Raw genomic sequence first — 59,597 nt, 5'->3', positions numbered from 1 at the left:
GACCCCTTAGGTCATCTGGAACTGGCTTATTGCATGTCCCAAGAACAAGAACTAAGCGGGGTGAGGCAGCTTTTAGTTATTCTGCTCCTCACCTGGAACAATCTACCTGTAGATGTGAGGTCAGCTCCTTTAAATCAGGACTGAAAACACTCAAGTGTTAAAGTTAAGATACGCTGCAGTAAACTAATCTGCTCGACTCTACTGCCCTTACTTTTTAACTACGCAATGTCTGACTTGTGCTTTTTATTATTTTATGTCACTTCTTATCCTGCTGTATCTAATTAGGGCCTCGGGGCAATCGCACCGAGCACTGGTCCCATACAGCAATATCTGTAGGGACCAGTATATTATCTAGTATATTATGTGACAGATCAAGTTTCCACATGTCTGTCCTGTGTGTGTGTGTGTGTGTGTGTGTGTGTGTGTGTGTGTGTGTGTGTGTGTGTGTGCATGTATGCATGTATGAGGGGCATTTTATGCCAGCACACTATACTAAAACGCGTGTACAGCGCCTATGCGATGACATCAAACGTCTAACGTGCGCGTGTAAATTCCATTCACTTTCAATGGACAGACAGGCGTCACGTAGGCGTCACGCAGACGCTGTACACGCGTTGTTGCACATACGCCTACGTGACGGCTGCGTGACGGGTGAACTACGCCTCCAATACGTGACATGAAGACCCGCGTGACTGTTAAGTACAATTCTACATAGGCGTACAGACACGCGTATTGCGAGTACACCAGATAACATGGGTGACGGGTGAAAAGTGCCACGAGCGAACGTAGTGGACGCCTGTGTGTGTGTGTAACGCGTGTAAGCCTATAACAGTTCAGCTGTTACACAGAGTCTCAGCTTCATATGGTATTGTTTATAAGAAAGCACAACTTATAGATGAAGAGAAAGACTATCTCGTATGTACCAGATAAACTTAATGTTTTTCCGGCCAAAACCGGAGGCTTAATTAGCCTGTTTTAGGAGTGAAAGTCAGCAAAATGCAGCTTAAACAAAATGTTTTACCTCATTAGTTAACTACGAATGTCTGTAAAACATAATGGGACTGTGCATAAGTGCCGAATTGGGTTAAACAGTGTAGATATAAGGTCCGATGGAATCATATTGTGAACGGACTGCTGTCCACATGGCTACTGAATATTCATTAGATAGGTCCGCATGGCTACTTAATATTCAGGGGTGACAGCGATTACGGCTTCTGCAGGCAGGTAAACCTACCTAATTACAGCTGGTGCGTAATGAACTGTGTGTCCGCGCGCGAAGCTGGGAACTGGCTGTGAGCGTTGCACTTTACTATTAGCCTACTATTTTTAAGTAGCTGAAATTATTTTAATTATCCCTTTCACCCTTGCTATCATTAAATATCAATTCGATATCATTCAAACCTAGAGAGAGAGAGAGAGAGAGAGAGAGAGAGAGAGAGAGAGAGAGAGAGAGAGAGAGAGAGAGAGAGAGAGAGAGAGAGAGAGAGAGAGAGAGAGAGAGAGAGAGAGAGAGAGAGAGATTTCGTTAACAAGAAAATAAAAACTGGCCTGAAAATAATAGAAATATCCTGACAGCTCTGTGGGGGCTTGGAGTTCATCTGTAAGTTGTGCTTTCTTATAAACAATACCATATGAAGCTGAGACTCTGTGTAACAGCTGAACTGTTACACAGAGTAACACACTGTTAACGTACACGCGTTACACACACACACACAGGCGTCCACTACGTTCGCTCGTGGCACTTTTCACCCGTCACCCATGTCATCTGGTGTACTCGCAATACGCGTGTCTGTAAGCACGCCTATTAATCAGACTTTATGCTGGCACAGGCGACGCATTCTAGGCGTTTAAGTATAGTGTGCTGGCATAAAATACCCCTCATAATGCATGTGTGTCTGTCCTGTGTGTGTGTGTGTGTGTGTGTGCGTGCGCGTGTGTGTGTGTGTGTGTGTGTGTGTGTGTGTGTGTCTGTTCGGGGTGTGTGTGGCCAGGTGGCGTCCACCAATCAGAGCAGAGAAATCAACCACAGCTGCTCCTGTGACTTTTGATGCCACTGAGAGAGAAAGTAGTTCCTATAATTGAACCAACTTCACTTTGAGCATCTTGTGTTCTTCTTCTGAACGTCTACACATGTGTTTTGTAAAGGTCATTTATAAAGTGCTCCATTATAAAGTTAGTCTTTAGTTCACAGTCCAGTCCCGATGCACCTGAGTTTCCTGTTCCTGCTCAGGGCCTCAGTCAGCTTGGTTCTCAGGATCTCCTTGGTTGAGTACAAGGGCAGCTCCAGCGTTGAGAAACACGTGTGTGTCTCAGGATTGTCCTGGTCGTAGGAGAGGTCCTGGGCTTTTTTCACTTTGACTTTCATCCTGATGTCTCCCATGCCAACTATAGGCACCCTATCAAAACCAGTCACGAACCCTACGGAGGGAAAAGTGGTTTTCACTAATAGTGGGGCGGATTAGCTTAACAATCGTTCACTTTGTGATAAAAGCATGAAATTTGGTAGATGTGTTGGTGAATATGTTTCAAACAAATCTGGATATTGGGCCACCTCAAAAGCGCCCCCTAGTGGCCGTGGCAGGCATTTGTTATACAAATAAATCAATGATGAATAAAAACTGCCCTTTTAATAATACCAACTGGTGATGAATTGTATATTGTTGGAAAGCCTGATTAGTCACCTTTACAACGAGGTACAGCTTGTAAGGATCGTGCATTCATGGAATGAGCAACAGGGCTAAACGTGTGGGTAGCACCCCCCAAAAATGTGCATCCCCTGTGGGGCGGATTAGCTCAATAAATCACAAGAATTGTTTATTTTGTGACAGAAGCACACAATTTGGTGGATGTGTTGGTGGATATGTTTCAAACAAATCTGTATATTAGGCCATCGCAAATTCGCCCCCTAGTGGCCATAGCAGTCATTTTCTTCGTTAAAATTACAAAAAATATTTAAATTATTTCTTAAAATATTTAAAAAATTTAAACTAAATATACAAACGTAAATTAAAAAATGTAAATACACATATTAAATTAACAAAAATCCAGTTAGACACTCTTTCAGTTATTTTTCCTGCCCCACCACAATCGGGCTAGCCATCGAGCTAGCTAGCAAATGAGCTAGCTAGCATTTGCTTCCTGGGACAAGCAGTGCAGTGGACTGTCCATCAAGGTATGTCTAAATCTTTTATTTCACCTGTTATAATTATGAATAAAATATGCTATGAACATCATAAAGGCTAAAGAGAAAAACAATCATCATGGGCCTTGGCGGAAAAGTAAATTAGCAAGATAGCAAAAATAGGTACTTAAGCTAGCTAGTTAGCTTGGAACATGTATCAGTGGCTGTTGGGTGTGAAAGCTTAATAAGACACTGTTACATTATGTCCTGTGGAATGTGGACATCCCTCTCTGCACACACACACACGCACACACACACACACACACACACAGGCACACACACACTATATGTAATGTCTCCTTTGCCCTTGTGGTTCTTTTTTTCTTTTTTTTAAATGTATTTTATAACTCCATCACAGTTAGTCAGGCGGCTTAGGACCAGATTTGAGAAGAAAGGGGACACGCCGGACAAAAGCACCAACATTTTTCCACATGCTCTCCATCACCAAAGGTTTCAACTTTTGGTAGGAGCCACTTCATCAAGATTGCAGATCGGAGATGGCAGCCATATAAGCCATAAGCCATAAGTCTATGAGAACCAATATATCTTCCAAGCCACTTAGAAGGTCAATCTTGGTGTCAAAATATACATTTTCTGGGTCAAAGAATCATTTAAAGCTATTGAGAATATCACTGGATGACTCATTGTAAATAAATAATCAAGATCTGACATGAGATGAAAGCGTTCCCTTGATATTTTTTGAGCAGTGTACATGGCAGCTAATCCACACTCTCCCGTGAACATTGATTCCAAACAGTTTCAACTCAGGATACCCTGCTGCAACTTGAAGCGAGTTGCCCAGTCTGAGTGAAAATGAACATATCTATTTGATCAAATAATCATCTAGTGATATTCTCAATAGCTTTAAATGATTCCTGGACCCAGAAAATGTATATTTTGACACCAAGATTGACCTTCTAAGTGGTTTGGAAGATATAGCATTTCTCATAGACTTTATATGGCTGCCATCACCGCAATCTTGATGAAGTGGCTCCCACTAAAAATTGAAACCTATAATGATAGAGAGTATGTGGAAAAAATGTGGTGCTCTTGTCCGGCGTGTCCCCTTTATTTGGCTAAGCCGCCTGACTAACTCACACACCTCAGTACAAGGATTTTGCCAGAAAGAGTAACCTGCTACAAGTAACCCTAGTAGAATTTTTAAAATGTATGATTTTTTTCTCTGTCTAAATGTGTTTTGTTTTTATTGTTGCAGGTCATACAATATTGAAAATTATTTTTTCTTTTTAAGGAGCAACAGAAGAATACAAGCCAAAGAGGAGGCCGTAGCCTGTGAATGGGAATATCAAGACCTAATAAAATGTTATACAAAGTTAATGTTCTTTTCTATTAGACTGTAATAAAGCTTTTGTCACTTTAACATGTCTCTAAATTATATTTGTGGTGCTGAAAACATGAAACAGCAGCTGTAGGGTAGGAAAAGCATTCCTCGCCAGTAACCACCGACGGCCATTTTTAAAAATGGCCGCTTTTAAATGGCCATTTTTAAAAATGGCCGCCACAGCCATCAGAATTTTTTTTGCGATGGCCCAATATCCAGATTCATTAAACATGTATTCAGCAATGAGTGTACCAAATTTGATGCTTTAATCACAAAATGAACGATTGTTCAGCTAATCCGCCCCACTACACAGGGGATGCACATTTTTGGGGGTTGCTACCCACACGTTTAGCCCCGTTGCTCATTCCATGAATGCACGATCCTTACAAGCTGTACCTCGTTGTAAAGGTGACTAATCAGGCTTTCCAACAATATACAATTCATCACCAGTTGGTATTATTAAAAGGGCAGTTTTTATTCATCATTGATTTATTCGTATAACAAATGCCTGCCACGGCCACTAGGGGGCGCTTTTGAGGTGGCCCAATATCCAGATTTGTTCGAAACATATTCACCAACACATCTACCAAATTTCATGCTTTTATCACAAAGTGAACGATTGTTGTAAAATATTGAGCTAATCCGCCCCACTATAAGTTTCTTGCTATGAAATACATTTTGGTGACGAAACAATACTGATCTATTAATTATTTAGAATGCAATGATTAGTTACCTTCCCTTGAATACATATATAGAAAGTCCAGTCTAGCAGATTTGCAATATGATACATTGTAATTGTTTCATATGTCAAAGTTAGATACAATACTTACAAAGGAAAGCTTTCTTCTGATCCTCCGTTAGTTCATCAAAAACCTCCCAGAACATCTGTATGGTGGGGTGTGGTGGGCTGGTTTGGTACTCCCCCTCATAATCTGTGTTCTAGTGAAACAGACAGTTACAATTACTAGAGTTTTATTATCATTTGTCATATTAAAATGAAGCACAATATGCAATAAATCAGTTGGAGTTTCAGAGAAAGACCACAAGAAGCCCTTCTTCTGGACTGTACCCAATAATATGAGCAGTCTTCAGCATTCTGTCAGAAATCCAACAGGAGAGTCAACGGCAGTTGCAAAATAACTCCGGTCCTATCTATCTCAATAGAAAATGAGATGACTTCTCATTTGATTCATTAGCTCAGAAAAAGATTCTTGTGGTAACATTGTGGTCTCAATCGCTAGTTTCAAGTCTTTTTCAAGACAATATGATGTTTCTGTGTAAATAATGGCCCCATTTAGAAGAAAACAGATGATAAAGCAGAGAATGATTTGGGGCGTGGCTACCTTTGATTGACAGGTCACTAACAGGTCGCTGTCATCAGGAGAGAATAGAAGCAAACAATGTGTATCCACGACACTGTGTCCATCTAAATAGCCGTGAACCTGTTGAATGTGAATGTGTGTTTTCAGTTCATGAAAGTTTATTTGAACATTTCGTTCATGTAAAAATGTCTTGTTCAGCGTTTGGTTGTACTAAAGACACTCCGAGGAGTCGCTGTTCAATATTTTCTGGTAAGTAACGTACATTTTGTTTTAGCACTAAGAGTTTATTTTTGGATACACCTGTCTCGCCTCCCCAGTCCAAATATGGTTTCTTCCAGTTTGGGTTTATCATTATGACAGTTACATGATCAGCACCATGGACATTTATGGAGTTTTATTCCATTTGAAAGTAAAACAAAATCAACAAGTTTGTGTCAAAGACAATCAGGAGAAACCACTTCTGTAAGTAAGTAAGTAAGTTTTATACCAGTTTTAACTGTTTCTTTGCTTGCGTTGTTTGCAGGCTAAAGTATCTCCACAAAGGCCTATTTAACAGATAACCTGGCTTTGTCTCAACTTATTGTTGACTTCATCTCTTATATTGATGACTTTTTATATCCTGCTAACTGATTGGGAGGGCACTCCATTTACTGTCTGTTGCTGTCCATTGGCAGGGGCTTCTGAATTGATGCTGCTGTGGCAAACTGAGAAGAAGCTCCTAAACGTCTGTGAGGGACTAAAGTAACATTTAACAGTCTGACTGTACCTGTTTCAGCTTTGCCCAGTCAGTGAAGTCTTGGCCCACCAGCACCTGCTGCAGCTCCTCTGGCTTGAACAGCTTCACCAAATCCCGCTCACACACCTGGAAGAAGCCTCGCCTGAACTCCTGAAACACACCCTCCACTGACGCGTTGAAGACATGATGCACATAGGCGTCCACAAACTCCTTCCTGTTCAGCAGAGGAAAGTTCCAAGTCATCCAAAAGGTTTTCAAATTATTAACTACTCTGTTAAAAGCACTTTATTTCAACCATGAGTGATGACATTTTTTCTCTCTGACTGGCATTTCTGTGGAACTGTGGCAGTTTCATTTCCTCTTCCTCCTCGTCTTTTCATTTTTATGCTATGCTGATGATACACAATTATATCTTCCCATCAACATTACTTATAATATCAGTTTATTTGCCGATATTTGGTGTTGCATCACTCACTTCAGCTTAATGAGAATAGCACTATGACAATAGTAGCAGACTATTTTGTGCTGTTGTTATTAAATCACAAATTATTTTTTTTCAGGTCAGTGGCAGAAAGAAAATGATATAATTCAAGAGATACTTCTTAAGAAATTTAAATCTTCTACCCGAAATTTAGGAGTCATTTTAGATATATCTCTCTTTGTTTACCAGTTAGTGTTCAAGGTCTTTTTTTTGGAGAATTGGTGGTTGTGGGCAGTGGATGTTTAGGGGGAGATAGCAGGTCAACAATAAATGTCACATTGAAGTGGTGAACATCATCTGAAAGCTGTGAACCTGAAGATCAGCACTGTGTTTTAAGTTGTTCTGGTCTGACTTAATTAGCTAATTTATTAATTAAGCAATGGCAAATTTGCGATTCGTTGTATTGTGAAAGAGGTCACTCACACAGAGAATTTGTTATATATAATGTATTAAAAGTGCATGATGTATACAGTGTATTGCGTCGTGTTTTTTATTTTCACAGTATTAATGTCAAATAACAAAACACACAAAAAAGTCACAAATATTTGAACGAAGGAGTAACGCCTTACTTGTTTTGACCTGTCACTGGCTTTCCAGGATTTTTAGGATCAAGTTCAACCTCTGCCCCATCCCAGAAGATCTGGTGAGAAGAAGAAAGTAATATCACTGCTTTGGGAAATGACAACAAACTGTCAGTTGGAGAGAAGTTTTATGTAAAACAGACATACAGAAAAGTCCAAACCCGTGTCTTCATCTTCGTCTTTTAGGATGTTCAGCAGACTCCTTGAAACACAATAATATATATGTAAATATCTAAGCTATATGACCAGAAATGAGCACCTAAAACCAAACATTTGGCAGATTTAAATATACATTAATTTCCTCTTACCTCCCCACACTTGGGCTGAATTCTATCATGTCCTGTAGTGAAGGCTTTACACCGAGCAGCTTCTTGAACAGAGCCAAGGGGAAGGGGAAGTGGATGATGTGCTGGTGGTACAAAGCCAATCCACACAGAACTCCACACAGGAAGTATTTCTGCTCCTCCTGTTTTGCCTGGTGTTGATGAAAGAGACAATTTATATCAGAAAAATAATGATGAAATCATGATTATGAGGTATGACCATAAAATCTGAATTGAATCGAATCTTATTTCATTATGCGTATACAAATCAATCAATAAATAGAAATGTTCTTGTAAAAGGATCTAAAGACTTACGTTAGAGGGGAACCAAGCCAGCCTTTTGGAGTCGTTGAACATGAACATCCCTGATTCAGCTGACACCAACTCGTGGAACACATCATAAAAAAAGTCCTTTATGTAGAGTGGTCTATCATCCTCTTTATAGCTGCTATCAAAAACGACCTAGAACACAAAAAAAGCACAAACTAAGATTTCCTAATAAAGTTTTTTGTGTGACTTTGACTATCAGATCAAATCTACATGTTTACCAAAAGTGGAAGCTTGTAATTGCTCTGATGAGCAGCCAGTAGTTTAAAGGTGTCTTCCAACACTGATTCTCGTCTCAGGGCCAGTCTGAAGTGCAGCCAAAGCTCCGGGGTAGGAGAAAAAAGATCCCAGTAGGAGGGGACAGGACTAGAAGCTTCCCTCTGTAATAAACAAAGACTCAGAGCTTATTATATATATGTGTTGTGTAAGTGATAGCTAAGTGTCAGGGTGTTTCTCACACAGAGAACATGTATTCTATCATACTTCAATGGCACACATTGAAAAAAACATTTCCATTTCTTGACCCTGACTGTAAAGGCTGGTTCTCATGAGGCTCCACCCACACCCTCCTCCTCTGCTCCTTCACACCCCTCTGTTCCGGCCTTACTCACTCCCCACAACCTATCAGCCCAGCCAGGTTCTCTGTCACCCTCTCCTGGCAGGGTCAGACTATTTCAGTCTGGGCCATCATAGACTCAGGGGCAGACGGGAACTTCCTGGATGCCCAGTTTGCCCGCTCGGCTGCCCTCCCCCTCGTCGCCCTGGAGTCCCCACTTGCAGTCTCTTTCCTTGATGGACGTAGTCTGGGGCCCCTCACCCACCGCTCAAGACCCCTCTCCATGACCATCTCCGGGAACCATGTGGAGATGATCCGCTTCTATGTCCTTAATTCTCCCCAAGCCCCCCTCATTCTGGGCCGACCCTGGCTTGAGCTCCACATTCCCCATATCAGCTACGGTGAGGGGCGCATCCTCAGCTGGAGTACGGCCTGCTATGCGCGGTGTTTCCGTGCTGCCCATACCGGTTACCACCCCCAGACCAACAGGCAGGCCGAGAGGACCAATCAGAGTCTGGAGTCGGCACTCCGCTGCATGGCTTCCCTCCATCCATCCTCCTGGAGCAAGGACCTGCCTTGGGTTGAGTACTCCCTGAACGCCATGGTCAGCGACTCCACCGGCCAGTCACCACGGGCCCGGCGCCAGGGTCGGGGGTTCCAGTACCTGGTTGACTGGGAGGGCTATGGGCCTGAGGAACGGAGCTGGGTTCCCAGGTCGCAGATCATGTCCCCTGCCCTCCTCCGGGACTTCTACAGGGCCCACCCTGATGCCCCGGGTGGGCCCCAGGTGGCTGCACCTGCAGGTGTTGCTCGAGGGGGGGTCCAATTATGGCTCCACCCACACCCTCCTCCTCTGCCCCTTCACACCCCTCTGTTCCGGCCTCATCCACTCCCAGCACCTCAGCTTGCTCCCAGCGTGCACACCACAGACACAGCTGCAACAGGTTGAGTTGACGAGGTGAATGAGCCGGATCACTGCACACCTGCTGCCACTCTCCAATCAACCCCTCTGACTACAAGACTCCAGCTCTCCTGCCAATCATCGCCAGATCTTCCCTGATTGTTACCTGGCAAGTACCTAGAAGAGACGCAGGCTCCCTGCGAAGTGTTTGTTGCTTTTGCCTTTTGGCTTTTTGACCTTTTTGCCCCCTTGCCTTGCTCCAACTCATGTTCAACCTCTCTTCCCACAGATCTCCCCTCTCCAGCAGTGATCCGGCTTGCCTGCCCGTCAACCAGCCCAGTCACCTCACCTGCTCTTCACCTCCGGCTCCCCTCCAGCTCACCCAGCCTTTCCCCTCCACATCACCCTGCAAATAAAACCCTGAACTCCACTAAACCCTGCCTCCTGTGTTGTGTGCTCGAGCCTCTCCCCGCTAGCCCTAACACAGTTCAAAGCTTCAGTTACCTTGGAGAATTCAGCATTCAGGTCAAATGCAGATTTCTTTGATTCCAGATCCATCAGAGCAGGAAAGCTACAGAGTATAAGAGGCTCGGCATGTGCATTCTGAAAGGGGAAAAGACGGATATGAGTTGGTATTGTATAGAAAACGCAAGTACCAGTGGTCAAGAATAATAAATAATAAATTAATGAATGCATGAATAAATGAATTTGATTTTAAAAAGTTGGGACAAAGGAAAAACAAAAGACTGGGAAAGTTGTGGAACACTCCAAAATTATTGGTAACAGGTGATAGAATCATTGATCATGATTGGGTATGAAAAGCCTCAAAGGCTCAACTTTTTTGGAATCAGGGTTGCTTTTTTTTTTTTTTTTTACCCTGCGTTGTGACTGTGACTGACGCCAATGCTCCAGGTCCTCTTGGAGGAAGTCCTTGTCAATCGACAAATGAAAAACGCTTTCTGGCATCTTTCGAGGTTCTGCAGTCCTGCTGTTGACCTTTAAAACAGGTGTTACATTAGTCAGGTGAAAGAGAGAACAGGAATACTGGTTTAGGAGACGTTTGTGGAAAATACCACCAATAACTGATACTAACGTTGTACATGGACTGGAGGATTAGAAGCAGGTTTCTGACTCCAGGGTTGCGAGGAACAGGGTCTGAGGACAGGATCACTGAGAAGGCCTGCTTCCACACCTTGATGTGTTTTAGCTTGGTGGAAGGTGACAATAAGGACCACCAGTCTCCTGAAAAAGAATCATGGACATTAATGCCAGTGAACATTTGATTTCATGCAGAATGCAGCCAGATATGCAATATATATATATATAAATATATATAACTGATAATATAACTGATCCACGGCCAAAAAAAACAAAACATTGAAAACTAATTTAGGTCTTAAGCTAAAAGCAATATATTGCAGTTCCTGAGCTTCAAAATAAAAGCATCCCTATGTTTTTTTCTGTTAGATTCTTTAAATGTGAGTGGAGGTCAACAGTAGGTATCACATAGAAGTGGTGTACATCATTTGAAAACTGGGAACATAAAGACGAATTAGAGATGCAGCAAGTCATTCTAGTAATAAATATGTAATATTAATTAATGAACAAGAACATTTCTAAAGAAATTTTGAGTGTGCTTGACTCGACTTGGCCCGTGACTCTGACGCTGCTGAGTAGTTTACAGTATATTATCTCTACGATTGCTTAGGAATGTGACAGATCAAGTTTCCAACATGTCTGTCCTGTCTGTGTGTGTGTGTGTGTGTGTGTGGCCAGGTGGCGGCCACCAATCAGAGCAGAGAAATCAACCACAGCTGCTCCTTTTTAGTGTACGTGTGACCAAAACGCAGAGAGGAGCAGTAGACGACCGAAGAAGAAGCCTGGGGCATAGTCTATAGTGTGCTCTTACAAGCACACTCACTCAATCAATTAATGAATCAATCAATCCAAATGATTAAAGTGTGTAAGGCTTCAGAATATTATGATGTGAGTATATGAAGTCCATTCCCATTTCTGTTTTTTGCTATTTTTGATTCATGATACCATCTGTTACACATATTTGTTGCTAATAAGTGCCTTTTTTGTTGTTGAAAATGAATAGAAATGGACAAAAATCCCTTCAACATATTCCATAAATACAACAAGACCTTGACGAAAAACATACAAAAGCAAAAATGCTGTGTGTTGGGTTTTTTGCCCCAAACTGCATGGAATTAGCGTATAGTGGGCATGTCTGTAGAGAGGGTACCACATTTAAATAGCATAAAAAATTGAGTTTGTTTAATGAAAATCTTAAGGGTTACAACTGGAATGTATACTGTAATATCAAAAACAATAAGATGAAAGTATATTGCTGATGTTGCATGTATGTGACATGACAGTACCTACGATCTGCAGGTTGTCAGCTGACAAGTTTAGTACAGCAGCTGCAACCGCCTCAGCAAGCTTTGTGCTGTTTTGCTGCCGTTTGAGTCTCTGGATGACATGCAGGAGCTCAGTGAGGAGCAGGTAGACCCTCAAGCCCTCCACTCCCACTGGCTGCTCCTCAAGAGAGGGAAGCAGGTGCAGGACAGCCGCCTCAACCTGTTGGTTAGGAAAGCACAGCAAGGGAAAATATCAGGATGATTTGATCATTTTCAAACACATCTGAGTTACTGTTAACATTTTCAACCGGAACACATTGTATATTTTATGCAGATAAGTTTGAGAGGACAATATCCAGTTACATACCTCTGCAAAAACACGGTCCTTCTTTACCAGTTTCTTGAAAGCGTGTCGTGCTAGTGACAAGTCCAAGCCAGAGTACTTTGGTGAAGTTTGGAAATGTTGATCTTTGCTATGAAGACAAAGAAGAAAGATGAAGCTCACATTCATACCAGCTGTGACGCTGTACTGAGGCACAGTTGTACATGTGCGTATAGTGTGCCGCTAATAACGAGCTATATGCTCTATTTTGTAAGACAATTGAGATGATGAATGCCTAAAAATCTGGAACACTAGAAAAAACTGTCCTGTAGAGCCTCTTTCATTGGTTTTGTATTGTTATCAAACTGTCTTGTCTCAACAAAGTTGGAAATTTGGCCATAATGGCTGTTTTTATGGTTTCTGTCCATGATAAACTGTGTATTTTTGGCAATTACATTTTGGTGTTAGCAGGTTTTGGAGCTTTTTAGTAAACATTCGGGGCTGGAGCCCCAGAAGCCCCCCCCCTCATGCTCCGTCCCTGCTGATTAGCACCAAGTAAGTATTTGGTCATAAATTGGACAACTTGATATGAAATTTGACCTGCTAATGGAGCTAATAAGAAGTTAGTGGGTCACCAAGGTAAATTAAATTAATCATCCTGGAACCATCGACGTCTACGCAAAATTACAACACAATCCATGATGTAGTGAGGAAATGTTCACCAGATTAGAAGAAGTGATGATATTGTGTTTACCTTTTCTTTAGGAAGCTGCCATTCAAACAGGATGCAGAAGAAAACATCCTGTGAATTTCCCTGTGGAGATTTCATAGTTTTAGTCCATTGCAAGGCAGCAGAGTAAGCAGCGTTAATAACTTTAAATACAAATCATAACTTATGTCATGACATTAATAAAACCTCAGACTATTCAACAAAGTAATAATCTACTGAAAACCGCCACACCATATCTACTCACTGTTGAATCTTTTTCCATGACTTTGGATCACATTCTGAGGTCCATCTGTCAATCACATCATCAAGACAATGCTGTGTGACATTGTTGACCCTGTCGGTGTGAGCCTCCTCATGAATGTCCTGACAAATAAACAAGTAAAGCTGATGATGACATCATTGACCCGGCCATCGCTGTCTGAACTGGATGTTTTTAGTTGGTACCTCATTAGCCGTGCATGTTGCATATGAACAGTTTCCTCCTGCGAAGATGTTTCTAATGTTCAGATCATCAGTGGTGTCTGGAATAAGAATAAAAGGTTAACCTCCTGGTGAAACCATTCACTGCATTCACATGATGTAATTGACTTATAACAGAAACGTAGTTACCTTGTGGCAGGTGAACAGGTAGCGGCACAGAGGGATGAGTCTCCTCTCCATGTCCCAGCTGGCCCTGCTCTCCACATCCAAAGGAGTAGAGCCTCTTTGAGTCTGTCATCACCAGCGTGTGATGTCTAAAAACAACATTTTACTGTCTTCAGAGTTATGAACACACTTTTATTAGCTACTTTGTTTAAAATTTTTATTGGAGTGGCTTCCTAGCCTCTTGCAATATTTGATTTAGTGATATTCTGTCCTCAGAATGATTATAAAAGGTGATATACTGTACCGTCCACATGCAATCCTGGTGACCTTTGCCCCCCAGAGCTCTGCAACAAGCCGAGGTCGTGGCTCGTTGCTGAATGAGTTGTGGCCAAGCTGTCCATACTGACCAGAGCCAAATGTAAACACTGCTCCATCCTGAGGGAGAAACCAGACCAGCCTCATTTAACTTCATTCATTCATTATCCTTAACCGCTTATCCTAACTACAGGAAATTAAAGTCACCAATTACCTTTAATCTCCATGTTTTGACTGATTTTCCATAATTCCATTTGTATATGAGAAAGAGTACAATTAAGAATGGTACCTTTGTTAAAACAGCAGTGTGGTCCTTTCCACAGGAAATGTGAATGGTTTTCTTCATGTTCAGGTTATGAACAGGAGTTGGTGTATGTCTGTCTGCAGAAAGACATTAAAGGAAAAGAAACATTTAGGTTTGCATGTCATGGAAATGGTATAACTACATTTTAAATGCTACCACTGTATTTGTATTGCTTGTAAAATGAATCTGTAAAAGTCTGCAGAAAGAGACAAGGTGAATATAAATCCTGCTTGTAGCTCCAGTACCTGTCATGTGTCCCAGGCCCAGCTGTCCACAGTGGTTCCTGCCCCAGCTGAACACACCTCCAGAGACAGAGAGGGCCAAGCTCTGCTCTCCTCCTGCAGCGATCTGGACCAGGGGGATCGCTGACAGACATCGGAGGTGTTGGGGTGAACTGGTACCAGGCTTCCTCTTCCCCAGACCCAGCTGGCCCCTGGAGTCCTGGCCCCACGTATACACCTGACCATCTGAGGAGACATCACCATGACTTTGTGGTCTCAATAGTGTAGTGGATTAGCCTGGTATACCCAGACTGCCTTGCGCGCTCAATTTCATTTTGAACTGCCAAGGGGTCTGGCAACCAGGGAGGTTTCTTAGCCCTGTTTTAGGGATCCAATCACAGAGCGGGGAGGGACGGCAAGACGATGACGCGTACTACTCGGCAGACGGAAGCTTGTAGTTTTCTTACGGATCCAACATGGCTGCAGCAGACGCGAAACTCTCTTTAGCTGTAGATGGTGTTTTAAATAGTTTAGAGCGAAAGTTGAAAGGCGAAAGGTCTCTGGGGGCTCCGCTGTCCCCCGGCTCGTAGCCAGATCACCGGCGTTACGGTACCGGGGCTAATAGCGGTAGCGCTACGCTACCGATACGGCGTTAGCGGTAGCTATTAGCCCCGCTATTGTAACGCCGGTGATCTGGCTACGAGCCGGGGGACAGCAGGGCCCCCAGAGACCAGCAGCAGCTTGTTTATTGCCCATAAAATCAGTGGATGTGTGGCTGAATGACATGAGGGGGAATAAAGCGTGAAAATAAATAATCTTGCAGAAAGCGAGAACTGGAGAAGCAAAGCAGCAAACAACACTCTCTCACAGACACACACACAACAAACATCCATCTCTGTTGCTCTACTACGTCATCTGGTATAACTGATCTGATTGGCTAAGAGCTACCTACAGACGCTTTGATAGACATTCTAAGCGTCCAATAAACGGCTCCGGAGGATCGTAAACCACACCTCCTCTACGGAGAAATGAACGGCTGGTTTCCAGACTAGATCTCATTTGAGAATAGTCTGGTGTTAGCCACGCTAGCAGTGGATAATACTGTAATCTGGTGACTCAAACACTTTCCTGATATTTGATCTCAGTCCCTATTGGTATACAGAATATTTTTTTCAGAAAATTATTTTCTTTCCATTATGCCATTACACTGAATCATTCAATTCTATGCGATGAATGCTTGTAATTAAATATGTAAAATCTATATTTGTTCACACTACACCTGATTTACAGACTGCAAAAGACATAAATTAATAAAATATATTTTGTCTTTGTTCTAACAATAAAAGTGTTTAACAAAATCAAACAAATAGATTCATTTCTGTATTGGGATTAATTAAAAAAAACAACAACAACAACATTAAAAATGTCTATATATTTTTCCACCAAAACAATATCCCTTGAAGAAAAACGTATTGTACCCATTAAGGAAAAAAAATTACAAGAACTAATAGAATAAAACATGTTATTTGAATGCTAAATAACAAAAATCATACATGAAGCTTCTAATAAGTAATTGTTCAGTTTTTTGTTGTAGAATTCATTTGTAAAACTGTTTTCTCTGCACAGCTCTAACCAGCAGCACCAGGTCCATTCACCCTTTCAGCTTGATATTAGTTATATTATAATTACTGTACCTTTGGTCAGGGCGACTGAATGCTGGCTCCCACAAGCAACCTGACAAACTGCTATCTGAGACAAAGCTTCCAGCGGCCTGAGAGATCAGGAAACACAACACAGTAATCTCTAATACTTACTTATCAGAGTCCAACATGCTATTGTTGTTTCAAATTCAAAAATCGACCTTAGTTTGTCCTTACCTTGCAATGTAGGAACGAGTTGGGTCCACACAGAGAACTTTCCCTCTCTCAGACAGCAGTGTGACCACATCATCACCACAGCTAACAGCCTGGATCTTCTCTTTACACTCCTTCACAAACTCTGAAAGAGAGCAGGAGCACAGCAGGTGGAAGTGATGCAGCTGGTTATTAAGATCCAGCACAGCTTTACTGTCCCCAGCACAATGCGATGAGATGTGGACCAAGTCTGTAGACACCTAATCAATGATAGGAACTATATAAGTGCTATAAAAAAGTAAAACAAACAAAAAAAGAAATTGCAACTGAGTGCAATTTGCCCCTTTTTTTGCATATGATTGCAATCATCCCAGTGGGAGAATATAAATGCGCTAGAGGTTAAAGTGTGGGTTGTGAGGGGTGAAGTGCAGTTTGGCTTGTGCAGTTTTTTCCTTCATAGACTGGACTCGACTCATTTACCTGCAACAAGTGTGTCATCAGAGATAAGATCAGCTGATCTTCATTGCTGATTTCAATAACCTGAGTCAGACACTTCGACAGGATCAATCTAATGATGCGTGCAATACTTTTGTGAATTCGGCCCTGAACATACACAGAATACTGGAAGCGGAGCCATTAGTGCAGTGTAGATGTCATACAGATGTGTATACATTAAAAAAGAGAGCTGCACTTGAAAACAGAAATAGACAGTCACAGTGGGTTAGATATACAGGTGCATCTCAATAAATTAGAATATCATAGCACGTTTATTTATGTCAGTAATTCAATTCAAAAAGTGGAAATAACACAGAGGCCCAAACAAATCATCACTTAATGTATTTAATTTCTTACATTTAATGAAGACCTAAAATTTTGTGTCTCAAAAAAAAATGTAATATTACAAAAGACCATTTTTTAAAAGTAGGCTATGTTTAATATGAAAATGTTGGCTTCTGAAAAGTATGTCCATCTATATGACTCAACACTTGTTGGGGCTATTAGACTGGAACTACTGGAAATGGACTTTCCCATCATATTCTAATGTATTGAGATGATCCTGTAGAATAGAGTTCAGCATGCCAAAGTGTTTAACTGTGTGTAATATAGCTGTATCCAGTTCAGTTTCAGTAATAATAATAATAATCCATTTTATTTATAAGCGCCTTTCAAAACACCCGAGGTCACTTTACAAAAAAGCATAAAATAATTTAAAAACAGTGGCAACAAAATAAAACATGGAACAGTATTGAGATGGTGAGTGGGTGACTAGATCAGTGGTTGTCATCATTAGCAATTCATAACTAAATGGAGGCAGAAACTAAAGCCAGGTGCTTACTTTGTTTCCCTCGGACTCTGCCGCCGTCTTTACTCTCATTAGTGCGGATGATGAAGGAGTTTCCATTCCTTTTGATAAAAGCCAGCAGGCTGTGAGCTGCAGACAGAGCCGTGATGTGATATCCCAGCTGGAGGTGATGGACCCCGTCCTCTGCTGGACTCTCGCTGATGTTTGAGCCATTTTTGATCCTGAAGCCCCGCTGACTGTCCTCTCCCCATGTAAACATGACGCCGGCCTCAGTGTCTCTATGAGGACCGACACATGATTTAAAGGGACGCAGAAACGAAACTTAAAGCGGACACAAACACTGCTGCGAGCCACGGAAAACAAAACCTAAAGTTCAGAATAAACGAAACTCCAACAGGCCCGCTGGCACACAACACAGTGAGTCAGCTGCTTGTTACTTTATAGGAGGAGGAAGGAAAGTGATAGTTTCACTTTCCATCACCCACAGGTTTGTCTGTGGGTGATGTCACAGCTCAAAGCTCAGAGTGGGTGGCTCCACCCTGGCAGAGCCTGACTCCTCCTCAGCGGCGGTTCTAGACCAGTTTTACTGTGGGGGCCAAGGAGGGGCCAGTGTTTAATCAGAGGGGCACATTAGCACATGAAGAAATGGCAAAGATGATATTTAAGCATTCAAAATCTTTGAATGCCTTGAAAAAGACACAAAATGACCAAAAAAGACACAAAATGAGAAGACAGAATAACAAAAAAACCCACAGAAGACATAAAAATGACAAAAAAAGACACAAAATTACCAAAAAAAGACACAAAATAACTAAAACAGACACAACAACAGATACAAAATTACCAAAAAAAGACACAAAATGACTTACAAAGACATGAAAAGGATTAAAAAATGGACAAAATATCCCTTTAAGACTCCATAGAGTTAAACTATTATACAATGTAACATTCTGGGTTCCTTTTGTGTACAATGAGATATTGTTTGAACAAAAAAAAGGTAAGAAATGTTCCATTGTTCATCGTTATAAATTGATCATTTTATTATTAATTTGACACAGGGGCCACAGCAGGGGCCAAAGGCTTCTTCACAGGGGCAGTGGCCCCTGGAGGCCCCTGTGTAGAACCGCCACTGCTCCTCCTGCCTGCCAAAGGCTGATTACAGGAGCAAATCATCTGTGAGCAGCTGCCTGTCACTCAAAGCAGCCATGCTCTTCATAATGTATAACTAAAAAATAAACAGCTTATATCAAAACTCAACCCCTCACAGATTATGAAAAACCCTGAAATTACCTAAAGAAATCCAAAGTGTTTTTTGTACCAGGCTTTAATCATGTTTATTCCTGCTGTAAAGTTGGGCATTTTAACATGATGGCCTATGAGGACTGACATTGTTTTGGAGCCAGTCTCAGGAGAGGAACTGCAGTGTTCGGCACTTGATCGTTTTATTTTCCAGTCGGAGAAGTTGATGCTTGGGGAAGGCGACCTGCTGCTCTGGAGCCTCATGTGGCTCTTCAGGCCATCTAAAAACAGTTATTCCTTTACATTTTAATTTTATTTTATAATGTGTGGTTTATAAAGAGCAGTAAAACATTTTCTTTTAACATTTCAGTCAACTAAAATGTGCATCATAGCTTGTGAAAATCTACGGCCTGGTCTTAACCTCTAAATTTTCCTAAGTTTAAGTTTAACTAAGTCTATGTTTTGAGTTTCCCTCACAAAGCTAGCTTTCCTGACATATTTCTCAGGAATCTAGCCTGTTTTTTGGACTTGGGTCCTCACTGCACTCTGACAAAACCATATTAATTACTGCTCCATGGACCTATTAGTAATGTTGGTAGGCTAATTAGGCTTCATTTTAGGCTGTTTCATCTTCATTGTAAGGCTCAAAAAAATAATTTTGTGGCTCAATTCTGAGATTTGTTTTCTTTTTTTGGCCAACAATGGCTCTTTAGTTTGTAGAGGCTGCCAACCCCTGGAGCAGACACAACAATGCTAGAATCATCCTTTATTTGAGGAACCTGGTCTCACAGGAATCCGTGGAATAGCCACGGAATCACTCAAATTTCCGTGAAACTGACACGGATTTCGCTACAATGCAATTTAAGTACAAGCAATACAAATACAGGAGTAGACTTTAAAATGTAGTTATACCATTTCCATGACATGCAAACCTAAATGTTTCTTTTCCTTTAATGTCTTTCTGCAGACAGACATACACCAACTCCTGTTCATAACCTGAACATGAAGAAAACCATTCACATTTCCTGTGGAAAGGACCACACTGCTGTTTTAACAAAGGTACCATTCTTAATTGTACTCTTTCTCATATACAAATGGAATAATGGAAAATCAGTCAAAACATGGAGATTAATTAAATTAAACCACACTGCTGTTTTAACAAAGTTTAGACAAAGAAACCTCTCATGTTGTCTTTTTATTGCTGCTTCTTTCCCCTGAGTGCACCAGTGCTGTGACTTTAGCCTTTGATCAAAGAAAATATGTATTTAGAGATTTGAAGACCTGACTAGCAATTATGTGTCAGCAAAAATGCAAAATTGTGTCATCGTTATCATACATCAGTCATTCATATTTGAATATTATTTATCAAATTGTGACACTGAGTATAAGATATACACTTGGAAGCAGAGGCAAGATTATAAAAAGTAGTACTTACATCTGCGATTTCACAGAAAGAAATGTAAAAAATTCAAATTAAATGAAGTTACAATAAATAATAAGTGTGAATGTGAAGCTGTAGTGGTCTGGTTTCTTCCTCAGGATGGAGCAGTGTTTACATTTGGCTCTGGTCAGTATGGACAGCTTGGCCACAACTCATTCAGCAACGAGCCACGACCTCGGCTTGTTGCAGAGCTCTGGGGGTCAAAGGTCACCAAGTTTGCATGTGGACGGTACAGTACAATTACACAATTTAATGCTGACACAAATATTCTGAGCTAATTCTGCTAAAATAAGCAGTTCCACCATGGTTTGATTTTTTCTTCCAATTGTGACTTTTTTGCTTGCAAATGCCAAATCTTTGTTAAAATGAAGTGAATTTTTATATTTAAATATTCTTTGTACTTTGCTTTTTCTTCCAGAAATCACACGCTGGTGATGACAGACTCAAAGAGGCTCTACTCCTTTGGATGTGGAGAGCAGGGCCAGCTGGGACATGGAGAGGAGACTCATCCCTCTGTGCCGCTACCTGTTCACCTGCCACAAGGTCACATTCAACATATATCAACTGATTCAAAATACAATGTAATAATTACAGAGAAAGTTACTGCAACAGACAAAATAAAACAATTGATATGATTATATTATTAGTTAAGAAGACATGAACGTTCTTGTAAAAACTTCAGTCTTAAGCTAGGGTATAAAGCAATACCAAGTCAAATTTTCTTTTTTTTTTGCAATCCCAACCAACTTCCATTGCTCCCTCGGTTGCCCAGCTCAAGTTCAGGTACAACATCAGGGTTGGTGGCAACTAGCGATCCCTGCCCCTGTTTGTTTTCCTGAAAGTACTTTGCATTTTACAGATATTGCACATTGGAGAAAATATATTTTAGCATGTTAAATAAGTTAAATATGTTGTTGCATATAGTAGTATGGACACCATTGAATAAATATATTAAAATATATGCAGAGATATACACAGTATAGTATAAGTATAAGTGGTATATGACATATGTAATATAGACAAAATACAGAAAGCCTAATAATGTGGTCGGATGTAAACAGAGATACAGGATCATCTCAATAAATTAGAATATCTGGAAAAGTCTATTTCCAGTAGTTCCAACCCCAACCAAGTGTTGAGTTCATATAGATGACATACTCTCCAGAGGCCAACATTTACATATTAAACATACTTTTTAAAATTGGTCTTTTGTGTCATTACATTTTTTGAGACACTTAATATTAGGTCTTCATTAAATGTAAGCCATAATCATTATAATTAGAATAAATTAAATAAATGAAGACATGAAATGTTTCATTCTGTGTGTAACGGATCGATATAATGTGTTATTTCCACTTTGTGAATTTAATTACTGACATAAATAAACTTTTCTATGATATTCTATTTATTGTAAATATAGCAGTAAAGTGATCTGGTGGAACAAACAGGGCTGTATGATGTGGAGCTGCTGTTAAACAGTCTGATTACAATGTGTCTCAATTATCTTTCTTGTAGTATTTCAAAGTGTTTGCAGTGACATCACAAATCTCTCTTTCATATTTGATTGACAGATCAGCTGGGACGGTGCAGAGGTTGACCTTGATCCCCAGAATCCTGAGAAGCCAGTGAGGGATCAGAATAAGTACGACTCAGAGTCTGTCTGTGACCTGTAGACCAGCTCTGTTTACTATCCTGTATAACAAAGAATTAGAAAGGAAATGCTGGAAGCAGTGATTTTTTTGTTCTGGTATTTTTATGTGAATGTGAGAGGGAAGAATGAATTATGGCCCATACGTCCCCTCATACACTCTCACTTTTTAAATTTTCTCAATGCTTGGTTGGGGCTATTTGACTTGAACTACTGGGAATGGACTTTTCCATGATGAATGTGTGATATGTTCTGGCTTTGGTGGCCTATTTTTATCCCCCACTCCTAATAAAAGGAGAGGGCTCGTCCGGGATTTGAACCCGGGACCTCTCGCACCCTAAGCGAGAATCATACCCCTAGACCCTAGAATGAAGCACAAAATGACCAAAAAATGACACAAAATGACCAAAATAAGACAAAATGACCAAAATAAGACAAAATGAAAATATAAAATACCACAATTTTGACATGTTGTCAGGAACAAAGTCTTATTTTAAAGTGAACTCTTTTTTTTTTTTGATCTGACCAAGTTGACATTAACAAAAATAGTGTATTTATCTGTTTATTAGGTGCATCTTATTAACTCTAATGCAATCCTACACAAAACTCTAATGTATATTAATCATACAGTGTATGGTGATTTGTGTTTCCAGTCTATGCTTCCGTTAAATTTAATTTAATGTTGAGTGGTGTTAATGGGTTTGAAGAAAATATTAATATTACATCTGAATAAGGTAATACCTGTGTTATATGTTGACCATATGTTGTTGTTCTTTGATATATTTTTTATGCCTCAAGCCATGTAACTGTGGTCAATAAAAAACACGTCAGTCAGAAACAGTTTAGTGTAAAGAAAACATACATTTGTCAAAAAAATCAATAAAAAAATATATTCCTCTTCTTGTAAATTGAAGCACTGAGCTTTCATTCTCCTGTGTTTGCAGTTGTCAGTCAGAAACTATTTGAGATGAACATAGTTTTTGTAAATTAAAAAAGATTTGATGTGTGGTTGTAATTACATCAGTGTAGTACATGGGTCTCAAACTCGCGGCCCGCGGGCCAATTGCGGCCCTCGTGACGATATTTTGTGGCCCCCACCTTGATATGAAAGTTTAATGTGAGTTTTATATGAATGGCACTTTACCGTGTTGTGTTTGGAAGGTCCCATTCTGTGTCTTTTTGGTAATTTTGTGTCTTCTTTAAAATAATTTAGTGTCTTGTTTTTAATAATTGTGTCTTTTTTTAAATAATTTTGTGTCTTTTTTTTTGTATTTTTGTGTCTGTCTTTTTTTTTTGTAATTTTGTGTCTTTTCAAAAATAATTTTGTGTCGTTTTTGGTCATTTTTTTGTCTTTTTTTTGGTCATTTTGTGCCTTTTTTGTCTTTTTGTGTCTTTTTGAGTAATTTTGTGTTTTTCAGTCATTTTGTGTCTTTTTCTGTACTTTTGTGTCTTTTTTGGTCATGTTTTGTCTTTTTTTGGTCATTTTGTGTCTTTATCAGTCATTTTGTGTCTTTCTGTAATTTTGTGTCTTTTTGTGGTCATTTTGTGTCCTTTTTTTTTAAGTCATTTTGTGTTTTTTCAGTCATTTTGTGTCTTTTTTGTAATTTTGTGTCTTTTTTTGGTCATTTTGATACTGCCTCCAGCGGCCCCCAGGTAATTTGAGTTTGAGACCCCTGGTGTAGTATGTCTGGTGGGTAAAAACTGAATGTTGACAGGTTCACATGCTTCAGTATGCTACGACTTTTTTTGACAGAGGTGTAGTCTGTTGGTGCTACCACTAGATGGCGCCAAATACTTCTCACTGCTTTTAATGTTACAGAAAGAATATTAAATGCAGTTGTGGATCCTTGGTTGGGCAGCATTAGTTTGTGGCATGGTGTCTCCATGTCAAGCTTTGAAATGACTTGCGATATTCATGTACATTTCTGTTTGTAATGTAGCATTATGTCATGCATTATGTCTAGTGTCCTGACATCTGTGACCTTGTACCAACGTAATTAAAATCACAGGGCTCGTCCGGGATTTGAACCCGGGACCTCTCGCACCCAAAGCGAGAATCATACCCCTAGACCAACGAGCCAACTGTTACTGGTAATTAGAGCTCAAAAACTGTGACGTGGTAATTTGGGATCTAGTCGCCCCTGTGGTGGTCACAATGATATATTATTATTATTATTATTATATGACATGTAAGACCTAAAGATATTTGGTTTACTATCATGTATAACAAAGAATTAGAAATGAAATACTGGAAGCAGTGATTTTTTTGTTCTGGTATTTTTTTTATGTGAATGTGAGAGGTAAAATTGTGTATGTGAGAGGTATTTTTTGTGAATGTGAGAGGAAAGAATGATTTAAGGCCCATACGGCCCCTCATACACTCTCACTTTTTCAGTTTTCTCAATGCTTGGTTGGGGCTATTTGACTTGAACTAGTGGAAATGGACTTTTCCATGATGAATGTGTGATATGTTCTGGCTTTGGTGGCCTATTTATCCCCCCATCCTAACAATAGGAAAGGGCTCGTCCGGGATTTGAACCCGGGACCTCTCGCACCCTAAGCGAGAATCATACCCCTAGACCAACGAGCCAATATAAGCATTTGTTATAAGCTATAATTACTCCACATGTATACAACTAGGACTTGTGATCACACTCTTCAGACTGGTGATGTGTCAGCTTGGGCTACATTCTATCAACAGCTCCCTCTGCTGGTCACAGTTCATGTTCTCCTCACTGAGAGCTCTGTTACTGTTATAATTACTATTATTACACGTCTTCAGTCACAGAAATGAGTCCTGACCCTGCTCTAATGAATACTCAGTAGCTACTTTAAGAAGTGAATTCTGGTCAATTCTCCAAGTTTTTACCTTTTTCGAATCAAATATATATTGACTATGATGGTGCTGACATAGATAATAAACCTGTATTTAACATTTCTGCAGATACTGGAAGAAAAGGAACTACGAACTATTAAAGGTTCAAACATTGCGATATTGAATTTAATTTAATGTAAAAACATTTCAAGTCTTTCTGGCCTTGAGCGTTTGGTTTAACGCATGCGCAGGTTTACTCGGCAAGTAACCAATCCTGTGTGAGCAACAGCACAGTCTCATTTGCATTGAATGGGTACAAATAGACCACACTGCGGCTCACAGCTTCTCATTGGAATCGTTTCAAACCGCAACCTGAACCATGCCTGAGACCACCGTGAAAGCGCCCAAGAAGGGCTCCAAGAAAGCCGTTTCTAAGGCCGTCACCAAGGGGGGCAAGAAGAGGAGGTCTAAGAGGAAGGAGAGCTACGCCATCTACGTGTACAAGGTGCTGAAGCAGGTCCACCCCGACACCGGCATCTCCTCCAAGGCCATGGGCATCATGAACTCGTTTGTCAGCGACATCTTTGAGCGCATCGCCGGTGAGGCCTCCCGTCTGGCTCACTACAACAAACGCTCCACCATCACGTCCAGGGAGATCCAGACCGCCGTCCGCCTGCTGCTGCCCGGGGAGCTGGCCAAGCACGCCGTGTCTGAGGGCACCAAGGCCGTCACCAAGTACACCAGCTCCAAGTAGACTGCTGCTGCTGCTGCACAACCAGCTACAACACAAAGGCTCTTTTAAGAGCCACACACTTCATCTGAAGGAGCTTATCCTCTCCACAAAGTTGTTCCTATGTAGAAAGTTTGCTTAAGATGATGCAAAACCTAAGTAAGGTAACGTAAAAGTACCCATGAGGTGCCAATATAGTGCAACTCAAAATGTTTTCTTTAATGCACTCTGGTCTGTTTAGTGAGTAATCTTCATTAATAATATACTAAATCACATGACTTTTTTTTTTTTTTTTTTCCCCCCCCCCCCTCATCCATGCCAAGTAATTACACTTCCATAGTCCGTCATATTTATAGTTCATGTTTTATCTTTACATCGGTATTTTCAGTTCAGTAAAATCATTTAGATTTACCAGAGGTGTACTGTGCAGCACTGCTGCATGCCACTACCATCTCCTCCCACTTTCTGCGAAGCTGGTTTGCAATTTGAATGGACGGCAATATCACTATACAGCAAAATATTCAATCAGTATGAATGTCTTAAGGTGAAGAGCCGGTGCAGATCTTTACGGCAGTATTTCTTGTGGAAAGACAGTCTGAAAGGTGTTTGAGAAACCATAGTCTACACTAAACAACCTAATATTACTATTAAAAACTTTATCAGTTACCTTCACTCAGTACAGTGAAACATTAAAATTAATAGCCACAGTTCCATCATTTAGATAATTAAAATTATATCATACGGGGGTAAAGTGTCCATATTTTAAATTCCTTTTAGTTCAACAGTTCCCATTTCTGAAAGTGATTGGAAGTTCTGCAATTTATTTTTCGTGAGAAAATTATGGCCCATATGCAATCCAAGTTGGTCTCAGTGGGATTTGTTTATTTGAGCAATGTGATAAGACGGTAAATTCTGTTTTATTTCAGGACGTTTACCATAAATTCACAGTTGAACTGCTGACTTGTCTCTCTTGAGTGTCCTCTCGTTCCGTTCTTTTTTAAACCAGTTTCATAGATGTACTACTGCCCAGTGTTTGACACTGAACATAGTGTTGCCCACCACATGACAGTACAATTATCTCATGTTATGTTTCAGGTACTAACAACATTTTATTCACTTTTATTTGTGGCTTGACTCGAGTCCCTTTCCCAGCAGAAACACCAATCTGAAACCCTGTAAGAAACTACATGGAAGGAAATCATCTCTTTATGGAGTGTTTGTGCGGCCCTGAAAAGGGCCTTTGGGGTCCAGCACCAGACGGGATGTGTCTAACCTCCGAAGCCGTACAGAGTGCGTCCCTGCCTCTTGAGAGCATAAACCACATCCATGGCGGTCACCGTCTTTCTCTTGGCGTGCTCGGTGTAGGTGACGGCATCACGGATCACGTTCTCCAGGAAGACCTTCAACACACCACGGGTCTCCTCGTAGATCAGGCCGGAGATCCGCTTCACTCCACCACGGCGAGCCAGACGGCGGATAGCGGGCTTGGTGATCCCCTGGATGTTATCACGGAGAACTTTCCGGTGCCGCTTTGCGCCTCCTTTACCGAGTCCTTTCCCTCCCTTACCGCGGCCAGACATTCTCTCTTTTACTGAGTTTGGATCGTCAGAAACCAATGAGTGAATCTGTCTGATCGCTGGTATTTACATCTGAACTGCGGACGTGAAGGAGAACAGATTAGAGGTCTCCCGGTGGGCGGAGACAAACTCAGCAGACCTTCATTATAAAGGACTATGTGATTATTGACGACTTTTCTACATGCATTTAGGGAAAAAGAACCTATAAATATACAGAAGGTACAGAAAAAAACAAGGTAACAGCAGGTTAAAATATATTATAGTTATGTACAAACATTTGCAAGTTACTTACAGGGAGATAATTAGTGAAACTAATAGAGGTCCTGTTCATTCCAACATGTTTTTAACATCTGCCTACATCATGCATATGTCATTTAAAAATAATAATGTTGATATTATTCTGTACTTTTAACATTCTCTGTAACTGTCTTCTACCGGTGTAGTTATATACTATTTTTTATAAGGAAGAAGATAAGGGCAGAATAGGAGAAAAAATCATTATAAATAATTGTATAGTCTGGTAATGAGTCTACTGGTGAAGCCATTGCCTATACTGAGGAAGTTACATTCATAATTGCGGACGTGAAGGAGAACAGATTAGACGTCTCCCGGTGGGCGGAGACAAACTCAGCAGACCTTCATTATAGAGGACTATGAAATTATCTATGACTTTTCTACATGCATTTATTGAAACAGAATATATAATTATAAACATAAAGCACAAAACACCGTAACAGCAGCCTGAACATTTATTAAATCTCTTCTTAAAACCCACCTCTTCTCTTTGGCTTTTAACGCTACGTAGAGTGTCAACTTTATGATTTAAAAAATATATATTTTAACGTGTATACATGCATATTTTATTTTGTGCGGGATGTGCATTTTATTCATTTTTATTTCATTCTATTTTAATTATATTTCATCTTATTGTATTTTATCGTTTTATTGTCTACTTTTTTATTTTTATTTTATTGTGTCATCTATTTATTGTTCTTATCTTTTTGTGCAGCACTTTGAAACCTGTTAGAATAATTTGATTATTCTGCTTCTTTTTTGTGTCTCTCTGTTGTCTGTCTCTGTGCGTGACGCAGGTCATCGAAAGTCTCTATGCATGCGTAATTCAATAAAAATTATACATCAGTTTACAGTGAGGGGAAAAGCTTTACATAAAATGCATATTAAAAATATACTTTTATAGTAAATATTAACAAAAATCAGTGCAACAAAAACAGAAAACATTTTTGCATCATATCCACCTGTACCACCCTTCTGGTTTATGGTAAAACACCAAAAAAAAACTATGATTTATGAGAATAGTTTCAAAGTGTCGCACTATGCACGAAGGGTCAGTTACCAATACATTTCCTAATAACTTCCGGTCCGAGTTCTTCAGAATAAGAGGGATACCGCTACAAAACTGAAATGAGAAGCGAACATAAAAACTGAGATGAAAAGTGTAAATATACTTTCAGCATCTTGAAATGTGACGTCAGCGCAGCACACGAGACTCTGTGTCTAATTAATGGGAAACCAGCTGTTGATTGAGTCTTTTGTCCCAAAAAAGTCACCAAAGTCAATATTAGACCCATTTGTCTCAGGACACGTGTCTTCTGAACAACCTGACACAAAAATGTCATTTTTCTGACGCACCAATCAGGAGAAAATGAACTTTGTTCCAGACCTGTCTGATTCAGCAGCTCATTCTCGCGAGATCTGTCAACACAGACAGCATTACACAAAGTCTCGCGAGACTTTGTCAAAACTTGTCTATCGTTGATAAACAGAAGGAACAGGTAGTAAACTGTTATAACTTAATAAAGCCTAAAAATATAAATCTGTAGAGATGATGAAACTTTATAAAAAGATGATAGATCACAGAAGCCATTTATTGTTAAAATCAGCAGTATTATGGAAAGTGTTCTTTATTATCTCCATGAAAAAGAAAATACTAAATAAATCTCACACAAGTAATTAGTGACAAATATAAAGAAACAGACAATTTGTGAAATAATTAAAGACATTTATTAAATTCATTGCAGACATTATGTTATTTCATCATACATTTTCACAGCAACATTACTTTGTTAAATATAATTTAATTTCATTAAAAATTATTTTTCATTAAACAAAAATTTAAAAGCCTGGTTTTATTTCATGACGGCATTGTTCCCAGTGAAACTTTAATTCCAAAACCAAACGAAAGGAACCAAATATCTAATCTCATGATAAAGAACATGTGTAATCTAATTTTATTAATTTTATCAATGAAATGTCAGAAAAATAGTGAAAAATCTCTACTATAAATCCCCACAGCACAAACACATGAATTCAAAAGTCTTGTATAATAATAATAATAATAATTAACCAACACCTTTAAATCTAAGTAAATATAAGTTTATGACCATATATGACAAAGAAAAGCATTAAATATTCATATTCCAAAAGCCAGAACTGTTTGGCATGTTTTGATGCGATATATTACACTCAAATGAAGAAAGATGTTTTTACTCATGAAAGTAGATTTCAATGATTCCACACAACATTCAAGTTTAAAGGTGGATTTTCACTGGAGTTGATTCCAGTCAAATCTAATTGATATTATCTTACCTATAAAATGTGAAAAATAATAAAACATTGTCTGTTATAATTTCCCACAGCTCAAACACATCAATTCAAATGTCTTGTTTTCATAAACCAACCTTTAAACACCAGTAAATATACGGTTATGACCAATAAAAGCATTAACTCTTTAACCCATAAGAACCCACGGTGACACCCGTGTAACAAACACTTTAAATCTTCTTGAACAGGGGTCTCAAACTCATTATCTGGGGGCTGCTGGAGGCAGTATCACAAAATGACAGAAAAAACTAAATTACTTAAAAAAGACACACAAATACTAAAAAAAAAGACACAAAATTACTGAAAAAAAACACTAAATTACTGAAAAAAACATTGAATTACTTAAAAAAGACACAAAATCACAAAAAAAGACACAAAATGAGAAGACAGAATATCCAAAAAAAACCCACAGAAGACACAAAATGACAAAAAGACACAAAATGACCAACAAAAGACACAAAATAACTAAAAAAGACAACAGCAGATGCAAAAAGACCAAAAAAAGACACAAAAAGACACAAATGACTAAAAAAGACAGAAAATGACAAAAAAGGACAGAAAATGACCAACAAAAGACACAAAATAACTAAAAAAGACGCAACAACAGACACAAAATGACACAAAAAGACACAAATGACCAAAAAAGACACAAAATGACTTACAAAGACACGAAAATGATTCAAAAATGCACAAGTGTTTGTTACATGGGTGTCACCATGGGTTCTTATGGGTTAAATTGGAGAAGCTGGAACCAGCAGATATTTGACATTTGAGCTTGTAAAATGACTAAAATGATTATATTTGATTATAAAAACAGCTGCAACGAGTGGATTAATCTGCTAATTGTTGCAGCTCTATTCTCACACATCACACGAGGACTCTGAGGAAAGAAACACACTTTTCTCTGATTAACAGCAAATCTCAATTAGAGCTCCACCTTTCTGGTCTTCTTCTTCTCCTTGTGGAAGACTTTTCCATCTGCCTGCTTCCTAAAGCTCAGAGTGATGTCATCATTCAGCCCCTGGTCCTTCAGCTTCTGTTGGAGCTGACAAACATTATAGTCCGGCGGTTTAGGACCAGATTAAGAAGAAAGGGGACACGTCGGACAAAAGCACCATATTTTTTCCACATGCTCTCTATCACTATAGGTTTAAATTTTTGATAGGAGCCACTTCATCAAGATTGCAGATCAGAGATGGCAGCCATATAAAATCTATGAGAACCAATATATCTTCTAAGCCACTTAGAAGGTCAATCTTAGTGTCAAAATATACATTTTCTGGGTCAAAGAATAATTTAAAGCTACTGAGAATATCACCAGATGATCAAATAGATATCTTCATTTTGGCCATGTATTTACATAATTATTAGATTCCAAACATTTTCAGCTCAGGATTCTCTGCTGCAGCACTTGAAGCGAGTTGCCTGCCAGTCTGGGTGAAAATGAACATTTCTATTTGATCAAATAATCATCTAGTGATATTCTCAACAGCTTTAAATGATTCCTTGACCCAGAAAATGTAGATTTTGACACCAAGATTGACCTTCTGAGTGGCTTGGAAGATGTATTGGTTCTCATAGACTTTATATGGGTACCATCTCGGATCGGCCATCTTGATGAAGTGGCTCCTACCAAAAATTGAAACCTATGATGATAGAGAGCAAGTGGAAAAAATTTGGTGCTTTTGTCCAGCGTGTCCCCTTTATTTAGCTAAGCCGCCTGACTATTATTACTCACACAGAGATTACTTTCTGCTTTCTTCTTTACATTTCATCCTCTGGAAGCTCTTTTTCAGACTTTTTTTCCTCACATGATAATTTGTGACTTTCCCTGTTTCTACTCTTCATGTCATGTTGCTGTCCAAAGCATTGTAATATTTAGAACATATAGTTTGTGAATGATTTTGCTCTATTTATTATTTTAAATGCCTCTTTATTTGTTTCCTCCTCAGACTGTTTCTTTTACTGCTTTAATGTGTAATTCACTCTCTGAGGGCTGATAAAGTTTCATCTCATCTTGCTTTAAATTTGTCATTTGTTGCTCAGTTTTGCATAAAAGTTGAATAAAAAGAAGATTTACCTGCTTCAGCATTCCCTTAATCACAGCAGATACAGTCACACTCATCCTCCATCTCTTCACTGTCGTCGTCTTCTTCATCAAAGACACTTTAAAAAAACAATCAAACATGATCAGTTGAGAGATTTCTGCTCTGATAACAATCAGCATCCTGTTGATATAAAGTGTCCTCAGTTAGTTTAGTCCTGCCTGTGGTCAGTTTAGAGCTATACTGCAGGCCGCCACCAGGGGGCGTTCAGGGCTTTATCAGTCAGGTAGAAGCAGTTACTTCCTCCATCTGTTCATATTCTCACATTGAAGTCAACACAAACTGATTATCTGCAGTTGGTCACTGCACATTAACACCAACATCCTGAGTGTTCACATTTATTGTCCAGAAATGTTTTTTTATTTTCTTTTTGATGCCAAAGTAAACCTAAATCTAATATAAATACTGTTTGAATCAGGGGTTACCACTCAGATGGACCGGAGCAGATGAATGGAAACTTCTCGCCACAGTTCCTGTCCCTCCATTCTCCAGAGGAGCGGAAATCTGCTACTGCACAAGCCTGCCTCCCCTTGTGGTTATTAGGTTGCCCTGTCAGCCAGTATCTGAAGGAGAAGCTGCTTCCATCAGACCACTTCCAGGAGTCTCTGAAAAGGCCGATCCAGACTCTTTTTACTCCTTTTGCTTTAACCAGATCCTGGACCTCCTGGTTCTCTGCCTGGTTCCTCACACTGGCCAGGTCTGTGTGGTGTTCTCTGCAGTAGCTCTGGGCCTCGGTCCAGTTCATGGAGGCTTTAGTGAGGACAAATGTCACATCCAGCCCTGAACATAGAGCAGAGAGAAATGCTGTGCAGAGGCAACATAACACACAACATAGATGCAAACTTTATATCTGAGTTTTTCTGCATCTGAATATTTTTCTCAGCAGTTTGATGTTTCTTAATGAATGTGAGCATGAAGCTGAAGTCACCGTGGAGCTGTGTGCATATCAACTCCTTCTCTTGCAGCCCTGTTGACTGAGACAGTGACGTGGGATAAAGCTGTTAATGATGGAGCTCTTTATAGAAACAGAGAAATGAAGGCAGGACTCATCTGCTTTAAATGAGCTTCATGTAACTGGAGACAGAGAGGCAAAGAGCAGCAGAGAAGGGGAGAGGTCAACAAGCTCAACTGCTCTGTTTTACCTTCACTCAGCAATATTCTCACCTGTCACATCACAGCAGACGGCCTGAAAGTTGTCTGTGCAGCTGACATCGTACCATAGTCCATTACTATGCATCATTGTGCAGTGTTCAGCACTTCGTCTATTGTCTGGTTGTCCAGGACCCCATCGTCTGAACTCCTCCTCTCCTGCTCTGTAGAAGCTTGTGTCTGACAGTGACCACCTCCAGCTGTTCACGTCATCGTACAGTCCGATCCAGGCGAGCTGAAACACATATTTGCATTAATAATAATATTCATGTGTCCATATGAACAGTGAAACAGGTTCTGCTTCCTGTAATAATTCCTGCTGTTTATACTGCACATTAAGAGATCTCTTATAATACACGTTCAATGGGGAACTAAATCCTTCGTCCTCATTCATTGTAACAAAAACAAAAAAAATCTTAAAGTTTCTCTGAAGCATCACGGCTCAGATTGTAAAACTTTAAACCCACCTGTCACTGACATGATGTTTATTTATTTATTTATTTTGTTCCTTTCATGAAAGTGGACAACAAAATGTGTACAGAGACACTCTACACCTCCATGATTAGAAAGGAGCAGCAAGAAGAAAACATTTCTTATGTTTGTCTGCCCCCTAATTGAACAATAAAAGTAAAAAAAGATGGTCTGACATCACATACAATGGATTTTCAGTAGCCTACACCAACAAAACTTTGATTATAACAAAACACATAAAACAACAAAAACAAACAAGACAAAAAACAAACAAAACCCCTACAAATACATGTTATCATCTCAAAAACAAAAGACCAAAAAACAACTGATCATAAACATCAGTTTAAGATTCTAGTACATATTGACAATTTTTTCTGCATTTATACTTTTTTTTTTTTTTTTTTAATCTATTAATGTCTGTACAACCTTTTAAATCCTGTAGTTAGGAATTGCATATTTTCACACCAACAACTGTCAAAACAGCTCTGAAAGGAGAGAAAGAGAAAAGTGAACTCACAGAGGAAACTCCTGCTGTTTCTGCCGTTTTCTTCAGCGTCTCCACATCCTCCATGCTGTCTACAGTGGCCAGGTCTGTGTATTTCTCTCTGCAGTAACTTTGTGCTTCAGTAAAAGTCTTCTTTTCATTAATGACATGGTACTGACGTCCAGCACACAGGCCTGTAGAGACACACATGCAGACTGATCACATTCATGCTATAAATCACTTTTTATACATCTTCACTTTGTAACTTTACAGTTTAATGGATCCAGACGCATCGTTGTGTTTGTAGTAAAATCTGGTGTGTAACAAAATACATTTACTCAAGTACTGCACACAAGGACAGTTTAGAATGTTTCTGTTTGATTACACTTTATACCTGCAATAATATAATATAATATAATATAATATAATATAATATAATATAAAATATAATATAACTGACAACATTTCACACTGAAAGATTGGTATTTTTACTTTTTCTGCAATTAAGAAACAGGACAAATTTATACAACACAATACATTATTGTATTTTAAACTTTTTTGGCATGTGACCTCTTCCAAAAGATCTATAAGTATAACAATAAATAATAAAGTATATTGCATAATAAAGTGTTTTTTGTCATTGTATAAACGCAGCAGTGGAAAACAGAGACTGAGCACATTTTAACTGATTTATCTCTAATACATTTTTAAAGAAAAATTAGAGATGTGACTGATTCCTGCTTTAAAAAAAAAAGTATATCAGGTGTTTTAGTCAGTCTGACAGAAATCAGAGGACTCAGTTTATGAATGACATCCTCCGAGCTGGACTGGAAAAATAGAAACTAGCACAAAATATTTGCCCTGAGACCTGAGGCCCCGGGACCCGAGCTCTTTATCCAGCCATGTATGATGTCATCAACAGAAATCAGTCTGCTTTGGTCTCTATATCAATTATAATGTAACTGAAGGGCATCATAAAAGAGTTGTGATAAGAGCTCTGCAGCCACAATGACATATCAATGCAATGTGAATATCAAAGAAAAGAAAGACTTGCCTGGTGCAGCCACGAGGAGCAGAAGAAACACCAACATCTTGATTTCTCTCTCGCTTCATGAGAGTGTGACACTTCAGACTCGCTGCTGCTGTTGAAATAGATGAACAATGAACAACACCTCTGGATTATTCCAACTTCATGGCACGAACAGAGGCAGCAATCATTTGCATATTAAACAAACAAGTTGCTGAGTGATGTGGCAGCTGACAGTTCACTGAGGAGGAAACAGCTGCAGCAGGTAACACAGAGGAACACCTGAGAGGAATAGCACATATTCAGAGCCTTTACTGCAGTAAAAGTACTCATACTACAGTGTGAAAATACTACACTACAAGTAAAAGTGCTGCATTCAAACCTTACTGAGAGTAAAAGTATATAATGTCTATAAAAACCATTCAATCCCTTTGGATGTTTCACCCTTTTGTTGCTTTTACACATGAAATCATGGTCGATATAATTTCGTGCGCACGATAAACTTGCACCCTCTTAAATTTTTTAGCATAACATAACAAAACCTTGATGGCAAAGCCTTGTGAAAAGCGCTCTAACACATGCACAGTATCATTTTACGGCCTGATGGTGTCAATCTCAGCAGGACACCATCCTTTTATCTCACACATCTTGGTGGTGGAATTGAAAGGAACACATTTCCCAAGTCACAATTTCTGTGTAGAGAAAGAAAAGCTTTTATGAAAACTGTTATTTGGAATAACTATGTTTAGTTATAGTTATTGACATGCATAAGTGTAATTATAGTTACAACTTTAAATGTATTCACATCAAATAGTGATATAATAAGAGAGAAAAAACAGAATATCTCACCATAACCTCCTGGCTTGTTGAGGTGTCTAGTGCAGTCACTGTCCTGGTTACAAATATACTTCTTATCATTCTGAGTAAGACATAATCACACATAAAAACACATTAAAATTGAATAAACAAAGACAGTTTTTTCTTTCAAAATTATTTTTATTGGATTTTCCTTGGATGCATAATTCTATCAGCTGTCAGAGCACACATCAGTTTATCCAATACATCCATAGACTAGGCAAGTACAAAATGAATGAAAACACCAAAGTTATAGTCAAAAAATACAAAAACAAAACAAATAGAAAAAACAAAAACAAATAAATGAATGAAGATAAACATATAAGACAAAATTATAAAAAGAAAAAATAGAAAAATAAATACATAATAATAATAATAATAATAATCATAATAATAATAATAATAATAATAATAATAAAAATTGAATAAGAGGAAGATAAGACACAGACAGACAGAAAGGGACAACAACATAAGAGGGAAGGGAGGGGTTGGGATGAGGGTTAAGGTCGAGTTGCGCATAGAGTCAGTCGTCCTGACCAGAAATAATGGATCAGCTGGAGGTTTATCACTCTAAATGAAGCCCATCAAGTTGCTTTACAAATCCAATAAAGTCATCCCATGTCTTGTGAAAGTTCTGTAGAGAACCATTAACAGTAAACCTGATTTTTTCTAATTTAAGATTGCAGATAATACTCCTGATGAGATGTGTGTAGGTGGGTGGAGCAGTATTCTTCCAGTTCAACAAGATCAAACGCCGCGCTAATAAGGAGGAGAATGCCATAACCTTGCGTTGACAGGAAGTCATAGATATTTTTTTTTAAACACACATTAAAATTGAATAAACAATGACAGTTTTTTCATCAATTTAATTATGGTGTGGAATGAGCCAGGGGTACTTAAAGTAGGAACCCACAGAGCATCATCACCCAACTCTGCAATTCCTTTCAGGCCCATGGAGATTTAAGAATCTTGATTTTAGTTATGGCCACAACTTTACTGTTAATGAGCTGTCCCCTCAACTATAGCACATGACACAGAAATGCAGTGGCGCCCACCTTCCTACAAGTGTTAATTGCACTTAGATTTTATGAAAAGGCAGCTTTTTAAAATAAATCAGACAACAGCATAAGTGTCCTTTACGGAAGCCCTAAACGGCCATGCATTCATATATTTTTCTCCCTCCGTTTTCCCGAGATAACAAGATAATTATCTTGTTATAACTAATTAATTATAACAAGATAATTATTAATTATCTTGATAACAAGATAATTATCTTGTTATTATCTCGTTATCTCGAGACAGTTGTTTTCCCGAGATAATGAGATAATTTTCTCGGGATCTGTAGTCCAGACGCGTAGCCAGTAATAGGCCTACTCACTGCTTACTCATTGTCCCACCCAGCCAAGTTTGATAAAAACATATTTCTCACAACGGCTGGCAGCTCAATCTTAAACAGTACAAGTTAACACTGGCGTGAGACAACAGAAAGTCTAAAGGCCGGTGTTGTGTCCTTACTGGTTTCCACAGTAACTGGTTGTCGTAGGCTATGATCTGCGCATTTTCTGTTACGCATGAGCTGTCCGTGGTACTGAAACCACTTGCTGTTAATGTGAGAATTCTGTCTGATGCAGGCCTATGTTATGCTGTGCGTTGACACCTTATCTACCGTTTAATACTGTAAGAAATAAAGCACGAAAATCATAAAAATCTAAGTGCAATCAGCACTTGTAGGAAGGTGGGTGGCACTGCATTTCTGTGTCATGTGCTGTAGTTGAGCCGCAAATATAACGACCACCGTGTCCGACTGGTCCCTCCTCCGCCCTACATCATCATCATCATCATCATCATCATCATCATAAACAACACAACGCAGAGTTCCAGGGTGTGGAGAGGCTCATCTCACATGGGCTCGGTTACAAATACAATTATACATTTATTTCCTTTCTTACATACATGTTTATATTTTTTTGGAACAAAATATATTTTTATCATACTTGGCTGGGTGGGCCAGTGAGTAAAATGGGCGGGCCCTTTGCTGGCTACGTGTCTGGACTACAGATCTCCAGAAAATGATCTTGTGATCTCGAGAAAACAAATTAAATTAACTCGTTATCATGAGAAAAAAATATATGAATGCATGGCCGTTTAGGGCTTCCGTAGGTCCCTGGCCCTCCACCTAATACGGTAAGATATCTATCTACCCACCCTAGAAGAAGCAGCAAAAACTATGTAACAGAACCTGTTATTGTCTAGGGCAGGGATTCCCAAAGTGTGGTGCGTGGACCCCTGGGGGTGCGCGAGATGAAAAATGTAATGGCGGTCTGATAATTACACAATTACATTTTTTCCCCCCACACAATAAAGAAGTGTAAATAAACATTTCCTTTGTAAAATGTAAAATCAAAAACTGTAATATTAATTCAAAATGCACTTCATCTTAAAATGAAGCGTAGAAGAAGTTCTCTTCTTCCATGTTTCCAGCCTGTGTTATGATGACGGGTTGTTTTAGCTCCACGCTCATTTAAACTTGCTGCAATTTTTGTTCAACGCGGCTCAAAAAATTATAAAATTTTCCCAACTTATGTGCTTTCTGCCTCTGATCCTGAGCCTGTCATCATCCTCTTTGCTCTTAAAAGTGAAAGTGCACATAACTTTGTTGCATTATATTGAAACTGTGTTCAGGTTAATTCAAATGCGAGACCGCATTGTTGTGATCACCTGTACTGGAACGTTATTCTGTGTATTTCCAAACCAAACTCAATGCAAATTTGATCTAAATATAACAGCGGCCAGGTGAAGTTCCTGTACACAGACAAACCTTTTGTCTACTGAAACTGTGAGAGGAGCGGACATACCTGGACTCCTTAATGATTGTCCTCTTTGACTTTAACAAAAAAAGACTGTTATATTATATTTGAATAATTATAAGGTAGTGACCGAAAGAACAAGATCGCGGATACAAGAACAAAAATCTAAGTAGATGAAGTAAATGTATTGTGTACTAGTTTACCAATAGTTTAACAGCAATATTAGCACATGAGCATTATAGCAAAGCAGCTCGCATGATTAGTCAACAAATGCACAGAGAGGGTACACACACGGATTGTGAATTACACACAGATAGTGACCTACGTCCACAAAGACAGACAACAGAGACAGACACACAGATTATTCTAACAATATTGGTGCCACACTTCACTACCATATTATTCTTACTGTATTTATTTTTTTGAGCCAGGTTTTTATTGGAAGAAATATTTCTTTTGATGACGTAAAACTCTTTGGCCCTCTTTGCCTTCTGCTTCTGCTCGCTGTCACACACACACACACACACTCACACACACACACACACTGTGTGAATGGGCTGTGTGTGTGTGTGTCCGTCAGGTGGCCTGTGTGAATTGTCACAGCAGTGTGACAAGGGAGACTTGGATCAGCAAATCTGTTTGTTGGATGGAGGAAACTTCTGGACGGGAGGTGTCAGAATGTAACCAAACCACACAAACAAGGGCTTGTTCCTTCACAGACTGCTGGGAGGGCCGAGAGGAGAACAACCAGGCAGCCACATAGACAGACAGGATGAGAAAACATCTTTGTAGGCCTGGACAACTCCAAGGAAGTCCTGAGAACCCAGAGATGGACACCATGCACAGATCTGCCCACTGGGAGGAGGGACAGAAGCCTTAAATGCAGAACTAGCAGGATGAAAAACAGCTTCTTTCCCTGTCAGAAGTCTCAACAGCCACACAGGATAAATTAATTAAAAGGTGCAATAAAACGGACATGTGCAATACAATTGATATGTGCAAAACACTCAATTTACCTCATGTATAAATTATAGCATTTTAAGTAGCCATTTATTTATTTTTATACTTATTTATTACATCACATGTCCTTGTTCTTGTTTTTGTCCTTGTTTAGCTCGGTATTTTTAAATGTTTACTTATGTTGTTTTGTGTTATGATTGTCATAACTATGCACCTTATGCAGTGGCACTTTCAATGTCGTTGTATAGTGAACTATGTAATGACAATAAAGACTATTTGATTTGATTTGATCTGTGTCTATTTCAACGGGATGATTGGTGCAGTTGGCCAACTTTTCTTACAGCTGCGTTCCGTCTCTGCAGATAAAGACAATAAATGTCCTTTCAACCATCCTGGAGATCCACTGAAGACCAGTTTATTTCAGAAATCCTATATTTTTTGGACACTTTATGTTAATTCCTACTGTGAAAGTGACCGTATGGCTGCCTTTATTCAGAATAAAGTTGCAAGTACACTGTAAAAAAAAAAATCTGTTTAATTTACGGTAAAATACCGGCAGCTCTGGTTGCCAGAACATCACCGTAAAAAATACAGTGAGCGTATGTAAATGTAAATATCAGCAAAAACTGTAATTTATACATAATACTTTATAATAATCCCATTACTTTTAGGATAATTGTGTCATCATGGTATTTCTCCATTAACTTTACATGAAAAATTTATATTTTTACAGCAAAACTGTGTGTTTTCTACAATTTATGGCGGTAGAATTTAAAGTTTTTTACTGTTCTTTGATTTACAGTAATTAAAAGTATCTACTACGGTGATGTACAATGTTTAATTTTACGACCTATTTCTGATGCAATTTGACAGTTTTTTACTGTAATTTCTACAAACATTTTTTACAGTGTAGCCCATCCATCGCCCAGCTCAGACTTTAGTGTTAATAACATGTCAGATTAAATAAATACAGGTGAAAAAGAAAAAATCTTTATTGAAAGCAAACTGTGCATATGGATCGTATCAGCTTGAACACACAGAAGTATTAAAAAGTATTAAAAACCTGCATAAATATTAAGACTTAATTAAATGAACACAGTTAGTTTATTCCAGTCATATTTTGACTCAAATGCCATTGGAAACAGTGCAAAAAGGTAACAAGAAACAAAACATACAAGATCAGATTTTACTATCGGATACTTTTCAATAAGAAAACCTACTGTAAGTATAACAGAGCATCAAGCAGATTGATTTTAACCCTCTGTTTAATTGTCATTTAATATTCAGGGCCTAAAAACCAGGGAACCAAGATTAAAGGAAACTTTAAATGTAATAATTAAATTTTGCAATATAGTAAAGTAATAAATACAAGAAATGAAGAAAAAAAAATCTATTGTTTACATAATTTTCCATCTACAGGCTGTCATTTGTTTTTTTTCCTGTGCATTTCCATGTTATAATGCAAATTCAGAAATGTGACATATAGTGGCTTTAAGGCACTGGGGAGGACGAAGCTGTCAGCAAATGATTTCAACGCCATGCCTTAACCAAAATATGTTTTAAAATAAAAAAAATTAATTTATCTGTAGTGTTAACAACAACCAACATATTTAAACAAATACAGCTATCACCAGACTCAACTCAGAGCTGAAAACAAACCCACTGGTCCGACAGCACTAATCAAGGACATCCACACCTAACACAATGCTCTGCACTTTATATATTTATATAAGTACAGTATTGTTTTAATGCATACAATGGCACTAAGTTGATGGTACAGTGAATGAATGACATGAATATACTAAGTGCTGAGAGAATGAGAATGTATCTTTTCTATTTACTATTTATTGAGATGAGATGTATCTTGTTATTTACTATTTATTATGCTTTTTTTATGAGTCCAGTACCTGAGTGCATTGAATTTCGTTGTATTTCTGTGCAATGACAAATAAAAAATCTAATCTAATCTACACAAATAAAAATAAGTTTGTTCATGAAATTCCCAGTGCAGCCAAACAAATTTACTGACTTGAAGCTGACTCAATGAAGACTTTGATGAGGAGACCATCACTTGGAAAAATTGATGCCCTAAAAGCCTAAATTTGGTGCCTCTCGCAAATTCTAATGCCACTTCTCCATCTTAATCATTGCCTTTTTTTAATGAATTATTGTAAAGGAGAATAAGGGTTGTGTTTTATTTAAAGCAGAGGTGTCAAACTCTGGCCCGTGGGCCAAATTTGTCCCGCGGTATAATTATATTTGGCCCGCGAGGAAAATAAATATAATACTACAAATCCCAGAATGCTCTGCTGGTGTTTTGGCTTGAACACAGTAGATCAGTGTGGAGCAAACTGAGCAACAATTAAAGTTGTCTTTATGCACTTTTTCTTGCTAGTCCAAGGCTTGAATGGCTGCACATTCATTGAAGGATATTATTATTAGTCATTTAGTTTATTATTGTTATTTTATTCTCACATTTATTTTTAGCCTGTGGAAAAAGATTACTGTTAAATTTAAATTTAAAGAAGGCCACATATAAAATAAAGGGACTTGTTTAGGTCAATTTTTTTCAATAAATATCAATGTTGGCCCGCCACTTTGTCCAAGTTTTACATTTTGGCCCACTGTGTATTTGAGTTTGACACCCCTGATTTAAGGCATGATGTCTTCTTGTAAATTCTATGGTGGACTCTGCTAACACATCCATGTGCTCTTGTTTTGAAAGCTACATGTGTTTGCTTTTATTTTGAAGGCGGATCTAACACGTTCTTTACATTATGCCTTATTGGGTGTTTTATCAATTTACACTTAAAGTCGGAACTTGGAGCTCGGAACAACTTTGAAAATTCTGACATTCATGTAGACCTTGAACGCACCATTAACTGCCGGACTCTCTATGTGCGGGATCGCTATGAATCTGCACTGTAAAACCCAATGTTGTTTGTTTGTTTCATTTGAACTATTTTTTCCTTTTCAATACAACAAAGATTTGTGCAAAAAGTCATTTTAACCTAAAATATTGAGTCAAATAGCAAGATTCATTGAGTTAACTCCATTGTCTTTGTTGTCTTGACATAAAATTCTTTCGCAGCATCGACACTCAGATATTTAAGTTGAAACAACATGTTGGGTTTTACAGTGTGAGGGGACATATCCCCCCGTCCCCAGTGCCATCTGCATGCATGTTTTAAGGTGATCCAACCAACAATGTGCCCAGTATCATATCATGGACACAGTTGTCCTTAAAGTCTCAACTGTCATTTAAATAGAACATAATTTAGCAAGTACGTGAAAAACATTTACATTCAAACAGCGCAGCTTTTCCTCTCACATTCCAGGAAATGTCACATTATCTCACAATCAACCTGGTCTCACAGAAATCCGTGAAATAGCCACGGATTTCGCTTAACTCAAAATCCGTGGAATAGCCACGGAATCACTCAAATTTCCATGAAACTGACACGGATTTCGCTACAATGCAAGTTAATATTTTTTCCTATTGGTTTGTTCCAAGTCACGTGACTTTCAAGGTCCCAGCGGTCAGAACAAAAAACATGGCGGACAGTTCTCTCATTTATAGTGAAAAATCAATATTTTGACTTAGTTTCTGCATAAAAATGGATTTTGATCACATTTCTAGCGAGAAATATATGTTTTATTTTCTAAATATTCACTCAGTGAATGTACATAATCACTTTGTATGTTGGAATAGCCACGGGATATGACTGTCATTAACTTGCATTGTAGCAAAATCCGTGTCAGTTTCACGGAAATTTGAGTGATTCCGTGGCTATTCCACGGATTTTGAGTTAAACGAAATCCGTGGCTATTTCACGGATTCCTGTGAGACCATGTTGCTCACAATACAAGAAGTGTTGGAGTAATCAGCTGGAACGCTTTTAATACCGTCCAGTAATTAAGGAGCGGTATTTCTTGTGGACGACCACAGTGCTGACTCCCTTCACGTCCTTCAGTCTGTCAGAGTCAAAGTCCACCAGGAGCTTCCTGATCCCGGTGCGCACAGGTGAGAAGGACAGCTTGACAGCCACCTTCTGACCTGGAGATACATCCCCCCTAAAAAATAAAAGAAAGAACGGTGAATTTTTCTGCAGCTTGCCTCAGCAACAACACTGCAAAAAAAGAAAAGTTGGGTGAACTCAAAATTTCAAGGCAACAAACTTCGATAACATTTTAAGTTGGACAATTAAACTAAATATTTTAAGTTTTGTTTCTAAATTTGCTCAACTCTGAATTCAGATTTTTGTCAACTCAACTGTAAGTTGTACTAACTTATAATTTCACATTGTAATAACTTTTAATCCTTACTTCTGCTAACTTCTGCAATGTGCTGAATTGGCACGATTGTAACGCCGCTATGAAATGTCAGCTAATGTTGCGACCACAATTTTTAGTTAGCATTGATACGCTAATGGTTACTCTTGTAGCTGTAACAAGCAGCGCCGCTAGCATCAGTTAGCCGCTAGCATTAGTTAGCCGCTAACATCAGTTAGCCGCTAGCTTTCGCTAATGACCGAATTTCACAACAAAGAAATAAGAGTTATCAGAACTATTGTCCCTTGTTGTGAACCCCAACTTAAAGATATAAGTAACAACAACTCACCAACTTGTTTTTGAGCAGACAACTGGCTTCCTTTGTTGTGCTAACTTACATTATTGCCCTAAATGTCAATAATTTATATTTCCAAGTTTTACCAACTTAAATCACTGTTTTAGGCCAAAAAATACAAGTTGGCTTTTTTGCAGTGAAGGCCCAGGAGGGCACCAACTCTGGTGAGATGGCTGAGAGCTAAAGCATTGAGTGTCAGGGCTGCACAATAGAGCCAGAAGAGTCAGAACAACACATCTTTGTATCTGCCCATATGCATTACATTAACGCATGTGGATGCTTGAAGTGTGTATGTACACTGAAAAAAAGCAAACTGGGTGTCTGCTACCTTCTCCTTAGTCTAACATGCAGCTTCTACTATATACAATGATGTTTTGTGGTTGAACAATTTTAAAACATGTAGTTTTTTTACGCATAAAATGCAACAATTTTAAATTTACTAGAATAATTTATGTTAAAACAACCCAATTTGCTTTGTGTTTTTCTTTTCTAAACTTGACACCAGCTGGGGTTATATAGGTTGAATAAATGAATAATTACTATTATGTTCATTTTCATATGGTAAAGGTAATCTTTTAGGCTAAACCACTTCAACCTAGCTTTGTTTTGTTGGCTCAGCACAATTAATTCATGTACTTCACTATTTTAAAAAGTAGTTGTAACTACCCTATTTAATAAAGTAACTCTTAATAATGTCATACATGTTTAAATGGCCCAAGAAAATAACGTTAGTATGTTACAATTACCCTTACAAATCTAGTTGGACTGACCACTGGTAATTAATTAACAGTAACGCAAATACATCATGTTGACCCAACATATTTACATTTTGTTCACTCAACAAATTTATTCTCGTTAAATTAAAGCATTTTATTTAGGTGGAAATTATTTCCATAATTTTATTACGTTCTGGGAACAAGTTTTTTTTTTTGTGTACCTGTTTATTATCTGCACATGCCTCATACACACCAAGGATGAACTAATTTTGCAGCCAAAGTTGCTCCCAGCTGTAACTGGTTCAAGAATTTGCTGGAAGGAGCTCAGTACTTACTTTACATGGATCTCAGTGGCTGAGAGTAAGCCAGCCCCCTCCACAGTGAACACACCACCTTTCAGAGGAACTGGTAGAGGATTGGTGAAGGAGATGTAGGCTGTCACTGGTTCCCACAGAACAGCTTTTCCAGGCACCTGGAAGAAAGGAGACAGCTCTACGCTCAGGGAAGAAATGACAGTGTGGGACATCACAGTTTTCAATATGGAAACACAAAACACTGAAAGGCTTCCACTAGACACTAGACACTAGAGCAGGGGTGGGCAATTAATTTCCCCAAGGGGCCACATGACCAATACCACGAAGGTTGCAGGGGCCGGACCAAAACTCTGAACTAAATTCTGCTCAATATTATTTAATCGCTTTATAAAATACAGTAAATTATCTGGTTTTGAGCTGCTACTGATAGGAACACATGTTATGATGAGACTGTTAATGTGGAGTAAATCAAGTATAGCAGTAAAAAGTAGTAAATACTCCAATCACTATATCACTTTAACATTTATTTTAAACACAACTGTAAATGACCTTTAGCAAGGTTCATATTTATGTTTTTGTATTATAACTTGTTTTTTCATGTTTGTACATTTTCAAGGTGTTTTACAATGTTGTGATGCTTTTATTTTGAAAAGGTGTCGTCCAGTGTAAAACGGGTGCTTTAATTTTGAAAGGTAGTGACAGGAAATAACCGGTAGAACGGTTAAATGAAAAAACGAACGGTAAATAATAACGAGTGCGTCGTAATTCATATAAAGTTGATATAAAGTATCAAAAGGCTTCTATAGTGGCTGACTGACAGGACACAAGGTTTGTTAGAGTTTATTTTATTCTGTCATATATATTAGTGGCTATATTTGTTGTCTTAACTATAGTAAAAGTGCTTGTTAGCTCTAGTGCTAATGATAATGTTTGCTATTTTTTTCAAAATAAAAGCACTGCGGTTATATTGATTTCTAATTTCTTGGTAACCTCACGCGGGCCGGACAAGGACAGCCAACAGGCCGGATGTGGCCCGCGGGCCGCCCAATGCCCAGGTCTGCACTAGACACTAATCACAGTGATGAATTATGTAGTTCAAATACCAAACATAGAGCCACAAGAACTAAATCAGCAACTAAATGTCCCTTTTGGGTTATAAAGGAGTACACAAATGACTCCAGAGACAGAGGAATCTGGTTCCTTCAGTCAAAATGCAGGTAGCTTTCAGCTGATTGTCTGTGTGATCTTACATATCAAAACAGGCCGTCGGTTGTGATGCTTTTTAATTACACATTTTCCATCATATATTGGGGCAAAAACCTCCAAGAATGATGTGTGGGATGTCTCATTCCATTACAATCAGTCCTTGAACCTTTAAATGCTTTCAACTGTGACCTCTGGGCAGTGGTGGAAGAAGTATTCAGGTCCATTACTTAAGTAGAAGTACTAATACCAGACTGCAGAATTACTTCACTACAAGTAAAAGTCCTGCATTCAAAACTTACTGAAGTAAAAGTACAAAAGTATCAGCATCAAAATGTACTTAAAGTATCAAAAGTAAAAGTACACTTAATACAGAATGGAGCCACTCAGATGTTCCAAATATATGATTGTATCATTATTATTATTATTGGTGCATTTATGTAAGTAGCATTTTAATCTCAATTAATCTCTAATTCTCAAGATAGGGCCAATTTTAACGGCTTAATATACAGTTATGAGGTTTAATTTATAAAAATAGCTATCACTTAAAATGTATTGTGTTTTTTATGTTAAATCTTGACATGAAAAGTAACTAAAGCTGTCAGCTAAATGTAGTGGAGTAAAAAGTACAATATTTTCCTCAAAATGTAGTGGAGTAGAAGTATGAAGTTACATAAAATGGAAATACTCAAGTAAAATACAATAAAGTAAAATACCACCTACTTAAGTACAGTATTTGGGTAAATGTACTTAGTTACATTCCACCAGTGACTCTGGGCATGCTCAGTGTGTACCCACCTGCACAAGGAGTTCAGGCATGCTCAGTGGGATGTTGGCCACGGTCATGATGGGTTCAGTCTCCCCCGGAGCGTCTAAGAAGGCTTTCACCCTGATCAGGTGATGCTCAGAGACACACCTGACGTAGTCGTCATAGTGGAGACGCATCACTTCTTTGTGGGCTGAAAGCACAAACAATCATTTTCAGGAAGATGGTACATCATGCTAGCCTGGCTAACACCAGACTAATCTCAAATGAGATCTGGTCTGGAAACCAGCCGTTCATTTCTCCGTAGAGGAGGTGTGGTTTACGATCCTCCAGAGCCGTTTATTGGGCGCTACGAAGGTCTATCAAAGCGTCTGTAGGTAGCTCTTAGCCAATCAGATCAGTTATACCAGATGACGTAGTAGAGCAACAGAGATGGATGTTTGTTGTGTGTGTGTCTGTGAGAGAGTGTTGCTTGCTGCTTTGCTTCTCCAGTTCTCGCTTTCTGCAAGATTATTTATTTTCACGCTTTATTCCCCCTCATGTCATTCAGCCACACATCCACTGATTTTATGGGCAATAAACAAGCTGCTGCGGGTCTCTGGGGGCTCCGCTGTCCCCCGGCTCGTAGCCAGATCACCGCCGTTACGCTATTAGCGGCGCTAGCGGCGCTAATGGCCCCGCTACCGGTGATCTGGCTACCAGCCGGGGGACAGCAGAGCCGCTGAGAGACCTTTCACCTTTCAACTTTCACTCTAAACTATTTAAAACACCATCTACAGCTAAAGAGAGTTTCGCGTCTGCTGCAGCCATGTTGGATCCGGAAAAAAACTACAAGCTTCCAAGTGCCGAGTAGTACGCGTCATCGTCTTGCCGTCCCTCCCCGCTCTGTGATTGGATCCCTAAAACAGGGCTAAGAAACCTCTCTGGTTGCCAGACTGGATGGAGGTTCGAAATTAAATTTGAGCGCGCAAGGCAGTCTGGGTATACCCAGACTAACATCATGCTGCTCCAAAACAAAAAGAGTGGCAAAAGTGTGCAGCAGAGACCTTTGTAGGTTTATTTAAGCTACTTACCTTTGTGAGCTGGCACTGTCACGCTGATTGTTTTCCTCTGGCACTCCCCCCGGTGGAGAGAATTATAAGTTACAGCCATGACCAGCATGGTCAGCTGAGCATGAGCGTCACTGCTCCCTTCATTCTCCACCTACAGCGAAAAAGAAGAAACATGAGATACATTCTGACAACAGCAGCTCCAGATCCACTGTGTGTGATGTAATGTACTGAACAGGGGCGCAGGTGGGATTTTTGAACTGGGGGGGACGAAGCTGTCCCCCCCAGAATAATAAATGTAAGAATAAAATAACAATAATAAACCAAATGACTAATAATAATATCCTTCAATGAATGTGCAGCCATTCAAGCCTTGGACTAGCAAGAAAAAGTGCATAAAGACAACTTTAATTGTTGCTCAGTTTGCTCCACACTGATCTACTGTGTTCAAGCCAAAACACCAGCAGAGCATTCTGGGATTTGTAGTATTATTTGCGCTGTATAATACTGGCGGGCCAGCTCTGGTTGTCATTTGGTATTTCCTCGCGGGCCAAATATAATTATACTGCGGGCCAAATTTGGCCCGCGGGCCAGAGTTTGACACATCTGCCTTATGGTGTGTTTAATTTACACTGAAAGTCGGAACTTTTTCTGACATTCGTGTAGACTTTGAATGCACCATTAACTGCCGGACTCTCTATGTGTGCTGTTTACCAGAGATGTTTGTTGCTGACAGCGGGGGGGCAGATCAGGATTACTTTGAATCTGGGGGGAAATATCCTCCCGTCCCTAGTGCCATCTGATGCTACTGAACACGCCATACCTCAACAATCACATCAAAGTCTGTCCCGAATACAGGCTTTGCATGCTTGATTGACAGCTTCAGTTGTCCTGGTTCTGTGCTCCCATTGGTCGGCTCTGTGACCCGTCGTCCAGCCTTCTCATACACCTCTCTCTCCTTCTTGGATCCTGTGGAGAAGATGTTTGTTACACAGTTTAGCAGTGATGGAATGTAACTTAGTACATTTACTGTACTTGATGTACTTGTACTTTACTTAAGTAATTCCATTTTCTCTAACTTTACTTACTCCACTACATTTATCTACTAGCTTTAGTTACTTCAGGTCGAGATTTAACATAAATATATGATCAATTTAACCCTCTATGGTACAGTGTTGCCCTCAGGCAACATACCCATTTTTGGCCTGTCAAATTTATACAATGCATGTTTTTGAGTGATGCGATACTGTAAAAAAGAGAGAAGAGTATAGGGAACCAGTAGCAATGCTTTAATTTTTCACATTTCCTCCAGGAGGCCATATTGAAACCATAGACTGATTGAAACTCTATTTTGCAGATTTTTCCAAAGGAAACAGCTTTGCCATTTTGCGTCACTAAAAAAAACACTCAAAATGTCATTTCCTGGCCCTTTTCCATCTGGAAAAAAATATATTATGAAAGGTGAGTAAACCTTAATTTTTGATAGTTTCATATCGGGTCATTGGTTCAATGGTACAAGAAACCGGTTAAAAAAGTACCTTTTATAATGTTTCTAAATTTAAAATGTTATGTATTGTACCCTGTTGAAGCTACTGAATCTTTTACACATTCATTAAATAAATGATGTTAAAATTAATTTTAAATTTTTAAAATTGGTTGCTTTACCAGTTGTATGATTTATTTTAAATCACATGAATAGGAAGCTACATGTTATATGTTTGAGACAAAGACGGGCTTGTGTTCAGTTATAGTTTTGTAATTCTATTCTTTTATTTGTTTATTTTTTGAAGCGCTGGCCATTTGCTGTTAGATTGTTAAGTTAACTAATTACACTGAATAAGTACAAATTTTGATACATTTAACTGTATGAAAGTTAAGAATGCGTTTTTTGTGTGGTTCAGGCCATTTTGTTTATTGTTTGAAAATTGCGTACTGTCACTTTAAGAGAGTGCACCTTTGTGGAAAAGGGGTTTATTGCTATGACTGCTGTCAATTCCTGCAACCCTTGATCCTATATGTGACTTTCCAACTAACCCTCTGGATATTTGTATTGTAGAGTGATGTCATCTCTGTGGTTGCCGTAAACACTTTTGGTGCTGATGTTCCTCCCCACAGTTGCCTGGTCCACTCTGATCTGGAACAATCATCAATACCATTCAGTTGTTGTGGAGATAAAACAGACAGTCAGGCGAAACTTAGCCAAATAAAGGGGACACGCCGGACAAAAGCACCACATTTTTTCCACATGCTCTCTATCACCATAGGTTTAAATTTTTGGTAGGAGCCACTTCATCAAGATTGTGGATCGGAGATGGCAGCCATATAAAGTCTATGAGAAACTCTATATCTTCCAAGCCAATTAGAAGGTCAATCTTGGTGTCAAAATATACATTTTCTGTGTCAAGGAATCATTTAAAGCTATTGAGAATATCACTAGATAATTAAATGAATCTATGTTCACGGGAGAGAGCGGATTAGCTGCAATGTACACTGCTCAAAAAAAAATCAAGGGAACGCTTTAATCTCATGTCAGATCTCTAGTGATATTCTCAATAGCTTTAAATGATTCCTTGACCCAGAAAATGCATATTTTGACACCAAGATTGACCTTTTAAGTGGATTGGAAGATATATTGGTTCTCATAGACTTTATATGGCTGCCATCTCCGATCCACAATCTTGTGGCTCCTACCAAAAATTTAAACCTATGGTGATAGAGAGTATGTGGAAGAAATTTGGTGCTTTTGTCCGGCGTGTCCCCTTTATTCTTAAATCTGGTCCTAAGCCGCCTGACTAATTAAATTGCAGATGCTTTTGAGCAAATATGAAAGAAAATCAAAACCGAAGCCAATCACCTTCCTTCGTTCGCCATCTCTTTGGACAATCCAATAGATTACATCAGCGTTCACTTCGGCGAATACAAATGGAGCGTCGTACTTTACTCCCAAATTTCCCTCCTTGATGGCTGCCACTGGGCAGGGACCACAGCGAAACTCACCTAAAGCATTAAAATTAGTTTTTGTTATGGATTTGTATTACAAAAAAATCATCATAAAGCATGGATAAACAGATAAGAGGAAGACAAAAGCTGAATAGGTTAAAAATTAGGAATGTACCATCGCTCAATTCTTGAGGGGTTGGGTCCAAAACCTGCCAGCCATCATTTCCTTTGGGGAGATCATCTCTCCTCATCCAGGACTCCACCCAACAGTGGAAGTTCCTGAAATCAGGAGAGGAGAGGAGAGGAGAGGAGAGGAGAGGAGAGGAGAGGATGAGAGGAGAGGAGAGGAGAGGACTAATGAGCTAATGCTGGCAATGGTGAATATTGTGTTTGTAATGTGTTTAAATGTTGTAACTTGTCACTTTTTATGCTGCTTTCTTGGCCAGGTCTCTCTTGGAAAAGAGATTTTTTAAATTTCTTAAGATCTTGTTCCATTGATTATTTTATATCATCACTGACTGCTGACTCCTCACTCTTCCAGGACAACATGGTCTCACAGAAATCCGTGAAATAGCCACGGATTTCGCATAACTCAAAATCCGTGGAATAGCCACGGAATCGCTCAAATTTCCGTGAAACTGACACGGATTTCGCTACAATGCAAGTTAATGACAGTCATATTTTTCTGCCGAGATCTTCACCACAAAGTGATTATGTACATTCACTGAGTGAATATTTAGAAAATAAAACATATATTTCTCGCTAGAAATGTGATCAAAATCCATTTTTATGCAGAAACTAAGTCAAAATATTGATTTTTTCACTAAAAATGAGAGAACTGTCCGCCATGTTTTTTGTTCTGACCGCCGGGACCTTGAAAGTCACGTGACTTGGAACAAACCAATAGGAAAAAATATCAATGGGATATGACTGTTATTAACTTGCATTGTAGCGAAATCCGTGTCAGTTTCACGGAAATTTGAGCGATTCCGTGGCTATTCCACGGATTTTGAGTTAAGCGAAATCCGTGGCTATTTCACGGATTTCTGTGAGACCAGGTTCTCCAGGAAGTAGTGGCCACAAGTTATCAACAACTGCTTCAGTTACAAAGCAAAGCCATTTCTGGTAATGGACTAAGCTAAAAAGGAGCCTGTTGTGGGCCAATACAGCACATGTGCCCCCAGGAAATCTCTTTTCATTTGTACAGCATTTATTCAGCATCCAGTGTTAACAACGGCACCATTACTCTCTGTCTTCAACCAGATACGTTGGAAAACCAAACGCTATCATGTCTGGATTAATTATCTGGAGGTGGGCACAGCTCTGTGAATTTCATCACCTTCCCCAGGAACTGCATCTGGATGACAGAGCTGCATCATAAAAACTACATGATGATGAGTAGAAAGTCTCAAGTCATGCTTTATCAAGTCTGCAACTTTTGAAATAGGTGCACTTTCTTACTTCATGGTTTTAAAGTATCTTGTGTGTGTGTGTGTGTGTGTGTGTGTGTGTGTGTGTGTATTTTAAAAAACTAAATCCTAAACTAAAACTAGCAAACTCACTCTAAAAACTAATTAAAACTAACTGAATTTGAAAACAAAAATTCACAACGAAATTAAAACTAAAGCTAATGAAAAATCCAAAACTATTAAAACCTTGCAAGGGAATTCACTACTACAATGAGGGTCCTCACAAAGATACAAGTACCAGAGTGTATGTGTGTGTGTGTGTGTGTGTGTGTGTGTGTGTGTGTGTGTGTGTGTGTGTGTGTTCCTACCAGCTACTGTCCCTCTGGTTTCTTCCATTAAAGCTCTCCAGTCTTTCATTCAGCAGGAAGTCCACAGAGAGGTTTCCATCAACATCATGGGCTGACGAGAAGTTAGTGATGAGGCGTGTTGGGATTCCCAGACAGCGCAGCGCTGTGAAGATAACACACATCAGACTGGGCCAATACATGACTTTATTTTTTGTCCTGCCTGCCAGTTTCCCTTTCCATCCTTTCCTTTTTAAAAAAAAATTGGGCTCCAAAAATTGGTGTGTCTTTTAGTACAACTGAAGATTCACTGCAAAAGAACCAACTTGTGTTTTTTGGCCTAAAACAGTGATTTAAGTTGGTAAAACTTGGAAATATAAATGATTGACATTTAGGGCAATAATGTAAGTTAGCACAACAAAGGAAGCCAGTTGTCTGCTCAAAAACAAGTTGGTGAGTTGTTGTTACTTATATCTTTAAGTTGGGGTTCACAACAAGGGACAATAGTTCTGATAACTCTTATTTCTTTGTTGTGAAATTCGGTCATTAGCGAAAGCTAACGGCTAACTGATGCTAGCGACTAACTGATGCTAGCGACTAACTGATGCTAGCGACTAACTGATGTTAGCAGCTAACTGATGCTAGCGGCTAACTGATGCTAGCGGCGCTGCTTGTTACAGCTACAAGAGTAGCCATTAGCGTATCAATGCTAGCTCCAAATTGTGGTTGCAACATTAGCTGAAATTTCATAGCGCCGTTACAATCCTGCAAATTCAGCACATTGCAGAAGTAACCAGAAGTAAGCATTAAAAGTTATTACAATGGAAAATTATAAGTTAGTACTTAGTTATAAGTTTGGCAAAAATCTGAATTCAGAGTTGAGCAAACTCAAAAACAAAACTTAAAATATTTAGTTTAATTGTCCAACTTAAAATTTTATCGAAGTTTGTTGCCTTGAAATTTCGAGTTCACCCAACTTTTCTTTTTTTGCAGTGTTGAACACATTTTTTGTCAAAGGTAATTGTAACATTTTGGTGACTTAATATGTCTTGTTCAGTGTTGGACAAAGAAACGTTTAAGGAGTCAGCTATTTACGTTGGATAATGATTGCCCCTTGAGCTAGCTCGCTAGCACTTGGCTTAGCTGATGACATAATGGCATTATGGTCCCCGATCTATTCTGAACAATACCAAACTTGAGTCTTCAAAACCAGAGTCCACAAACCAATGGGTACCGTTGTAATCTGGAACGAGGAATTTGCTCCTTGGTATTTCCCAAAATGTTGAATTACTCCTTTAAAAATGTCTTGCACAGTCCGTAGCAATTACTCCTGAAAACACATTTTTCTATTCCTCTTTAGAATGATTATGGAATCATTAATTTATGTAGCAATGAAATCTATTTGAGCCTTACCAGTGCAGGCAACAGCAGCAAACACCCAGCACTGGCCGTATTTGACTGCTCTCCCCCCGGCCTTGCTCCACTGTTGGAGGATCGGCACACTGCCGGTCCATCTTTGCGGTGCGACTCCATCAGAGTACGGCTCTTCCCAGCGACCGGTCAACACACCCCTGTCTCCATTAGAGTTCACCTGGACAGGTGGAGACAACATGTCAGGGATGTAATATGTGTATAGGTAACAGAGCCGGCCCACACTGTAACACATTTCTGTAAGAAAACAGCCAAATTGTGACAGTAACATACTGTTTTCCATTAAAAAGGTATTATACTGTAGAAAACAATGCATTCTGGGCAATATTTGTACTTGCCGTTTCCCATAAAATATATGATATGTATATATGTGATATTTTCTAATTCTCTTGTACACATTTTTAATGGCTGTATTTTACTTAACTCATTCAGTATATGGTTTATTAAAATTACTGAGGTTACAGTGAAGACAGCGCTTAATTCATAGTATGTCTTTCAGACAGTAATATGCTCTATTTACAGAAAATTACTGCATTGTATAATGCAACAATATTGCAACTAGCTTCAGCAGTTGCAATATTGTTTTAGTCTACTGTAAAAATCAATTAAATGCAGGATTTTACTGTAATTGAGTATGTGGTTTTATCACAGTAAGATACTGTAAAGTAGAGTAAAATTAACAGTAGAATGCGACACATATTGACCAAAAAGACACAAAATGACCAAAAAAAGACACAAAATTACTAAAAAAGGAAACAAAATGACCAAAAAGACACAAAATGACCCAAAAAACAAAAAGAAACAAAATGATCAAAAAAGACACAAAATGACGAAAAAAGGAAACAAAATGACCAAAAAAAGACACAAATTGAGCACCAAATGATCAAAAAAGACACTAAATCACCAAAAAAAGACACAAAATCACCAAAAAAAGACACAAAACCACCCAAAAAAAGACACAAAATCACCAAAAAAGACACAAAATCACCAAAAAAAAGACACAAAATTACCAAAAAAGACACAAAAAAGACTAAAACACATTACCACATGAACACTTTAACACAGTGGAGACAGAGCTGACTTCCAAAATGATTTGGCGACCCCCAGAAATCATCTCGCGACCCCAATTGGGGTCTCGACCCCAAGGTTGAGAACCACTGATGTAAACAACACTGCCAGAGCCGCAATGAGTTTGTAGGTGTGTGAATGATCAACAATCAATATTATTGGCAGAAATAGAGGGCCCCGAAATTGAATTTTGCTGAGGGCCCCATGGAGGCTTGGGCCGGCTCTGATAGGTCCTGGGGGTTTCTATTCATCTGTTTTGAGGGTATTTCTGGAGAGGACTAGGAAACACTTAATACTTAATATGGGTTGCATCACTAAAGTATCATGTGTCAGCACTCAGACAGAGAAAACTAAATGCAGAAGTTATTATCTTGCACTGCTTTTTTTAGCAGCAAGTAGAAGAGATCCTCACCATGGCAGTGATCATCCTGCTGACATAGACAGGGTCGGATCTTAGTTCAATGTCCATCTCCAAGTTCTTCAGGGCTTCGTTGGAGTTGTCCAGGACTTCGAGACAGATGTCCATCACATAGTCCTCAAACTGAGAGAAAGAGTCAAAGGGAGGTGAAGCAAAAACATGAAAGAGTATATTAATTGTTGAGCAGGACAGGCTTCTCAATCAGATTTCAAATCACATTTGGTTCTCATTGGCCGGTCTGTGTGTACAGTATGTGTGTGTCAACTCTGTTACACGTCCTGTCTGTCTGTGTGCCATCTATCTGTGTGCCTGCTTGTTGTCCTTTCTGCCCTCAGAGCGAGCTGTGAAGGAACAAGCCCTTGTTTGTGTGTTTTGGTGACATTCTGACACCTCCTGCCCAGAAGTTTCCTCGGTCCAACAAACAGATTCCCTGATCCTCCAAAGCTCCAAAGTCTCCTCTGTCACACTGCTGTGACTATTCACAGGCCACATACTGACAGACAGACACAGCCCATTCACACAGTGTGTGTGTGTGTGTGTGTGTGTGTGTGTGTTCTTGTACCTCCTACATAGTGAGGACCGGAGCATGTTTTTAACCAACAGAGTGAGGACATTTTTGCAAAGTGAGGACATTTCGGCTGGTCCTCACTTCTTTAAAGGCTTTTTTATTTTGTTTTAAGGGTTAAAGGTTACATGTTAATGATAACTAACTGAAACTGTATTGTGTGGTTACAAAACTAACTAAAACTATAGTGAAAATGTCCTTCGTTTTCATCTTTGTCAATTTTTTTCATACATAATGAAGATGGATCAGACAAAGGAAATAAAGGCAAAATTTACTGTGACCCAACAAATACCCCATTACAAAAAACTAAAACTAACACTAAAACTACAGCATTTAAAAAAATAAATACTAAACTAAAACTAGCAAACTCACTCTAAAAACTCATTAAAACTAACTGAATTTGAAAACAAAAACTCACAACAAAATTAAAACTAAAACTAATGAAAAATCCAAAACTATTATAACCTTGGCAGAGAATTCACTGTTCCAATGAGGGACCTCATCACAAAGTGAGGACATTTCGGCCGGTCCTCACTTCTTTAAAGGCTTTTTTGAGATCAAGGGTAAAGGTTACAATTATGTTTATGTTTAAAAAATGATAATTAACTAAAACTGTATTGTGTGGTTACAAAACTAAAATCATAGTGAAAATGTCCTTTGTTTTAGTCTTTTTTCATACATAATGAAGATGGTGGCAAAGGAAATAAAGGCAAATTTACTGTGACCTCTTTTAACCTTCCATCCAACAAATACCCCATTACAAAAATCTAAAACTAATAAAAACTAAACTAAAACTAAAGCATTTTAAAAAACTAAATGCTAAACTAAAACTAGCAAACTCACTCTAAAAAACTAACTAAAACTAACTGAATTTGAAAACAAAAATTCACAGCGAAATTAAAACTAAAACTAATGAAAAATCCAAAACTATTATAACCTTGCAAGGGAATTCACTGTTCCAATGAAGGTCCTCACGAAGATAGAAGTACAAGAATGTGTGTGTGTGTGTGTGTGTGTGTGTGTGTGTGTGTGTGTGTGTGTGTGTGTGTGTGCAGTGTTGGAATGTAACTAAGTACATTTACTCAAGTAGGGTACTTTACTTTTCCATTTTATGTAACTTTATACTTCTACTCCACTACATTTTAAGGCAAATATTGCACTTTTTACTCCACTACATTTAGCTGACAGCTATGTTTACTTTTAAGGTCGAGATTTAACATTAAAATGATTAATCATTTATGTTTAACTAAACCACATAACAGTATATTAAGTAGTTAAAAAGAGCCCTATACAAAATGTAAACGCTTCTTACATAAATGAACCAATACAAGTAATCCAATAATATATTTGCAACACATAAACAACCTGATTGGGTTCATTCTGCATAACAAGTACTTTTACTTTTGATGCTTTAAGTACATTTTGATGCTGATACTTTTGTACTTTTACTTCAGTAAGTTTTGAATGCAGGACTTTTACTTGTAGTGGAGTAATTTCACAGTGTGGTATTAGTACTTTTGCTCAAGTAACAGATCTGAATACTTTTTCCACCATTGTGTGTGTGTGTTACCTGTCCATAATTCCAGGAAATACTGTTGATGTAATCCCATGTTCCCATGTAGATGATTCCATCTTCATTCATAACATACTCCTGAAGCAGACTCTCATCGGGGAGGAAAACCACATCATCTGGTAAACCCAAAAAAACACATAGAAGACCATGAGTCAGAGCCGGCCTGGACAGTTAGTCAGTGGGGCTTATTAAAGGAGTAAAGATGTTATGTTATGCTATATATGATATATAGATATAGATATTTCTAAGTGATTTTATTTGTTGTTGCACTTTATTGTTGTTCTTGCACTACAATTTATTTTCGTACATTGCTGTTGTAGTTTTTTGAAGCCAAAGATAATAAACCAGATGCCACTTTTACTAAAATATATATAATATAGTTTTTTTTATATAATGTTTTACCATTTGGAACGATGTGTAAATCAACCCTAGCTCGCTCTTCTAGTTGAATGTGCTACATTTTGAGATTAAAAACCATATGTGGCACCCTGGACATCATTCATTCATTGGTTTTATTTGTATTATTATTGCATTGGTATTATTTCTGTTATTAACTGGGCCACCCCCATAAATCTGTAAAGACAGGCTGACAATAGGATAATGTAAACAACACTGCCAGAGCCGCAATGAGTTTATAGGTGTGTGAATGATCAACAATCAATATTATTGGCAGAAATAGAGGGCCCCAAAATCAAATTCTGCTTAGGGCCCCATGGAGGCTTGGGCCGGCTCTGCCATGAGTATACATCTGTCTTGCTAATAGAATAACAATCAGTAACATGAATTAATTAATTTATGATGTTGGTGATTATAAAATGCTCCTGGGTTGAAATGTGGTGACAGGAACCTGTTGTATGGTGAATTATGGAAAAAACACCTGATTTTGTCTCTGCTGTACCAGGACACATGATCAAGTTTAAATGTGAATTCAGGAGAAAGCAGATAGAGAGTGTGTGTACTTTGCTCTGTGTACCTTTGCACCAGGGGTTAAAGAGCAGGTGGAACCCAACTTTGTCTGTCTTCTCTCGAATGCGTCCATCCGGTGACATCATCAACACAGACAGATGGTACTGGCCAATGATAGCGTCCGCTGGACTGTGCAGAGTCAGCAGCAGCTCATCCTGCACTCCCTGCTGGTCAAACCACCACTTGTCTCCGGCGCCACGCTCCCTCTGAACCTTAGTCACTACCTCGTCTCTCTTCCCTGAGGAAACATAACGTATCATTTATTATACATGCTAAAAAAGTACAGCTCGCAAGCTGGATGAGGACGTTCTTGTAACTGCCTTCGGTGTTTTGATTTGTTTGTTGTTGTTTTTTTTGTTCGTTTGTTTTCTTTGCGGGAGTAATAGAAATTCTCAGATCTAAGTTGTTTGATATACTATGGTTGACTAATAAGAAAATAAGTAAATAAATAATGATAATAATAATAATAATAATACATATTTATTTGACATTAGGTGGCTATATATAGAGATACAATTTCTTATTTTTGAAG

At 38.8% G+C, this 59,597-nt stretch overlaps 5 protein-coding genes and 2 non-coding genes across 7 annotated transcripts in view; 2 read left to right on the top strand and 5 right to left on the bottom strand.

Moving 5' to 3' along the window:
- Window positions 1-483: 483 nt before the first annotated feature.
- LOC131972758 (probable E3 ubiquitin-protein ligase HERC4) lies at window positions 484-18,145 on the bottom strand. Its single transcript, XM_059334468.1, has 23 exons — window positions 17,780-18,145; window positions 16,468-16,588; window positions 16,285-16,361; window positions 14,615-14,836; window positions 14,355-14,446; window positions 14,055-14,185; window positions 13,775-13,899; window positions 13,610-13,686; window positions 13,410-13,528; window positions 13,190-13,249; window positions 12,481-12,586; window positions 12,135-12,333; window positions 10,844-10,992; window positions 10,627-10,746; window positions 10,255-10,353; window positions 8,515-8,673; window positions 8,282-8,428; window positions 7,952-8,118; window positions 7,791-7,845; window positions 7,632-7,702; window positions 6,612-6,795; window positions 5,354-5,462; window positions 484-2,418 (listed from the first exon to the last, which is right to left on the bottom strand). The coding sequence occupies exons 1-23, from the start codon at window positions 18,003-18,005 to the stop codon at window positions 2,186-2,188; spliced, it is 3,048 nt and encodes a 1,015-aa protein (XP_059190451.1). The 5' UTR covers window positions 18,006-18,145; the 3' UTR covers window positions 484-2,185.
- A 1,811-nt stretch (window positions 18,146-19,956) lies between these two features.
- LOC131972977 (probable E3 ubiquitin-protein ligase HERC3) lies at window positions 19,957-22,099 on the top strand. Its single transcript, XM_059334811.1, has 4 exons — window positions 19,957-20,044; window positions 20,525-20,655; window positions 20,845-21,007; window positions 21,998-22,099. The coding sequence occupies exons 1-4, from the start codon at window positions 19,988-19,990 to the stop codon at window positions 22,097-22,099; spliced, it is 453 nt and encodes a 150-aa protein (XP_059190794.1). The 5' UTR covers window positions 19,957-19,987.
- A 1,983-nt stretch (window positions 22,100-24,082) lies between these two features.
- trnap-ugg (transfer RNA proline (anticodon UGG)) lies at window positions 24,083-24,154 on the bottom strand. The gene has a single exon. It is a non-coding gene; the product is annotated as a tRNA-Pro (tRNA).
- Window positions 24,155-24,592: 438 nt separating this feature from the next.
- trnap-agg (transfer RNA proline (anticodon AGG)) lies at window positions 24,593-24,664 on the bottom strand. The gene has a single exon. It is a non-coding gene; the product is annotated as a tRNA-Pro (tRNA).
- A 595-nt stretch (window positions 24,665-25,259) lies between these two features.
- Window positions 25,260-25,702, top strand: LOC131972776 (histone H2B 1/2-like). The gene has a single exon (XM_059334493.1). It carries the CDS (start codon window positions 25,269-25,271, stop codon window positions 25,641-25,643), a length of 375 nt encoding a protein of 124 aa, XP_059190476.1. The 5' UTR covers window positions 25,260-25,268; the 3' UTR covers window positions 25,644-25,702.
- A 954-nt stretch (window positions 25,703-26,656) lies between these two features.
- On the bottom strand, window positions 26,657-27,278 carry LOC131972779 (histone H4). The gene has a single exon (XM_059334495.1). It carries the CDS (start codon window positions 27,197-27,199, stop codon window positions 26,888-26,890), a length of 312 nt encoding a protein of 103 aa, XP_059190478.1. The 5' UTR covers window positions 27,200-27,278; the 3' UTR covers window positions 26,657-26,887.
- Window positions 27,279-43,516: 16,238 nt separating this feature from the next.
- Window positions 43,517-59,597, bottom strand: part of tgm2l (transglutaminase 2, like) — a 19,619-nt gene continuing 3,538 nt past the window's right edge. The window contains exons 3-15 of the mRNA XM_059334809.1: window positions 59,073-59,303; window positions 58,097-58,215; window positions 55,956-56,084; window positions 54,458-54,635; window positions 53,069-53,210; window positions 51,467-51,570; window positions 51,206-51,348; window positions 50,386-50,485; window positions 49,175-49,320; window positions 48,376-48,505; window positions 47,335-47,495; window positions 45,355-45,491; window positions 43,517-43,750 (exon numbers count right to left, since the gene is read on the bottom strand). Coding sequence (XP_059190792.1) covers window positions 43,576-43,750; window positions 45,355-45,491; window positions 47,335-47,495; window positions 48,376-48,505; window positions 49,175-49,320; window positions 50,386-50,485; window positions 51,206-51,348; window positions 51,467-51,570; window positions 53,069-53,210; window positions 54,458-54,635; window positions 55,956-56,084; window positions 58,097-58,215; window positions 59,073-59,303 — 1,895 coding nt within the window. The 3' untranslated portion in view covers window positions 43,517-43,575. The remainder of the gene's footprint in view (window positions 43,751-45,354; window positions 45,492-47,334; window positions 47,496-48,375; window positions 48,506-49,174; window positions 49,321-50,385; window positions 50,486-51,205; window positions 51,349-51,466; window positions 51,571-53,068; window positions 53,211-54,457; window positions 54,636-55,955; window positions 56,085-58,096; window positions 58,216-59,072; window positions 59,304-59,597) is intronic.

The sequence above is a fragment of the Centropristis striata genome, chromosome 6 (genome assembly GCF_030273125.1).
Source record: "Centropristis striata isolate RG_2023a ecotype Rhode Island chromosome 6, C.striata_1.0, whole genome shotgun sequence".
NCBI lineage: Eukaryota > Metazoa > Chordata > Actinopteri > Perciformes > Serranidae > Centropristis > Centropristis striata.
The sequence above is the reverse complement of the archived record's forward strand: the minus strand, read 5'-3'. Positions and strand labels throughout refer to the sequence as shown.

Excerpts from the sequence above, each read along its gene's own strand:
- LOC131972776 (XM_059334493.1), top strand. The coding sequence starts at position 25,269 with ATGCCTGAGACCACCGTGAAAGCGCCCAAGAAGGGCTCCAAGAAAGCC.
- LOC131972758 (XM_059334468.1), bottom strand. The coding sequence starts at position 18,005 with ATGTTTACATGGGGAGAGGACAGTCAGCGGGGCTTCAGGATCAAAAAT. Across the intron at positions 14,186-14,354 it reads ACACTGCTGTTTTAACAAAG|GATGGAGCAGTGTTTACATT; the intron begins GTACCATTCTTA and ends TTTCTCCCTCAG. Across the intron at positions 12,334-12,480 it reads AGGACCGTGTTTTTGCAGAG|GTTGAGGCGGCTGTCCTGCA; the intron begins GTATGTAACTGG and ends CCTAACCAACAG.
- LOC131972779 (XM_059334495.1), bottom strand. The coding sequence starts at position 27,199 with ATGTCTGGCCGCGGTAAGGGAGGGAAAGGACTCGGTAAAGGAGGCGCA.
- LOC131972977 (XM_059334811.1), top strand. The coding sequence starts at position 19,988 with ATGAAGAAAACCATTCACATTTCCTGTGGAAAGGACCACACTGCTGTT. Across the intron at positions 20,045-20,524 it reads ACACTGCTGTTTTAACAAAG|GATGGAGCAGTGTTTACATT; the intron begins GTACCATTCTTA and ends TTTCTTCCTCAG. Across the intron at positions 20,656-20,844 it reads ACCAAGTTTGCATGTGGACG|AAATCACACGCTGGTGATGA; the intron begins GTACAGTACAAT and ends TTTTTCTTCCAG.